The following is a 71,304-nucleotide window of genomic DNA, read 5'->3' as shown; positions in this document are numbered from 1 at the left end:
CCTAGGGTGCGCCACCACCTTGGACGGCCCTCTCCTCCCTCCTTTATATATGGAGGAGGGGGGGCACCCCATAGACACAACAATTGATCTCTTGATCTCTTAGCCGTGTGCGGTGCCCTCCTCCACCATAATCCACCTCGATCATATCGTAGCGGTGCTTAGGTGAAGCCATGCGTCGGTAGAACATCATCATCTTCACCACGCCGTCGTTCTGACGAAACTCTCGCTCAACACTCGGCTGGATCAGAGTTCGAGGGACGTCATCGAGTTGAACGTGTGCAGAACACGGAGGTGCCGTGCGTTCGGTACTTGATCGGTCGGATCGTGAAGACGTACGACTACATCAACCGCGTTGTACTAACGCTTCCCCTTTCGGTCTACGAGGGTACGTGGACACACTCTCCCCTCTCGTTGCTATGCATCACCATGATCTTGCGTGTGAGTAGGATTTTTTTTGAAATTACTACGTTCCCCAACTATGGTATCAGAGCCAGGTTTTATGCGTTGATGCTATATGCATGAGTAGAACATAAGTGAGTTGTGGGCGACATAAGTCATACTGCTTACCAGCATGTCATACTTTGGTTCGGCGGTATTGTTGGATGAAGCGGCCCGGACCGACATTACGCGTACGCTTACGCGAGACTGGTTCTACCGACGTGCTTTGCACACAGGTGGCTGGCGGGTGTCAGTTTCTCCAACTTTAGTTTAACCGAGTGTGGCTACGCCCGATCCTTGAGAAGGTTAAAACAACACTAACTTGACGAACTATCATTATGGTTTTGATGCCTAGGTAAGAACGATTCTTGCTCAGCCCGTAGCAGCCACGTAAAACTTGCAACAACAAAGTAGAGGACGTCTAACTTGTTTTTGCTGGGCATGATGTGATGTGATATGGTCAAGGCATGATGCTAAATTTTATTGTATGAGATGATCATGTTTTGTAACCGAGTTATCGGCAACTGGTAGGAGCCATATGGTTGTCGCTTTATTGTATGCAATGCAAACACCCTGTAATGCTTTACTTTATCACTAAGTGGTAGCGATAGTCGTAGAAGCATAAGTTGGCGAGACGGCAACGATGCTACGATGGAGATCAAGGTGTCGCGCCGGTGACGATGGTGATCATGACGGTGCTTTGGAGGTGGAGATCACAAGCACAAGAAAATGATGGCCATATCATATCACTTATATTGATTGCATGTGATGTTTATCTTTTATGCATCTTATCTTGCTTTGATTGATGGTAGCATTATAAGATGATCTCTCACTAAATTATCAAGATATAAATGTTCTCCCTGAGTATGCACCATTGCGAAAGTTCTTCGTGCTGAGACACCACGTGATGATCGGGTGTGATAGGATCTACATTCAAATACAACGGGTGCAAAACAGTTGCACACACGGAATACTCAGGTTAAACTTGACGAGCCTGGCATATAACAGATATGGCCTCGGAACACTGAGACCGAAAGGTCGAGCGTGAATCATATAGTATATATGATCAACATAGTGATGTTCACCATTGAAACTACTCCATCTCATGTGATGATCGGACATGGTTTAGTTGATTTGGATCACGTGATCACTTAGAGGATTAGAGGGATGTCTATCTAAGTGGGAGTTCTTAAGTAATATGATTAATTGAACTTAAATTTATCATGAACTTAGTACCTGATAGTTTCTTGCTTGTCTATGTTGATTGTAGATAGATGGCTCGTGCTGTTGTTCCGTTGAATTTTAATGCGCTCCTTGAGAAAGCAAAGTTGAAAGATGATGGTAGCAATTACACGGACTGGGTCCGTAACTTGAGGATTATCCTCATTGCTGCATAGAAGAATTACGTCCTGGAAGCACTGTTGGGTGCCAGGCCTGCTGCATATGCTGCTGACAACGTTAAGAATGTTTGGCAGAGTAAAGCTGATGACTACTCGATAGTTCAGTGTGCCATGCTTTACGACTTAGAACCGGGACTTCAACGACGTTTTGAACGTCATGGAGCATATGAAATGTTCCAGGAATTGAAGTTAATATTTCAAGCAAATGCCCGGATTGAGAGATATGAAGTCTCCAATAAGTTCTATAGCTGTAAGATGGAGGAGAATAGTTTTGTCAGTGAACATATACTCAAAATGTCTGGGTATCATAATCACTTGACTCAACTGGGAGTTAATCTTCCTGTTGATAGTGTCATTGACAGAGTTCTTCAATCACTGCCACCAAGCTACAAAAGCTTCATGATGAACTATAATATGCAAGGGATGAAAAGGTAATTCCCGACCTCTTCGCGATGCTAAAGGCTGTGGAGGTAGAAATCAAGAAGGAGCATCAAGTGTTGATGGTCAATAAGACCACCAGTTTCAATAAAAAGGGCAAAGTGAAGAAGAAGGGGAACTTCAAGAAGAACGACAAACAAGTTCATGCTCAAGAGAAGAAACCCAAGTCTGGACCTAAGCCTGAGACTGGGTGCTTCTACTGCAAACAGACTGATCACTGGAAGCGGAACTGCCCCAAGTATTTGGCGGATAAGAAGGATGGCAAGGTGAACAAAGGTATATGTGATATACATGTTATTGATGTGTACCTTACTAATGCTCGCAGTAGCACCTAGGCATTTGATACTGGTTCTGTTGCTAATATTTGCAACTCGAAACAGGGGCTACAGATTAAGCGAAGATTGGCTAACGACGAGGTGACGATGCGCGTGGGAAATGGTTCCAAAGTCGATGTGATCGCAGTCGGCACGCTACCTCTACATCTACCTTCGGGATTAGTTTTAGACCCGAATAATTGTTATTTGGTGCCAGCGTTGAGCATGAACATTATATCTGGATCTTGTTTGATGCGAGACAGTTATTCATTTAAATCAGAGAATAATGGTTGTTCTATTTATATGAGTAATATCTTTTATGGTCATGCACCCTTGAAGAGTGGTCTATTTTTATTGAATCTCGATAGTAGTGATACCCATATTCATAATATTGAAGCCAAAAGATGCAAAGTTGATAATGATAGTGCAAGTTATTTGTGGCACTGCCGTTTAGGTCATATCGGTATAAAGCGCATGAAGAAACTCCATACTGATGGACTTTTGGAACCACTTGATTATGAATCACTTGGTACTTGTGAACCGTGCCTCATGGGCAAGATGACTAAAACGCCGTTCTCCGGAACTATGGAGCGAGCAACAGATTTGTTGGAAATCATACATACAGATGTGTGTGGTCCGATGAATATTGAGGCTCGCGGCGGGTATCGTTATTTTCTCACCTTCACAGATGATTTAAGCTGATATGGGTATATCTACTTAATGAAACATAAGTCTGAAACATTTGAAAAGTTCAAAGAATTTCAGAGTGAAGTTGAAAATCATCATAACAAGAAAATAAAGTTTCTACGATCTGATCATGGAGGAGAATATTTGAGTTACGAGTTTGGTCTTCATTTGAAACAATGCGGAATAGTTTCGCAACTTACGCCACCCGGAACACCACAGCGTAATGGTGTGTCCGAACGTTGTAATCGTACTTTACTAGATATGGTGCGATCTATGATGTCTCTTACTGATTTATCGCTATCATTTTGGGGTTATGCTCTAGAGACAGCTGCATTCACGTTAAATAGGGCACCATTAAAATCCGTTGAGACGACGCCTTATGAACTATGGTTTGGAAAGAAACCGAAGTTATCATTTCTTAAAGTTTGGGGCTGCGATGCTTATGTGAAAAAGCTTCAACCTGATAAGCTCGAACCCAAATCGGAGAAATGTGTCTTCAGAGGATACCCAAAAGAGACTGTTGGGTACACCTTCTATCACAGATCCGACGGCAAGACTTTTGTTGCTAAATTTGGAATATTTCTAGAGAAGGAGTTTCTCTCGAGAGAAGTGAGTGGGAGGAAAGTAGAACTTGATGAGGTAACTGTACCTGCTCCCTTATTGGAAAGTAGTTCATCACAGAAACCGGTTCCTGTGACATCTACACCAATTAGTGAGGAAGTTAATGGTGATGATCATGAAACTTCAGATCAAGTTGTTACTGAACCTCGTAGGTAAACCAGAGTGAGATCCGCACCAGAGTGGTACGGTAATCCTGTTCTAGAGGTTATGTTGCTAGACCATGACAAACCTACGAACTATGAAGAAGCGATGGTGAGCCCAGATTTCGCAAAATGGCTTGAAGCCATGAAATCTGAGATGGGATCCATGTATGAGAACAAAGTATGGACTTTGGTTGACTTGCCCGTTGATCGGCAAGCCATCGAGAATAAATGGATCTTCAAGAAGAAGAATGACGCTGATGGTAATGTTACTGTCTATAAAGCTCGACTTGTTGCAAAAGGTTTTCGACAAGTTCAAGGGATTGACTACGATGAGACCTTCTCACCCGTAGCGATGCGAAAGTCTGTCCGAATCATGTTAGCAATTGCCGCATTTTATGATTGTGAAATTTGGCAAATGGATGTCAAAACTGCATTCCCTAATGGATTTCTGGAAGAAGAGTTGTATATGATGCAACCGGAAGGTTTTGTCGATCCAAAGGGAGCTAACAAAGTGTGCAAGCTCCAGCGATCCATTTATGGACTTGTGCAAGCCTCTCGGAGTTGGAATAAACGTTTTGATAGTTTGATCAAAGCATATGGTTTTATACAGACTTTTGGAGAAGCCTGTATTTACAAGAAAGTGAGTGGGAACTCTGTAGCATTTCTAATTTTATATGTGGATGACATATTGTTGATTGGAAATGGAGTGAAGTCTGATTTAAACCTTAAGATTGTAGAGCTCGTCGAAAATGAACCTTCACCTTTAAATCCCTGAAGTTTGTACCCTATCCTCTGCAATCCCGATCGTTTTCAACCCTAAACCAATCCTAGACCCGTTTGTAAGCATAATCCCGGCCGGGATCGCTGGTTTCTCTCGATGACAACCTGGGCCTGCATGTCATCTTCATCTATCTCTCCTCTTCTTTTTCTCTCTTGCCTGAGCCCATTCAATCCGAGCAGCAATGCAGCATACGTTGGTCCTTGCGCAAACTGGGCCAGTGCGTCGGCCACATGCAGGAGCGCACAGAAGGAGGTGCCGTTGATATGATCTGCACGTCCTGGATCTTGGATATTACATGGACAGTTTGCAATGCTACAGCTGAGTACGCATGTGTAAACACAAAAAAGTAGAATGCATGTGGAAACTGGACGAGTGTGTAGCACGCATGCAATGTCTAGCTAGAAATCAATGCACGCCTTCCTTCACATCATCGATTCCAACACAAAATACACAAACCACAAGCCAAAATGTGGCTGTCCATGCAAGCCAGTCCTCGTCTTTCTCCAGCTCGCCGTCTCCACGGCGATGACCTGAGGCAATGCTTTATACTTGTGCTTATCCTTTCTTGTAAGCTAGGATCATTAGCTGGTTAGCTAGCTAGCCTCTCGGAGTTTGTTAGCATGTCGTCATGCACGTCTGCATCTGCATGCCCCATGTACGATTGCCCTTTGGCTTGAGCAATACAATCACGTTGCCTCACTTCTCTCTCCGGTTCTACAGGCAAGCCTCTGCTCACGACGATCACCAAGGGTGGTGCGCGTGCGGCCACGGCGCTCTACACCGCGCCGCTGAGTACCGGCCACCTGATGGTGCTCGACCTATCTGCACCGACCACCACGTCGCCGTGCAGCGGGCAGACGACGACCGGGACGCTCTCCATCCACTCCATCGACGGCAGCAGCCTGCTGTCCCTGATCTCTGCCGCTGTCACAACCACCCGCAAGCACGCCCCCTCAGGCGCCGTTGGTATAGCCGGACTCGCATGCTGCAGCGCCTCGTTCCTGATCCAGCTGGCCAGCACGCCACTACTAGGAAAAGGGCTATAGATGGAAATGACACTAATGGCGCACCAGACATGTGGTGCGCCATTAGTATATACTAATGGCGCACCATGTGTTGGTGCGCCATTAGTGTCCAAATACTAATGGCGCACCACATCCACGGTGCGCCATTAGTAACAAATTTTTTTCATTTTTTTTCAAAACTAGTAATGGCGCACCATGGGAGTGGTGCGCCATTACTAGTTAAACTAGTAATGGCGCACCGTGGACTAGTAATGGCGCACCACATCCACGGTGTGCCATTAGTAAATTATTTTCAAATTTTTTTTCCAAAATTATTTTATTTATTTTTTTAAAACTAGTAATGGCGCACCAGTGGACAATGCGCCATTACTAGTTAAAACTAGTAATGGCGCACTATCAACTGGTGCGCCATTACTAAGTTTTTTTAAAAAAATGCAGAATTTGTTTTTCAAAACTAGTAATGGCGCACCGTGGGTGTGGTGCGCCATTACTAGTTTAACTAGTAATGGCGCACCACCCCCATGGTGCGCCATTACTAACTTGGCCCAAAACGTACCGAATGCACCCCCCCTGTGGACCGCCTTTTCAGTTTTAAAAAAATAAAAGAAAATAATGGAAATGTCCAAAAAATAAAAGAAAATAAGTTTCCTATGTGATATGTGGTCTAGTTGTTGGGAAAATTTACAAATATGAATTTCGACTTTATTTGCAAAATCTCTCTGAAATTTGTAAAATGGGCATAACTTTTGCATACGAACTCGGATTAAAAAGTTTTTTATATGAAGGAACCCCGTTAAACATTTTCAAAATCCCCAAAAACCTAACAGAAAAAAAGTTACGGGGCTTTTAAGATCCGGAGGGAAAAAAATTCAAAAAATTTCAAACTTACTAGTGGCGCACCGTATGCTAGGTGCGCCACTAGTAACAGAAAAAAAATTGGTTTCGAAAAAAAAATTGAATTATTTTTCAAAATATGATACGTAATATGACCGGGAAGTTTAAAATATTTTTTCAAAATTTCATCATACTCATGAACATGAACAAAGTCCTAGACATCAGCAAGGTTTAATAGGATTGATATGATAGATATATCAACAAGTGCCTGTGAGGTGAGGTGGTGCTGGGGTTGGATAGAACTATGAAGTTAAGTGTGCTTGGGCTGGAGTAGTGTGAGGATGGGTGACCTTCCAGGAAGTTTGACCACAGAGTGCGATTTGATCTAAGATTAAGCATATTGATTCGAGATTAAGCCATAGTGATCTGAGATTAATAAAAAATTGATTTTTTTTTAAAAAAAAATTTGAATTTTTTTTAAAAAAAATTATTACTAATGGCGCACTTCTATGTGGTGCGCCATTACTAAGTCAGATAGTAATGGCGCACCTCTAGGCATACTAATGGCGCACCACTGGTGCGCCATTAGTATATATACAAATACTAGTGACGTGATACTAATGGCGCACCAGTAGTGCGCCATTAGTACGCAAAACTGGTGCGCCATTAGTAGGCCTTTTCCTAGTAGTGCGCAGAAGGTCGCCAACTTTCATGCTCTGCTTCCGGAGCGACGGCAGGACCGGACCGGGGCAACAGCCATCACGATGTGGACCAGTGTAGTGAGTAGAAAAAAAATTGATTCTGGCTGGGATCATGTTTTTCCCTATGCACCAAACAGGTTAAGGGTTGGGAATGGCTGGGATTCATAAGTACAGGGTATAGACTTCAGGGATTTAGAGATTAGGGTTCATTTGCGACGAGCTCTACAATTTCAAGGTTTAAAATAGACTTCACTCTTGGAAATGATATAGAATTTCTGGATAGCATAAAAGGATATTTGAATAAAAAAATTTCAATGAAAGACCTCGGTGAAGCTGCTTATATATTGGGCATCAAGATCTATAGAGATAGATCGAGACGCTTAACTGGACTTTCACAAAGCACAAACCTTGACAAAGTTTTGAAGAAGTTCAAAATGGATCAAGCAAAGAAAGGGTTCTTGCCTGTGTTACAAGGTGTGAAGTTGAGTAATACTCAATGCCCGACCTCTGCAGAAGATAGAGAGAAAATGAAAGATGTTCCCTATGCTTCAGCCATAGGCTCTATCATGTATGCAATGCTGTGTACCAGACCTGATGTGTGCCTTGCTATTAGTTTAGCAGGGAGGTACCAAAGTAATCCAGGAGTGGATCACTGGACAACGGTCAAGAACATCCTGAAATACCTGAAAAGGACGAAGGATATGTTTCTTGTTTATGGATGTGACAAAGAGCTCGTCGTAAATGGTTACGTCGATGCAAGCTTTGACACTGATCCGGATGATTCTAAATCGCAAACCGGATACATGTTTTTATTAAACGGTGGAGCTGTCAGTTGGTGCAGTTCTAAACAAAGCGTCATAGCGGGATCTACATGTGAAGCGGAGTACATAGTTGCTTCAGAAGCAGCAAATGAAGGAGTCTGGATGAAGGAGTTCATATCCGATCTAGGTGCCATACCTAGTGCATCGGGTCCAATGAAAATCTTTTGTGATAATACTGGTGCAATTGCTTTGGCAAAGGAATCCAGATTTCACAAGAGAACCAAGCACATCAAGAGACGCTTCAACTCCATCCGGGACCAAGTCCAGGTGGGAGACATAGATATTTGCAAGATACATACGGATCTGAATGTTGCAGACCCGTTGACTAAGCCTCTTCCACGAGCAAAACATGATCAGCACTAAGGCTCCATGGGTGTTAGAATCATTACTGTGTAATCTAGATTATTGACTCTAGTGCAAGTGGGAGACTGAAGGAAATATGCCCTAGAGGCAATAATAAAGTTATTATTTATTTCCTTATATCATGATAAATGTTTATTATTCATGCTAGAATTGTATTAACCGGAAACATGATACATGTGTGAATACATAGACAAACAGAATGTCACTAGTATGCCTCTACTTGACTAGCTCGTTGATCAAAGATGGTTATGTTTCCTGACCATAGACAAAGAGTTGTCATTTGATTAACGCGGTCACATCATTAGGAGAATGATGTGATTGACTTGACCCATTCCGTTGGCTTAGCACTTGATCATTTAGTTTGTTGCTATTGCTTTCTTCATGACTTATACATGTTCCTATGACTATGAGATTATGCAACTCCCGTTTACCGGCGGAACACTTTGTGTGCTACCAAACGTCACAACGTAACTAGGTGATTATAAAGGTGCTCTACAGGTGTCTCCAAAGGTACTTGTTGGGTTGGCGTATTTCGAGATTAGGATTTGTCACTCCGATTGTCGGAAAGGTATCTCTGGGCCCACTCGGTAATGCACATTACTAATGAGTTAGTTATGGGATGATGTATTACAGTACGAGTAAAGAGACTTGCCGGTAACGAGATTGAACTAGGTATTGAGATACCGACGATCGAATCTCGGGAAAGTAACATACCGATGACAAAGGGAACAACGTATGTTGTTATGCGGTTTGACCGATAAAGATCTTCGTAGAACATGTAGGAGACAATATGAGCATCCAAGTTCTGCTATTGGTTATTGACCGGAGACGTGTCTCGGTCATGTCTACATAGTTCTCGAACTCGTATGGTCCGCACGCGTAAAGTTAGATGATGGTTATATTATGAGTTTATATGTTTTGATGTACCGAAGGTAGTTCGGAGTCCTGGATGTGATCACGGACATGATGAGGAGTCTCGAAATGTTCGAGACGTAAAGATCGATATATTGGATGACTATGTTTGGACACCGGAAAGGTTCCGAAAGGTTTCGACATTTATCGGAGTACCAGAGGTTACCGAAACCCCCCCGGGAACTAATGGGCCTTGTTGGGCCTTAGTGGAGAGAGAGAGGGGCCGGCTAGGGCAAGAGGCGCGCCCCCTCCCTTTGAGTCCTAATAGGACAAGGAAAGGGGGGGCGCCCTCCTTGCCTTTCCCCTCTCCCACTCCTTCCTTCCCCCTCCTTCTTGGATTAGGAAAGGGAGGGCCAAACCTACTTGGAGTAGGTTTCCCCCTCCTAGGGCGCGCCACCACCTTGGCCAGCCCTCTCCTCCTCCCCCCCTTTATATACGGAGGAGGGGGAACCCCATAGACACAACAATTGATCTCTTGATCTCTTAGCCATGTGCGGTGCCCCCCTCCACCATAATCCACCTCGATCATATTGTAGTGGTGTTTAGGCGAAGCCCTGCATCGATAGAACATCATCATCGTCACCACGCCATCATGCTGATGAAACTCTCCCTCAACACTCGGCTGGATCGGAGTTCGAGGGACGTCATCGAGTTGAACGTGTGCAGAACTCGGAGGTGCCGTGCGTTCGGTACTTGATCGGTCGGATCGTGAAGACGTACGACTACATCAACCGCGTTGTGCTAACGCTTCCGCTTTCGGTCTACAAGGGTACATGGACACACTCTCCCCTCTCGTTGCTATGCATCACCATGATCTTGCGTGTGCGTAGGATTTTTTTTTTGAAATTACTACGTTCCCAAACAGCTTATCCCTGGGGCGCTACTCAGAGCTGCTATTAATGTCCCACGCGGAGTTGTCCGCGGCGGAGGCCTTCCCCTTCTTGGACGCCCCTGCCTCCAGATGTGTGGAGGACGCCCTTTTCTTCCCTCCCCCCTCCGGGGGAGAATCGCTTTCCTCCTCCTCCTCATCGTCATCGGTGTGGGAGGAGTGGGTCTCGGCGTCTTCAGACGTCATGTCCGAAGTGCCCTTACGGCAGAGACCACTCATGGTCTCCTTGGCCTTCTTCTTGGCCTTCTTCTCCGGCGCTTGGTAGGGCGCCGAAACCAGCATCTTCGTCAGAAGAGAGATTGCTAGGTCTTCAGGCAGTGGAGCCGGACACTGGATCCGCTCCGCCTTCTTTGTCCAGCCCTGAAAAAATGAATGGGGAAGCTTAGACGTCTTCCTTGAATATGCAAGTAAAGGATACACCTTGAAATACGGAAAACCTACCGCACTAGCGGGATTTGCCAGGTCGTGCCCGTAGTGCTCAGTCGTCGCCGGCCACGTCTCGTTGGCCTTGAAGAGCACCTTCCAGATGTCTTCGTGCGTAGTGCCGAAGAACTGCTGCAAGGTCTGGTGCTTGGCCGGATCAAACTCCCATAGATGGCAAGTCCGGCTTTGGCACAGAAGGATTCGGCGAGCAAGCATCACCTGGATCATATTGACAAGCTTGATGTTCTTGTCCACCATACTCCTGATGCGCGTCTGAAACACTGTCAGCTCATCCGACGAAGACCAGTCCAGGCTCTTCTCTAGCCAGGAGGTTAGCCGCATCAGGGCGCCGGACTAGAATTCAGGAGCCGCGGCCCAGGTGGCTTCGTGAGGCTCTTTGACGTAGAATCACTGCTGTTGCCACCCTTTGACGGTCTCCATGAAGGTACCTTTGGGCCATGTGACATTGGGAAGCTTGCTCACCATGGCGCCTCCGCACTCTGCGTGTTGACCGCCCACCACCTTCGGCTTCACATTGAAGATCTTTAGCCACAATCCGAAGGGGGGTGGGATGCGGATGAAGGCCTCGCACACGACAATGAATGTCGAGATGTTGAGGAAGGAATTGGGGGGCAGATCATGGAAATCCAGCCCGTAGTAGAACATGAGTCCGCAGATGAATGGGTGGAGAGGGAATCCCAATCCGCGAACGAAGTGGGGATGAATACCACCCTCTCATGGGGCTCTGGGGTGGGGATGAGCTGCCCCGTTGCTGGAAGCCGGTGGGCGATTTCTTTGGCTAAGTACCCGGCCTCCCGGAGCTTGGTGATGTCCTTCTCCTTGACGGAGGAAACCATCCACTTGCCTTGCGCTCTAGATCTGGACATGGCTGGAGTGCTTTTTTGAGGTGTAAAGGATGGAAGCTTGGGCGCTAGAGCTCGAGAATGGATGGGCAGAGAGAAGGAAGGTGTGGGTAAAAGAGGTGAACTCTTATCCCTTTATAAAGGTAGTGAATATCAAGCGCCTCCCCACTCGCCTTAAAACTCGCCTATTCCCCAAGGGTCGTGCAGGCGGCGCGGTTGGATTACCCACGCCCGTGATGAGAATCCTGCAATAAGGGGACACGATCTCTGCTTCGACAAGACGTGCCAATAAAACCGCATCTTGAAACATGGAGCGGGAGACTAAAGAAAAAAATGGTTCGAAATAATGACCGGGCTATGGCGTGATGTCACGATACGAAAGTTGTCAATGGATTGGACTCGTAAAATATTATACTCTCTGCGTGCGTGTGCGGTACTCGTTTTGCAGAGCCGAACACATTTTCTGTATTCGAAGGCTGTTTTGGAGTATTCGGAGGAGGAACCCGCCTTGTAGTGCCGAAGACAATCTGCGCGCTGGACACATCATCATTGAAGCCTGGTTCAGGGGCTACTGCGGGAGTCCTGGATTAAGGGGTCCTCGAGCGTCCGGCCTGTGTGACATGGGTCGGACTAATGGGCTATGAAGATATAAGACAGAAGACTCTCTCCCGTGTCCGGATAGGACTCTCCTTGGCATGGATGGCAAGCCTGGCGTTCGGATATGAAGATTCCTTTCTCTGTAACTGACTTTGTACAATCCTAGTCCCCTCCGATGTTTATATAAACCGGAGGGTTTAGTTCGTAGAGGCAATCACAGTCATACAGGCTAGACTTCTAGGGTTTTAGCCATAACAATCACATGGTAGATCAACTCTTGTAATCCTCATACTCATCAATATCAATCAAGCAGGACGTAGGGTATTACCTCCATCAAGAGGGCCCAAACATGGGTAAAACATCGTGTCCCCTGCGTCCTGTTACCATCTACCTTAGATGCACAGTTCGGGACCCCCTACCCGAGATCCGCCGGTTTTGACACCGACATCTGGCGCAACAACAACAAAAGAACTTGCAGATGGGTTCTGACAACTCAAAGGGCCAACCCACCTACAACATGCAATGTGAAGGAAATATGCCCTAGAGGCAATAATAAAGTCATTATTTATATTTCCTTATATCATGATAAATGTTTATTATTCATGCTAGAATTGTATTAACCGGAAACTTAGTACATGTGTGAATACACAGACAAACAGACTGTCACTAGTATGCCTCTACTTGACTAGCTCGTTGATCAAAGATGGTTAAGTTTCCTAGCCATAGACATGAGTTGGCATTTGATAAACGGGATCACATCATTAGAGGGTGATGTGATTGACTTGACCCATCCGTTAGCTTAGCACTTTGATCGTTTAGTTTATTGCTATTGCTTTCTTCATAACTTATACATGTTCCTATGACTATGAGATTATGCAACTCCCGAATACCGGAGGAACACTTAGTGTGCTATCAAACATCACAACGTAACTTGTTGATTATAAAGATGCTGTACAAGTGTCTCCGATGGTGTTTGTTGAGTTGTCATAGATCGAGATTAGGATTTGTCACTCCAATTGTCGGAGAGGTATCTCTTGGACCTCTTGGTAATGCACATCACTATAAGCCTTGCAAGCAATGTGACTAATAAGTTAGTTGCGGGATGTTGCATGACGGAACGAGTAAAGAGACTTGGCGGTAACAAGATTGAACTAGGTATGATGATACCGGCGATCGAATCTCGGGCAAGTAACATACCGATGACAAAGGGAACAACGTATGTTGTTATGCGGTTCGACCGATAAAGATCTTCGTAGAATATGTAGGAGCCAATATGGGCATCCAGGTTCCGCTATTGGTTATTGACCAGAGAGATGTCTCGATCATGTCTACATAGTTCTCGAACCCGTAGGGTCCGCACGCTTAGCGTTCATTGATGATATAGTATTATATGAGTTATGTATGTTGGTGACCGAATGTTTTTCGGAGTCCCGGATGAGATCACGAACATGACGAGTAACGCCGGAATGGTCCGGATATAAAGATTGATATATGGGATAATAGTGTTTGGTCTCCGGAAGGGTTCCGGAATTCACTGGAAGGGGTTCCGGATGTTTCCCGAAATGTTTGGGTATGAGAACACTTTATTTGGGCCAAAGGGGAAAGCCCACAAGGTTTTTGGAAAGCGCAAAAGGAAGTTTTGTGGAGTCCAGGGGCCAGACGCCAGGGTCCGTAGTGTCTGGGGCCAGACACCGGGAACCTTGGCGTCTGGTCGTGGAGTCCGAGAAGGACTCTTGCCTTTCAGGTGAAACCGAATTTGTGTAGGCTTTTACTCCAAGTTTCGACCCTAAGGCTCAACATATAAATAGAGTGGTAGGGCTAGCACCCAAGACACATCAAGAAACACCAAGCCATGTGCCGGCAACCCCGTCCCCTCTAGTTTATCCTCCGTCATAATTTTTGTAGTGCTTAGGCGAAGCCCTGCGAAGATTGTTCTTCACCAACATGGTCACCACGCCCTCGTGCTGCCGGAACTCATCTACTAGTTCGCCCCTCTTTCTGGATCAAGAAGGTGAGGACGTCATCAAGCTGAACATGTGCTGAACGCGGAGGTGCCATATGTTCAGTACTTGATCGAGACGGATCGTGAAGGTGTACGACTACATCAAACGCATTGATAAATGCTTCCGCTTTCTCTCTAAGAGGGTACGTAGACACACTCTCCCCTCTCGTTGCTATGCATCTCCTAGATAGATCTTGCGTGATCGTAGGAATTTTTTTTGAAATACTGCGTTCCCCAATAGTGGCATCAGAGCCAGGTCTATGCGTAGATGTTATATGCATGAGTAGAACACAAAGGAGTTGTGGGCGTGGGTACATACATATTGCTTGCCGTCACTAGTTGTTTCTTGATTCGGCGGTATTGTTGGATGAAGCGGCCCGGACCGACATTACATGACCGCATTCATGAGATTGGTTCTACCGACGTGCTTTGCACATAGGTGGCTGGCGGGTGTTAGTCTCTCCAACTTTAGTTGAATCGGATTCAATGAACAAGGTTCTTTCTGAAGATCAAAAAGCAAACACTATACCGCATTGTGGTTTTTGATGCGTAGGTAAGAACGGTTCTTGCTAAACCCATAGCAGCCACGTAAAACTTGCAACAACATAGTAGAGGACCTCTAACTTGTTTTTGCAGGGCATGTTGTGATGTGATATGGTCAAGACGAGATTATATACATTGTTGGTGAGATGATCATGTTTTGTAACACGGTTATCAGCAACTGGTAGGAGCCATATGGTTGTCGCTTTATTGTATGAAATGCAATCACCATGTAATTGCTTTACTTTATCACTAAGCGGTACCGATAGTCGTGGAAGCAATAGTTGGCGAGACGACAACGATGCTACGATGGAGATCAAGGTGTCAAGCCGGTGACGATGGTGATCATGACGGTGCTTTGGAGATGGAGATCGAAGGCACAAGATGATGATGGCCATATCATATCACTTATATTGATTGCATGTGATGTTTATCCTTTATGCATCTTATTTTGCTTAGTACGGCGGTAGCATTATAAGATGATCTCTCACTAAATTTCAAGGTATAAGTGTTCTCCCTGAGTATGCACCATTGCTACAGTTCGCCGTGCGGAGACACCACGTGATGATCGGGTGTGATAAGCTCTACGTTCACATACAACGGGTGCAAGCCAGTTTCGCACAAGCAGAATACTCGGGTTAAACTTAACGAGCCTAGCATATGCAGATATGGCCTTGGAACACTGAGACCGAAAGGTCGAGCGTGAATCATATAGTATATATGATCAACATAGTGATGTTCACCATTGAAAACTACTCCATCTCACGTGATGATCGTACATGGTTTAGTTGATATGGATCACATGATCACTTAGATGATTAGAGGGATGTCTATTTAAGTGGGAGTTCTTAAGTAATATGATTAATTGAACTTTAATTTATCATGAACTTAGTACCTGATAGTATTTTGCATGTCTATGCTGTTGTAGATTAATGGCCCGTGCTGTTGTTTCGTTGAATTTTAATGCATTTCTAGAGAAAGCTAAGTTGAAAGATGATGGTAGGAACTACATGGACTGGGGTCCGTAACTTGAGGATTATCCTCATTGCTGCATAGAAGAGTTACGTCCTGGAAGCACCGCTAGGTGCCAAACCCGCTGCAGGAGCAACTCCAGATGTTATGAACACCTGGCAGAGCAAAGTTGATGACTACTCGATAGTCCAGTGTGCCATGCTTTACGACTTAGAACCGGTACTTCAATGATGTTTTGAACGCCATGGAGCATATGAGATGTTCCAGGAGTTGAAGTTAATATTTCAAGCAAATGCCCGGATTGAGAAATATGAAGTCTCCAATAAGTTCTACAGCTGCAAAGTGGAGGAGAATAGTTCTGTCAGTGAGCACATAGTAGGAATGTCTGGGTACCACAATCACTTGACTCAGCTGGGAGTTAATCTTCCAGTTGATAGTGTCATTGTCAGAGTTCTTCAATCACTGCCACCAAGCTACAAACGCTTCGTGATGAACTATAATATGCAAGGGATGGATAAGACAATTCCCGAGCTTTTCGCGATGCTAAAGGCTGTGGAGGTAGAGATCAAGAAGAAGCATCAAGTGTTGATGGTCAACAAGACCACCAGTTTCAAGAAGAAGGGCAAAGGGAAGAAGGGGAACTTCAAGAAGAACGGATAGCAAGTTGCTGCTCAAGTGAAGAAGCCGAAGTCTGGACCTAAGCCCGAGACTGAGTGCTTCTACTGCAAAGGGACTAGTCACTGGAAGCGGATATACATGTTATTGATGTGTACCTTACTAATGCTCGCAGTAGCACCTGGGTATTTGATACTAGTTCTGTCGCTAATATTTGCAACTCGAAACAAGGGCTACAGATTAAGCAGAAGAATAAATGGATCTTCAAGCAGAAGACTAACGCTGATGGTAAAGTTACTGTCTACAAAGCTCGACTTGTCGCGAAAGGTTTTCGACAAGTTCAAGGAGTTGACTACGATGAGACCTTAAGTTTGTTCGAATCATGTTAGCAACTGCCGCATTTTATGATTATGAAATCTGGCAAATGGACGTCAAAACTGCATTCCTTAATGGATTTCTTAAAGAAGAGTTGTATATGATGCAACCAGAAGGTTTTGTCGATCCTAAAGGTGCTAACAAAGTATGCAAGCTCCAGCGATCCATTTATGGACTGGTGCAAGCATCTCGGAGTTGGAATATATGCTTTGATAGTATGATCAAAGCAAATGGTTTTATACAGACTTTTCGAGAAGCCTGTATTTACAAGAAAGTGAGTGGGAGCTCTGTAGCATCTCTGATATTATATGTGGATGACATAATGTTGATCGGAAATGATACTGAATTTTCTGAATAGCATAAAAGGATACTTGAATAAGAATTTTTCAATGAACGACCTCGGTGAAGCTGCTTATATATTGGGCATCAAGATCTATAGAGATAGATCAAGACGCTTAATTGGACTTTCACAAAGCACATACCTTGATAAAGTTTTGAAGAAGTTCAAAATGGATCAAGCAAAGAAAGGGTTCTTGCCTGTGTTACAAGGTGTGAAGTTGAGTCAGACTCAATGCCCGACCACTGCAGAAGACAGAGAGAAAATGAAAGTCATTCCCTATGCTTCGGCCATAGGTTCTATCATGTATGCAATGTTATGTACCAGACCTGATGTGTGCCTTGCTATAAGTTTAACAGGGAGGTACCAAAGTAATCCAGGAGTGGATCACTGGACATCAGTCAAGAACATCCTGAAATACCTGAAAAGGACTAAGGATATGTTTCTCGTTTATGGAGGTGACAAAGAGCTCATCGTAAACGGTTATGTTGATGCAAGATTTGACACTGATCCGGATGACTCTAAGTCACAAATCGGATATGTATTTTATTGAATGGTGGAGCTTTCAGTTGGTGCAGTTCTAAGCAAAGCGTCGTGGCGGGATCTACGTGCGAAGCGGAATACATAGCTACTTCGGAAGCAGCAAATGAAGGAGTCTGGATGAAGGAGTTCATATCCGATCTAGGTGTCATACCTAGTGCATCAGGTCCAATGAAAATCTTTTGTGACAATATTGGTGCAATTGCCTTGGCAAAGGAATCCAGATTTCACAAAAGAACCAAGCACATCAAGAGACGCTTCAATTCCATCCGCGATCAAGTCAAGGAGGGAGACATAGAGATTTGCAAGATACATACGGATCTGAATGTTGCAAACCCGTTGAATAAACATGATCAGCACCAAGACTACATGGGTGTTAGAATCATTACAATGTAATCTAGATTATTGACTCTAGTGCAAGTGGGAGACTGAAGGAAATATGCCCTAGAGGAAATAATAAAGTTGTTATTTATATTTCCTTATATCATTATAAATGTTTATTATTCATGCTAGAATTGTATTAACTAGAAACTTAGTACATGTGTGAATACATAGACAAACAGAGTGTCACTAGTATGCCTCTACTTGACTAGCTTGTTGATAAAAGATGGTTAAGTTTCCTAGCCATAGACATGAGTTGTCATTTGATAAACGGGATCACATCATTAGAGAATGATGTGATTGACTCGACACATCCGTTAGCTTAGCACTTTGATCGATTAGTTGATTGCTATTGCTTTCTTCATAACTTATACATGTCCCTATGACTAAGAGATTATGCAACTCCCGAATACCGGAGGAACACTTAGTGTGCTATCAAACATCACAACGTAACTTGTTGATTATAAAGATACTCTAAAGGTGTCTCCGATGGTGTTTGTTGAGTTGGCATAGATCGAGATTAGGATTTGTCACTCCAATTGTCGGAGAGGTATCTCTGGGCCCTCTTGGTAATGCACATCACTATAAGCCTTGCAAGCAATGTGACTAATAAGTTAGTTGCGTGTTGCATGACGGAACGAGTAAAGAGACTTGGCGGTAACGAGATTGAACTAGGTATGATGATACCGACGATCGAATCTCGGGCAAGTAACATACCGATGACAAAGGGAACAACGTATGTTGTTATGCGGTTTGACCGATAAAGATCTTCGTAGAATATGTAGGAGCCAATATGGGCATCCAGGTTCCGCTATTGGTTATTGACCAGAGATATGTCTCGGTCATGTCTACATAGTTCTCGAACCCGTAGGGTCCGCATGCTTAGCGTTCATTGACGATATAGTATTATATGAGTTATGTATGTTGGTGACCGAATGTTGTTCGGAGTCCCGGATGAGATCACGAACATGACAAGTAATGCCGAAATGGTCTGGATATAAAGATTGATATATGGGATAATAGTGTTTGGTCTCCGGAAGGGTTCCGGAATTCACTGGAAGGGGTTTCGGATGTTTCCCGAAATGTTTGGGTATGAGAACACTTTATTTGGGCCAAAGGGGAAAGCCCACAAGGTTTTTGGAAAGCGCAAAAGGAAGTTTTGTGGAGTCCAGGGGCCAGACGCCAGGGTCCGTGGCGTCTGGGGCCAGACGCCGGGAACCCTGACGTCTGGTCATGGAGTCCGAGAAGGACTCTTGCCTTTCGGGTGAAACCGACTTTGTGTAGGCTTTTGCTCCAAGTTTCGACCCCAAGGATCAACATATAAATAGAGTGGTAGGGCTAGCACCCAAGACACATCAAGAAACACCAAGCCATGTGCCGGCAACCCCGTCCCCTCTAGTTTATCCTCCGTCATAGTTTTCGTAGTGCTTAGGCGAAGCCCTGCGAAGATTGTTCTTCACCAACACGGTCACCACGCCGTCGTGCTGCCAGAACTCATCTACTAGTTCGCCCCTCTTTCTGGATCAACAAGGCGAGGGCGTCATCAAGCTGAACATGTGCTGAATGCGGAGGTGTCGTATGTTCAGTACTTGATCGGGACGGATCGTGAAGGTGTACGACTACATCAAACGCGTTGATAAACGCTTCCGCTTTCGGTCTACGAGGGTACGTAGACACACTCTCCCCTCTCGTTGCTATGCATCTCCTAGATAGATCTTGCATGATCGTTGGAATTTTTTTTGAAATACTACGTTCCCCAACACAGTGCTAGCAGAAACCTAAGGCAGAAAACTAATGAGGAGAAGAGGAAGGCAAAACCATCCTAGCTAGGAGTCTTACATGGGGGGAAACCTGTGAATTTTCATACCATGGCACCATGAGAAGTTTCATGCTTTTCAGGTTTTTTTTTGCATTTTTTGAAATTAAAACACCAACAAACTGCTTGTTCGAGGTCATGTCTTGGTACCCTCATGTTTTAAATTCCTTTTCTTTCTTTGATAAGGCCGAAACATGGACTCAAAAACACAAATATGGTTTTTCAACACAAAATATGTGATGTCTAGTACACAATTGTTCTTGTAGGCGTGTCTTGGGCCTCCAAGCGCAGAGTTTTGTAGGACAGTAGCAAATTTCCCTCAGGTGGATGACCTAAGGTTTATCAATCCGTGGGAGGCGTAGGAGGAATATGCTCTCTCTCAAACAACCCTGCAACCAAATAGCAAAGAGTCTCTTGTGTCCCCAACACACCAAATACAATGGTAAATTGTATAGGCGCACTAGTTCAGCGAAGAGATGGTGATATGAATGTAGTAATGATAGTAGATATTGATTTTTGTAGTAGGAACAATAAAAAACAACAAGGTAGCAAGTAACAAAAGTGAGCACAAACAGTATTGCAATGCTTGAAAATGAGGCCTAGGGTCCGTACTTTCACTAGTGCAATCTCTCAACAATGCTAATATAATTGGATCATATAACCATCCCTCAACGTGTGATGAATAATCAGTCCAAAGTTCTTATCTAGCGGAGAACATAAGAAAAAATTGTTTGTAGCTAGGGTACGAAACCACCTTAAATTTATTCTTTCCATGCGATCTATTCAAGAGTTCGTACTAAAATAACGCAAAGTTATTCTTTTCGTTCAATCTATCCAAGAGCTCGTACTAAAATAACACCATATGATACACATCAACCAACTCTAATGTCACCTAGATACTCCAATGTCACCGCGAGTATCCGTGAGTTGATTATACGACATGCATCAAACAATTTCAAATTCATAATACTCAATCCAATGTAAAGAACCTCAAAGAGTGCCCCAAGATTTCTACCAGAGAAACAAAGACGAGAACATGCATCAATCCCTATGCATAGATTACCCCAATGTCACGTCGGGAATCCGCGAGTTGAGTGCCAAAACACATATCAAGTGAATCATTATGATACCCCATTGTCACCACGGGTATTCATAGAAAGACATACATCAAGTGCTCTCAAATCCATAAAAGTATTCAATCCGATAAAACAAAATCTCAAAGGGGAAACTTAATTCACAACTAGAGAGGAGAAAGCGCCATATGATCCAACTATATTAACAAAGCCCGCGATACATCAAGATCGTGACATCTCAAGAACATGAGAGAGAGAGAGAGATTAAGCACATATCTACTGGTACAAACCCTCAGCCCTGAGAGTAGACTACTCCCTCCTCATCATGGTGGCCATAGGGATGATGAAGATGGACTCCAGTGATGATTTCTCCCTCTGGCGGGGTGCCGGAATGGGGTCTTGATTGTTTTTTCGTGGCTACAGAGGCTTGCGGTGGCGAAACTTCTGATCTATCGACTCCCCTAGGGTTTATGGAATATTTGGGAATTTATAGGCTGAAGAGGCAGTGCGGGAGGCCACCGAGATGGGCACAGCCCGCCAGGGCGCGCCCAGGTGGGTTGTGCCCCCCTCGGGGCACCCCTCTGGTGCTTCTTTGGCCCAAGTTGTGTCTTCTGGTCCATAAAAATTCTTTGGACTCCATTTGGTATAGATTTTCTGGATGTAAAAACCAAGCACAAAAAGCAACTGGCATTGGGCATTGGGCACTATGTCAATAAGTTAGTCCCAAAAAATGATATAAAGTTTCTATAAAATGATTGTAAAACATTGAAGAATGAAAATATAACAGCATTAATACTTCATAAATTATTGATACGTTGGAGATATATGATTATGCCATGCACTTCTAGTTCAAAAATTTATTATATTCAGTAAATGCCTAGAAATGCCTCTAGTGACTTAAATATAGCAAACAAATCCCGAAAGATGCTAAATTTGGACATGGACCATGTAATGGTGTATATTGAGTGTAAAACCAATTTCGAGGCCAACAGATGAATCAGCTGTCGCATCGTCTTCAAACCTAATTCACTCCCTCTCGAAGATGGTCCGGTTTCTAAGCAGTGCACGTCAATTTTTGTTGTTAAAACTTCTCTATTTATTATCACAAACTCGAGGGATCATATAATGATAGCATGCCAGGTTTTATGTTTTCCAGACTTTCTTTGCATTTTCTAAATAAAAAACAATAAACTCCATGTTCGGTCAGAGTCCTAGCATTCTAAATTTTGGAACTCCTATTTTATTCTTTGATAAGGCCTAAACGTGGACTTAAGAACACAAATATGGTTTTTGAACACAATATTTTCAACTATTTTATGCACTTATTGTTCAATTTAATATTATATTCACTAAATGCCTAGAAAAACATTTAATGGATTAAATGTAGCAAACATACCCTGAAATATGCCAAAAATTTGACAACAAATACTATTGTATCTTGAGTGTATTAATATTTTCAAGGCCAACACATGAAGCAACAGTAGCATCGCTTTCAGACCTGACTCGCTCCCTCTCGAAACCCTTATTATTCCTAGGAGGTGGACTGGTTTTAAGTAGGTTATCATGAAAGTGCATGTGGCACTTAAGTATATTTTGGTGTGATGACAATATGATTAGAGGAACTAATATCGGTTGCTAAAGTCTATCTCAGGATATTGGTTGCATGAAGATTCCGTTGGATTTGTGTGACCCCCCCCCCCAATTCAAAAAGGTTAAGGCATGGTTTACCGACGACTTGAAGGTTTTCGTTTGGTTCGCTTTGAGTCGTAGGAAAAACCGCACTATTAAGAGGGGTCATTGTGGAATAAATGTCGTGTGGGAATGCCTCCTATTTTCATTCTCCAGCCCTCCTACACCTCCTTCTTTGTTCCTCTTTGAGTTGTGCTTTGTCGTGGTGTCCTGGTGGTTCTTCAATAAGTTTTTGGACACCCCGTTGATACGTCTCCATCGTATCTACTTTTCCAAACACTTTTGCCCTTGTTTTGGACTCTAACTTGCATGATTTGAATGGAACTAACCCGGACTCACGATGTTTTCAGCAGAATTACCATGGTGTTATTTATGTGCAGAAACAAACGTTCTCGGAATGACCTGAAACTTCACGGAGCAACTTTTCAGAAAATATGAAAAATACCTGCAAAAGATGAAGGCAGAGGGCCCACCACCTCTCCACGAGGGTGGGGGGCGCGCCCCCTACCTCGTGGGCCCCCTGTTGCCTCTCCGACTCCAACTCCAACTCTATATATTGTGTTTCGGGGAGAAAAAATCAGAGAGAAGAAATCATCGCGTTTTACGATACGGAGCCGCCGCCAAGCCCTAAAACCTCTCAGGAGGGCTGATCTGGAGTCCGTTCGGGGCTCCGGAGAGGGGAATCCGTCGCCATCGTCATCATCAACCATCCTCCATCACCAATTTCATGATGCTCACTGCCGTGCGTGAGTAATTCCATTGTAGGCTTGCTGGACGGTGATGGGTTGGATGGGATCTATCATGTAATCGAGTTAGTTCTGTTAGGGTTTGATCCCTAGTATCCACTATGTTCTGAGATTGATGTTGCTATGACTTTGCTATGCTTAATGCTTGTCACTAGGGCCCGAGTGCCATGATTTCAGATCTGAACCTATTATGTTTTCATCAATATATGAGTGTTCTTGATCCTATCTTGCAAGTCTATAGTCACCTATTATGTGTTATGATCCGTTAACCCCGAAGTGACAATAATCGGGATACTTACCGGTGATGACCGTAGTTTGAGGAGTTCATGTATTCACTATGTGTTAATGCTTTGTTCCGGTTCTCTATTAAAAGGAGGCCTTAATATCCCTTAGTTTCCGTAAGGACCCCGCTGCCACGGGAGGGTAGGACAAAATATGTCATGCAAGTTCTTTTCCATAAGGACGTATGACTATATTCGGAATACATGCCTACATTACATTAACGAACTGGAGCTAGTTCTGTGTCACCCTAGGTTATGACTGTTACATGATGAACCGCATCTGGCATAATTCTCTATCACTGATCCATTGCCTACGAGCTTTCCATATATTGTTCTTCGCTTATTTACTTTTCTGTTGCTATTGCTATCATCACTACAAAATACCAAAAACATTACTTTTACTCCTGTTACCTTTTGCTACCGTTACCACTACTATCATATTACTTTGCTATTAACACTTTGCTGCAGATATTAAGTTTCCGGGTGTGGTTGAATTGACAACTCAGCTGCTAATACTTGAGAATATTCTTTGGCTCCCCTTGTGCCGAATCAATAAATTTGGGTTGAATACTCTACCCTCGAAAACTGTTGCGATTATCAAGACTATTTTCTGGCGCCGTTGCCGAGGAGCATAGCTCTATTCTTTGAGTCACTTGGGATATATATCTGCTTATCATTATGAAGAACTTGAGAGATCCAAAAACCAAGATCTATCCCTCAACTATGAGGGGAGGTAAGGAACTGCCATCTAGCTCTGCACTTGATTCACCTCCTGTTTTGAGTAAGCTTGCGACACCTACACCTGCTTCTGCTATTCGTTCTGATATGTAGCATGTTATTGATGATGCCACTTCTGCTATGCATGATACTTATGATGAAACTACTTCTATGCCTGATACTACTGTGCCACTTGGTAAATTTCTTGATGAACAACTTGCTAGGGCTAGAGAGATTGAAAATATTGAATCTGATGATACTGATGAAAGTGATGACGAAGAATCACTTGTTATTCCTAAGGGTTATGTTTTTGATCAAGAAGCTTCTTTCGCTATTTTAGCTTGCAAAAATAGAAATGAACTCAAAAGGTTATTAGCTAAATGGAGTAAGCAATCTCTAAATGCTAGAATGAAACCTGACCCTGCTTTTGCTACTTCACCTATCTTTGTTACTGATAAGGATAATGAATTCTCTGTTGATCCTGATATAATTACTTTGGTTGAATCTGATCCTTTTCATGGTTATGGATCTGAAACTGTTGTGGCACATCTTACTAAATTGAATGATATAGCCACCCTGTTCACTAAAGATGAGAGAACTCGTTACTTTTACATCCTTTAAATATTTCCGTTCTCATTAAAGGGTTATGCTAAGATATGGTTTAATTCTCTTGATCCTGGTTGTGTGCGTAGTCCCCAGGATATGATTTATTACTTCTCTGCTAAATATTTCCCTGCTCATAAGAAACAAGCTGCTTTAAGGGATATATATAATTTTGTGCAAATTGAAGAAGAGAGTCTCCCACAAGCTTGGGGGATGCTTCTCCAATTACTTAATGCTTTGCCTGATCATCCTCTTAAGAAAAATGAAATACTTGATTTCTTTTATAATGGACTAACCGATACCTCCAGAGATTACCTGGATAGTTGTGCTGGTTCTGTTTTCAGGGAAAGAACACCGGATGAATCTGAAATTCTATTGAATAATATGTTGGCAAATGAAAATAATTGGACACCTCCAGAGCCAATTCCTGGGCCTATTCCTAAACCAACTCCGAAGAAGAGGGGTATTCTATTTCTCAGTCCTGAAGATATGCAAGAGGCAAAGAAATCTATGAAAGAAAAGGGTATTAAAGCTGAAGATGTTAAGAATTTACCTCCTGTTGAAGAAATACATGGTCTTAGTTTACCACCTATTGAAGAAACATATGATCTTAATCCTTTACCTATTGAAGAAACTCATGGTCTTGATAATCCGACACAGGTAGTAAAGGTAAATTCTCTCTATAGATATGATAAAGCTGAAATCCCATTTACTAAATTTGCTAGCCCATGCTTAGATGAGTTTGATAAATTTATGGCTAAGCAAGAAGACTTTAATGCTTATTTTGGTAGACAATTGAAATACAATTCAAATATGCTTGAATACTTGGGTGATTATATGGCTAATGTCAAAGGTGAACTTAAACTTATTAGTAAACATGCTTCTATGAACAAGTACTTAAAGCTCAAAATGATTTGCTCAATGAATTGAATAGTAAAGATAATGATAATGTTGTTAGAGTGGCTACTAGAACCGGTAGAATGACTCAGAAACCTTTGTATCATGAAGGCCACCCTAAGAGAATTGAGCAAGATTCTCAGAGAAATAATATAGATGCACCAAGTCCTTCTAAAAGGAAGAAAAAGAAAAATGATAGGACTTTGCATGCTTCTAGTGATCCTATTGTTGAAACACATGAGAATCCAAATGATATTTCTATTTCTGATGCTGAAACACAATCTGGTAATGAACCTGAAACTAGTAATGATGTTACTGATAATGTTCATGATGATGCTCAACCTAGTAATGATAATGATGTAGAAATTGAACCTGCTGTTGATCTTGATAACCCACAATCAAAGAATCAACGTTATGATAAGAAAGATTTTGTTGCTAGGAAACATGGTAAAGAAAGAGAGCCTTGGGTTCAGAAACCCATGCCTTTTCCCCCCAAACCATCCAAGAAAAAGGATGATGAGGATTTTGAGCGCTTTGCTGAAATGATTAGACCTATCTTTTTGCGTATGCGATTAACTGATATGCTCAAAATGAATCCTTATGCTAAGTATATGAAAGAAATTGTCACAAATAAAAGAAAGATACCGGAAGCTGAAATTTCCACCATGCTTGCTAATTATACTTTTAAGGGTGGAATACCAAAGAAACTTGGAGATCCAGGAGTACCCACTATACCATGCTCCATTAAAAGAAACTATGTTAAAAATGCTTTATGTGATCTTGGAGCCGGTGTTATTGTTATGCCTCTCTTTATATCGTAGACTTGATTTGAATACGTTGAAACCTACTGAAATATCTTTGCAAATGGCTGATAAATCAACTGCTATACCTGTCGGTATTTGTGAGGATGTGCCCGTTGTAGTTGCAAACGTTACTATTTTAACGGATTTTGTTATTCTTGATATTCCCGAGGACGATAGTATGTCTATTATTCTTGGAAGACCCTTTTTGAATACTGCAGGGGCTGTCATTGATTGCACTAAAGGCAATGTCACTTTTCATGTTAATGGTAATGAGCATACGATACACTTTCTGAGGAAACAACCTCAAGTTCGCAGTATCAACTCTATTGGAAAAATTCCATCGATTATATTTGGAGGTTTTGAATTTCCTCTTCCTACTGTCAAGAAGAAATATAATATTCTTATTATTGGGGATGTGCATATCCCCGTTGAGGTAACATAGTGTTATTCGAAATTTCTCCGGTTCCATGTTATTCGGAATGAGTTCGTTAACAAGACTTGATCAACCTTGTTAGTGGATTCCTTTTGATGATCATGAGATGGATGAAATAACCTTCTGTACCCCACTTTTACTTTTTGTTATTTATATTAAATAAATAAAATATTTTTCTGCCTATTATCTGATTATCCGTGCAATATAAAAATACCCCAAAAATAAAAGTTCTCCAAATGCCCTGAAATTTAAATATGATTTTTTCTAGAATATTTTAGAATATTTGGCACTGAGAACACAGTAGGGGGTCAACCACCTGCCCACGAGGGTGGAGGGCGCGCCCCCTGCCTCGTGGGCCCACGGTGGCCCTCCTCCACTTATCCTTTCACCCACACACTCCTTCTTCCTCCCCCAAACACGAATATTCAACTCAAACCCGAGTCCAAGCTCGTTTTGCTACCATTTTCGATCTCCTTGCTCAAAGCACCTCTCACAAAACTGCTTGGGAAGATTGTTCCTTGGTACGTGACTCCTCCATTAGTCCAATTAGTTTTTGTTCTAGTGCTTTATTCATTGCAAATTTTTGCTACTTAGGTGACCCTGTTCTTGAGCTTGCATGTCAAATTTATATGGTCAAAAGTAGTTTTGATGCATGATATAGGCCCTAGGCACTTGTAGGGATAGTTGCTATCAATATTATTGAGTTTGGTTTACTTTTATTTTGAAGTTACTAAAAAATTCAGAATTTTTCAGAGGAAGAAAATTGCTTAGGAAAATGTTCCAAGGTGGTTCCTCAAGGAAGCAAGGACCCAGGCTTGCAATGCGTGATGCTGATGAAGAGCCACCAAGAGACGCTCCAGTGCGTCCTTGTGAGTGGCCTTCTGAAAATTTTATGGATCGAGCAGGAATTAAAGAAGAATTTAACGCATATTTGCGTAACGCCGATCTTGTGAGCTTCGAGGAAGAGAAATGCAGTCAGTATCACAACCTCACCAGTACCTTTGTGAGGAGGTTTGAATTCTCAACTTCACGTAATTCTCCAACTGTCCTGTTTGATCTTTATGATAATTCCTATACTATGGACTTAGAGGATTTTACCACTGCATGCAAACTTCCACAATGGGGTAGTATAAGGGATCCTCGCAAATCTGAATTTAGAGATTTTCTTGCTAGCATAATTGTGGGAGAATCTAGAGATATTACACAAGCTACCATAGGGAGCATTCACTTTCCTGCTATACATTACTTTGCTCTCTTCATAGGTATATGGATTAATGGTAAAGATGAGGCATGTCACATGTGTGTCCCTGACCTCAGTATTCTTACGAGTGCTGTGTTAGCAGATAAATCTTATAATTTGGGAGCCATTGTTGCACGTAGGTTGCATCTTAATAGATTTAATGGTGATTTCTTTGGTGGAATTTATGCAACCCGCATAGCTAATTTTCTTGGTGTAGCCATATGCGAAGATGATATTGAATTACCTCCGGCTTATCTAGATTTTAATGCTATGGTTCACCACCAGTTTGTCGAGAGGAACGAATCACCTCTCCAGTATCGACTAATCTTTGATAGACGTCGTGCTGTCCGTATTACTCTCCCTGCTCCTGCCTTCTTTGATTATCAGGCAAGAGGAAGATATACTATCACCAGAGAGGAGGCAGATGAGTACGAGAGGAGAGCGGAGGCCGCTCGTCGCCACGCTGCAGCTCAGTAGGCGATAGCCGCTGCATCGCAGTACGACCCCAACTATTATTATGGATATCCGCCAGGCCAGCCGTGGCCATAGACCAACTTAGGCCAAAAGCCTAAGCTTGGGGGAGTATGTATTTCCCATCGACATTACATTTATGTTCACACACTCATTGCTAGATGTCGATGCTTATACTTTTTCATTGTATCATCCATGCTAGTTTATTTTCCTTTTTATGCTTTCTTCTTGTGTGTTTAATAAACCTTAAGAAAAACAAAAAAATTAGTTGTAGCTTTTAATCAGTTTAATTTCCATGCTTGTAGTAGTAATTAAAAAGAAAACCCAAAAAGATTTCTTGTTCTTCTTTTGCTTGTTGGGAGCTTTCCCGTGTAAATAGTTTTATTTCTTTTCTTTCCTTTGGGGGTCGATAGGAGAAGACCATAATTAAATTGTTGAAATGGCTCTTATATGCATTATTGTTTATCTGACCAAAGAGCCCATATTGCCTTGTCTTCTCCTATTTATTGAATGCCTGCAGATTCCAGCTTAGTCCAATGCACGAGCACTATTATTATTATTCACATCATTCGATCGTGCAAGTGAAAGGCAATTATGATGATATATGATGGACTGGCTGAGATGAGAAAAATTGGTATGAACTCGACCTCTTTTGTTTTTGTAAATATGATTAGTTCATCGTTCCTGATTCAGCCTATTATGAATAAACATGTTTGCAATGACAACTAGAGATCATAGTTTCTTGTGCCATGCTTGATTAGCTATGAGTTATAATCGTTTACCTTGCGTGCCAATATGCTATTGAAATAGTTGTAATGTGGTATGATAGGGTGGTATCCTCCTCTGAATGATTTAAGTGACTTGACTTGGCGCATGTTCATGCATGTAGTTGAAACAAAATCAACATAGCCTTCACGATATTTATGTTCATGGTGGATTATATCCTACTCATGCTTGCATTTGGTGTTGATTAATTTTAATGCATGTTCATGACTGTTGTCGCTCTCTAGCTGGTCGCTTCCCAGTCTTTTGCTAGCCTTCACCTGTACTAAGCAGGAATACTGCTTGTGCATCCAAACTCCTTAAACCCCAAAGTTATTCCACACGAGTCCACTATACCTACCTATATACGGTATCTACCTGCCGTTCCAAGTAAATTTGTATGTGCCAAACTCTAAACCTTCAAATAAATATCCTGTTTTGTATGCTCGAATAGCTCATGTATCAACTAGGGCTGTTTGTATCTTCCATGTTAGGCGGGTTATTCTCAAGAGGAGTGGACTCCGCTCCTCACTCACGAGATAAATGGCTGGTCACCGGGATGCCCAGTCCCATACTTTATGCAAACTAAATCAAAATAATTGCAAACAAAACTCCCCCTGGGACTCTTGTTAGTTGGAGGAACTCGTTGTTTCGAGCAAGCCATGGATTGATGCTTGTTGGTGGAAGGGGGAGTATAAACTTTACCATTCTGTTTGAGAACCGCCTATAATGTGTGTAGCATGGAAGATATCGCCATCTCTTGGTTTTTATGTTGACAATGAAATTATACCGCTCAAAATATTATTCACCTCTGTTTCAAAACCGAGCTCTGGCACCTCTACAAATCCCTGATTCCCTCTGCGAAGAGCCTATCTATTTACTTTTATGCCGAGTCATCATCCTCTTATTAAAAGACACCAGTTGGAGAGCACCGCTGTCATTTGCATTCATTATTGTTAGTTTACATTGAGTATGACTTGATTGGATCTATTTTACCATGAATTATAATGTCTAGTCAGTCCTTGGTCTTTAAAGGTGCTCTGCATTTATGTTTTGCGGTCTCAGAAAGGGCTAGCGAGATACCATCTTGTTATATCATATTATGATTGTTTTGAGAAAGTGTTGTCATCCGAGATTTATTATTATGGCTCGCTAGTTGACTATGCTATTGATATGAGTAAACTTGAGACCTATGCGTTATTGTGAATGTGGTATGACCTGAAACTTTACGGAGCAACTTTTCAGAAAATATGAAAAAATACCTGCAAAAGATGAAGGCCAGGGGGCCCACCACCTCTCCACGAGGGTGGGGGCGCGCCCCCTACCTCGTGGGCCCCCTGTTGCCTCTCCGACTCCAACTCCAACTCTATATATTGTGTTTCAGGGAGAAAAAAAATCAGAGAGAAGAAATCATTGCGTTTTACGATACGGAGCCGCCGCCAAGCCCTAAAACCTCTCGGGAGGGCTGATCTGGAGTCCATTTGGGGCTCCGGAGAGGGGAATCCGTCGCCATCATCATCATCAACCATCCTCCATCACCAATTTCATGATGCTCACCGCCGTGCGTGAGTAATTCCATCGTAGGCTTGCTGGACGGTGATGGGTTGGATGAGATCTATCATGTAATCGAGTTAGTTTTGTTAGGGTTTGATCCCTAGTATCCACTATGTTCTGAGATTGATGTTGCTATGACTTTGCTATGCTTAATGCTTATCACTAGGGCCCGAGTGCCATGATTTCAGATCTGAACCTATTATGTTTTCATCACTATATGAGTGTTCTTGATCCTATCTTGCAAGTCTATAGTCACCTATTATGTGTTATGATCCGTTAACCCCGAAGTGACAATAATCGGGATACTTACCGGTGATGACCGTAGTTTGAGGAGTTCATGTATTCACTATGTGTTAATGCTTTGTTCCGGTTCTCTATTAAAAGGAGGCCTTAATATCCCTTAGTTTCCGTAAGGACCCCGCTGCCACGGGAGGGTAGGACAAAATATGTCATGCAAGTTCTTTTCCATAAGCACGTATGACTATATTCGGAATACATGCCTACATTACATTGACGAACTGGAGCTAGTTCTGTGTCACCCTAGGTCATGTCTTGTTGAGCTCCACCATTGCTACACCTCCATTTTGCTCATTAATCTCAATTCCTCCACCCAAACTTGTTGAAACTTTGGGGATTGGGAGAGCAAGACCCGATCTACACTTTGACCAAACCAAATCGTGTTCCCCACAATATTTGTCCACCATTGACTTGTTACTCTTGGAGCTTGGGCTCCTAGGCGGTTAGAGGTTCCTCCGGAAACTTTCTTGCTTGTGGTGTGCTCCAGAGAAGTTTGTAAAGGTGTGGTGGTCGCCTTCAAGACCAACCCCGAGTGATCCGAGGCTCATCCGTTGGGGTGACTTGAAGAAGATTACCGTGAGCCTTCAGTGGCGTTCTGCAAGCTTTGGCTCCGGCACCGCTCCAAACGGAGAGTAGCTCTTCCCCAATGAAGAGTGAACTTCTGGATAAAATCCGCGTCCTCGTCTCACTTGTGGTTAATCCTTTCCCGCACCTTACTTTGCTTTGTATGCTTGTTGGCTTGCTACTTAGATTGTTGCCTAGCATTTTTAGCTTGGAGCTTACTTGTCATATAGGTTGCATTCACCTAGTTGCATATCTAGTGAACCCTATTTATCCACTAAGCCCTAAAATTATTAAGATTAAAATTTATAGTCTCCTATTCACCCCCCTCTAGTCGACCGTATCGATCCTTTCAATTGGTATCAGAGCATCGTGCTCTAATATAAGGTTTTACAACCTTTGACGATATGGTCGATCTAGGGAATGAGGGAGGTGGCGCACCCATTGCGGAGGATGGTCAAAACCTACCCCTCGCCACACCCGAGGCACTTGGTGCCCCGGTCGTTGCTCCCGCCGCTCCTATTAACCCGGGTGCCCCTTTGACCGCGGCCGATATTCTTTCAATGTTTGCAGACCGCAAAGCCTCTATATATGTTGTAATAAGTTTGGTCCTCGGTCAAGGAGGAAATTGATGCTTGCTTAAAGCCCTCGACATCCGCATCAAACTCATTTGATCCAAATGCCATTCATGATGCGGATGACTCGAGAGAACCTCTTGCATCTCCGGCTCATACTCAAGTTCCCACGTACAATGTCGTGGAATCTTTTTACTCACCTCAACCTTTGCAACACCCTCGCATTAATCTTGTTGGGCATCCGCCCCCTTTGAAAGCTAATGCGTTTGCTAAGTGAAAGATAGATATGGAGTCTTACATGCACAGTGCTTCAACCCAACTGTGGTGGATTGTGGTTAATGGATTCAACCCCAAGGATCCAATGAATCTCACTCCAAGAGAAGCGGTTGATGACCAACTCAATGCAACCGCACACAACATGTTGCTCATCGCTGTGACCGAAGACTATAGTGACTCCATTGCTCTCCTTAAAACCGCAAAGGAAATATGAGATTGCCTTGAGGAGGCTCTCGAAGGAGATGGCAAATTTATTGTGAAGAGGATGACAATTTTAATTTAAGTATGATGGCAAATTTACATCTCCGGAACATGATTTTTTTTACTATGTAGCATCTTAAATATACTTGCATAGCCATAGCATTTTTTAATTTATTTCCATGGCAAAAGGACTGCATTTTTGTCATGGCAAAAATACTTTTTATTCACATTGCAAATTTTAGTTTAAGTTGCCATGGCAAATTTCCTGGTTTTTAAAGACATGGCTTTTATTTGTCATAGCAAAGAAAAACAAAATTATGGCCTTTTTATTATGTTTCGCTACTGGCTTTTTTCTCCGTTTTTATATTTGCAGGAAAGGGCGCGAACCGAAATCGTTCCTATTTCGGTCTGGGAACGTTCAACCAATATCGACATCCTAAAAAAAAAAGGCTGCAGTGACCCCATCCTACGGTATACGATACTCCTGTACCGTACCGGAAGCGAGTCCTATACGGTCTGCTTCTACGCGCGTCAGCTCGAAGGCAAAGCAGAGCCAACAACTCCCGCCCCGCGAATTCGAATACGAAGAGGAGCCGCAAGCGCTGGCGCGCCGGCGAAGAAACGCGGGAGCTCGCGAAGCCAAGAACCCTAGCGCGATCGATCGCGAGCGAGTAGTATAATAAGCCAGGAGGACCAAGAACTCGATCGATCCATCGACCGCCCGAGAACCCCAAGCCAGAGGGAGCAAAGGACTCGCGCGCCCGATCCATCGAGAACTCCAGCGAGGCCAATGGAGGCGCCGCCGCAGATCCGCCAAACCCTAAGCGAGATCAGCAGCCGGACCCCCGCGGCCCTCCGGATCGCCGTGGGCATCCGCCTCGGGAGCCTGCCGCCCTCCGCCGCCGCCGGCCGCGAGGACGTCGCGAGTTACGCCGCCTCCCTGGCGCGGCAGCTGCAGCCTCGCGCGCGGCGGAGCAATCCCCCCACGGGCGCGGCCTTGAGGATGAGCGCCGCGTCGTGCTACTTGCCGGAGCACGACGAGGACGCGCACTTCTTCCACGCCGTGGCCGGCGTCATCGGCGTGGCGGACGGCGTCGGGGGATGCCGCCTGGAGGGCCTGGACGCCGCCGCGTTCTCGCGCGGGCTCATGGCGAGCGCCCTGTCGGAGGTCGTGGCGTCCTCCTCCGCCGCGCCGCCGCCCGGCGGCATCTGCCCCTACGCGCTGCTGGAGAAGGCGTACCAGCAGACGACCGCGTCCGGCACGCCGGCGGCGTCCACGGCCGTCATCGTGTCGCTCGCCGGGAGGGCCCTCAGGTGGGCGTACGTCGGCGACAGCGGCTTCGCCGTGTTCCGCGACGGCCGGATCCTGCACCGGTCGCAGCCGCAGCAGTGCTACTTCAACTGCCCGTTCCAGCTCAGCTCCGACTCCGACGACAGCAACAAGGTCAGCGACGCGGCAGTGGGCGAGATCGCCGTGGAGGAAGGCGACGTGGTGGTGGTCGCGTCCGACGGGCTCTTCGACAACGTGTTCGACGCGATGCTGGAGAAGATCGTGCAGTCGGGCCAGGCGCTCAGCTTCACGCCGAAAAACATGGCCGACATCATCGCCAGCCAGGCTTACGCCGCGGCGAGGCGTACCCAGGACACGCCCTTCAGCGTCGCCGCCCGGGAACACGGACGGAATAAAACCGGAGGGAAGAAGGACGACACCACCGTCGTCGTCGCCTTCATCGAGTCTCGGGACATGGCATGATCTTACCATAGCTACCTAGGGATGCAGTGATGAGCATCAGTATAGGAGTTAGCATGGTCGTATCATATGTAGTGGTGTCTGTTATTACATCAGGAGTTGGTAACTTCGTATGGTCTTGCTACCATGAGACTTAGCATGATCTTACCGAAGCTACAGTGTGTCATCACATTCCTTGGTTAAATCAATTATATTATTCTTTCTTAGTACAATGTATTACTGGCTTCCTTGGTTAAAGATTCTTTGGAAATGTATTACTGGCTTCGTTGGTTAAATATTCTTTGGAAATGTATTACTAGCTTCGTTGGGTAAAGATTCTTTGGAAATGTATTACTAGCTTCGTTGGGTAAAAGCCATCATAAAACTACAGGATAAGAGAATCGAGTACCGCCTGACGTTCCTCATTTAAAAAGGCACCATCATTTGTCAAAACAACCTGTACTGGAAGTGAAAATTTTCCAGTAGCCTCATCAGCCACAACCAAGAAACTGTTACAGCATGAATAGTGATGAAGGGTTAGGGTGACAAAGCTACTAAAAGCCATCACCAAAACAACTGGTGAGTTCCTACATGATCACCCTGCTACTCCTAACCAATATCGTGTATGAATGCTCCACCTTCCACGGGGAGCCTTGCCACCAATCTCTCGTACTGCCGAGCTACCCTCAACAGTCTGGATCACCCTGTTTTCCTTCTGCGCAACCTCAGTTCCTCATGACTCTATTTGCATTATGTGGCGCTTGAATTCTTGTAATCACTCAGAACTGCAGAGTTGGAGCCTGTGACAAATAGATACATATCTGGTGCTCAACAAGGATCAACTGTGAAAAGAAGACAAGGCTGTTTCAGAGCAAAGCACACTTTGTAGAAACCTGTAAACAAGTTATAAGCCGTACATAAAGCATTAGACAAACAAGGGGGCTGAGGAGCAAAAGGAGAAACCCGCCCCAAAAATCTAGGGCTTCGTGAATATGAACTAAATCCTTTTGTGTTTTCTTTCATATATAAAATAAAATGTAAACAAAGACTACTAAACCTTGTTCGGTTAAACCTCTCTCAAAGAGGATTGGAAAGGATTTGAGGAGGATTTTGACTTGTAGGGGATTTCATCCTCCTAAATCCCCTTCAAACCTCTTCCAACTGAACAAGTCCTAATTGTGTTGAATGAACTAAGATGAAGGAAAATAAAGCACAAAATGCTGAACCAGCTTGTGATGTCTATAAGGAGAGAAAAAGTACCAGAAGTAACTTCAGTGTGGAACAAAAGGTTCAGAAGTCATATTTTGTTCTGCCACTCTTCAAGATTAGGCACAACATATCAGATAATTGAGAGGTTGAATTGTAGAAATCCCATGCCTCGAGCATCAAACGCTTTCTTGAACCTTTGAAATGGACAACCTAAGAACATTATATCAGATTTGGCATGTTATCATATATTTAATGAAAAAAATGCTGGATATATTAACATGCCCCAAAATCAGCAAGCGGAACACTGGACAAGTGGCAACAATGAAAAGCAGTGTACTAGTAATATAACTGTGCAACTAGTGGTTAAACAAAGCTAAATTTTATCACGAGGAGAACATGGATAGAATAAGTTCTTAAGAGTAGGAAACATACTGTACCTTAACATCCAAGGGCATACCATGAAACTGTCCAGCACCCTCAGGTGGAGTCCAATTATAAACTTCACAAGGCAAAAACAGAACAGATGCTCCATTGACTTCACCAGTAAATGTTTCATGCCTAGAAAACTTCCCAAAGGCTGATGGTAGATAAGACTTCACAACCCATGCCAGTGCTAACTGATCACCAAGCATGCGGGACGCCTTCATATACTTTAGATTGTATGCTTTAAGAACCTCGTTGAAGAAGTCGATAGCCCTGAAAGCAAATGACGGAATTATTTAACTCAATGCCAAGTTTTCATACCAAGATCTGTTACATAGATGTTCACTTACTTAGAGATGCCATCTCTGGTCCCTCTCACCGCTACAAATCCAGAGTTCAAGGGTTGGCCTTTGTTATTACGAAAAGTAAGAGCAAGGTGCCAATGAGGATAGCTCGTGAAGATATGTCCAAGATCCTCAACCACTGCCATATCAGAGTCAGTGAAAACAAAATGACGAACACAGTTCACACGGTCAACCTCCTCAAGTTTTAGCTCTAGAAAGGCCTACATATGGACCAGACACACAAATATATCAGTCTTCTGAAAAAATTAACACATACAGATGGTTGCATGCAGTAATATTTCCAAATCATGCAACCAGTACTTCCGAAAAAAGCATATGCAGGAAGATGTTTGCATGAAGCATACAAACTTACAATGTAGGACTTGATCCTCTGAAGCATCAGGTTGCCCCGAGAATAATTTCCCTCGATAGGCAGTATTGAGGCCTTCCCTTGATTTATTGACAACTTGGATTTAGGATCAGTCAATATTATCACATTGCTTTTTGGCATTGACACCTACATAGTTCTATAAATAAGATCAGATGTTAAGCAAACATCCTTGCAATCGATAATGCAGGAAGATCATGTGTTCCTTCTACTTTTTGAGGATTCAATTTATATGCCAGAAGGCAATCAAACATACTACATAAAAGAAGAGGGGAGTCAGAGTGGTATCAATGTTCTATTTACAGTGTTCGCTGTAATTTCTTCTCTTTCTCTACTACCATTGAACTACTCTCAGTATTCTCTTAGCTGACAGTGATTATGAATCATTCCCAACATGATAAGAAATTCAATTATCTTCATAGTTAGTGGACAGCACAAACAAGAGGAAAAGGAAGATCCACCTGTATGAAGCTGATGAAAGTGTTAAGAATGGCCATGGACCTTTCCTCCTTGCTATAAAAATGCTTTCCAACAGTTACAACATCCGATGACCGTTTGCCAGCCCCAGCTGGGTCAGAACTATAGGTTGTGAATACTGTAACAAAAGAAACATGCTCTCCCGGTTCACTTGACAAGCTTATCTTATTCACAGCTTTAAGTCCTGGAGAAAATGGTAAAATGCAGTCAGTGGATACACAATAGATGCTGATTCCGTTCACGCTACAGAAGTATGAATAATCTTATGTGGTATCCTGCAGCATTAACTGGCACTATTAAGCATACACAGGACATTCTAGACCGTGATCAATTTTACATTCAGAACAGCATGTTACAATCTTTAAGCACTGATAACGGGATTCTCGTTTCCTAATCTCCTTGGAGTTGTTTCAAACTGGTACAATGCAGTTAGAGCTTACAGTGCAAATGAGAATCACAAGTCACAATGCGAGCAACCGAAACTAAGAGGAGAAACCTTGGCACTGGAGGCGATCGGGGCGGCCCTGGCCGGCGGCAGGGCCGAGCACGAGGCGGTCGGGACGCTTCGGCAGAGCGGGAGGCGGCATGCCCAGCTCCCTCTCCGGCGCCCAGCTCAAGCGCAGCCTGGAAACTGCAAGAAGCGACACCAGATTGGATCGTCAGCAGGGCGAACCGCGCAGTGTGTGTGCTGGAATCGAGGGGTGGAAGGCGTCGCGGGGCCGTACCGGAGTAGATTAACGGCGCGAGGAGGATGAGGAGCAGCAGCGGGATGAGGGGGACGCCGCGGCTTCGGGGCCTCGAGATCGCCATGGAAGCGGCGGCAGCGGAGCGAGAGCGAGTTTCCCCTCGGCGGCGGCGGTGGATATTTTACATTCAGCCACCGTTCTTCCGCGTAAATTGCATTCGTGCGCTCCAAACTCCAGAGATTCCGTGAAGCAAGGGAAGGAGGGCTATCAATGCAAATATCCAACTTCACAAGAACTTTCTCAGAAAAAGTAGAGCACCGCCACGCCACCGAGTGATTCTGATTCTCCCGAGCCCCATCGCCATGGCGCCTCTGCCCCGCGGGAGGTAAGCGGCAACACAACGCAACTCCCAGCCCAGAGCCCGCGAGACCATTCGCCCCCTCTCCATCCCCGCCCGAGCCCTCTCGTCCAGGCCGGCGGCCGGGATGTCCTCGTCGTCCGCCGCCGCCGGCGCCTCCGTGCCGGGGGCCACGCCGGCGGACGCCCTCCGCCGCAACCGTATCATCTCCAGCAAGCTCTACTTCGACGTGCCGGGCTCCAAGGTCAGTCGTCCGTCCGGGAGACGCTCCTCCGTTCACCCCCGATCACCCGTTAATCCGTGGCTGCGGTTGCCTGGCAGGCTCCGGTGGTCTACTCCACGGCGTACGACATCGCCTTCCTCGGCATCGAGAAGATGTGAGCTGCTCTGCTTCCCGCCTCTCCTCCACCGTCTGCCTAGCTGCGTAGACGTGCATCGGACCATGGCTTACGCGCGTCCTGTGATGTGCAGGCACCCGTTCGATTCCTCCAAATGGGGCCGCATATGCAGGTTCCTCACCAAAGAAGGCCACCTGGAGAAGAACCGAGTGGTGGAGCCATTGGAGGCTTCCAGGGAAGACCTGCTGGTGGTAGGAAACAATCTGTTTTCACTTGGTTCATACTGTCTGATACCCTTTAAGTTTGTTCCATGGCTCTGCTTGGCCAGGTTCACACGGAGGCATACTTGAACAGCCTCAAGAGCAGCTTCAGGGTTGCAGCCATTGTAGAGGTACTAGTTTCTCAGGGGAAGTTGAATTGGTGGCCTGATTGATAGTTTGATACTCCCTCCGTTCACAAGACTACATACGTACTGAAATGAGTGAACAAACACACTAAAGCGTGTCTATATACGTTCGATTCAGAAAAAAAAAGTTAGAACGTCTTATATTTATGAACGGAGGGAGTAGCAAATTACGATGGCACGGTTTGCTAAACGAGATGTTTTATCTCAGGTTCCTCCATTAACGCTCATTCCTAATTGGCTCGTACAGCAAAGGCTACTGTACCCCTTCCGGAAACAGGTGATCTCTCGTGATTCGGTGCTCCCGTCTGTACTGAGAAGTACCAGGTGCATAATTTGGGTGCCACTGCCAGGGAAACTCTGTAAGCTAGTTCTTTCTTCCATAGGTGGGTGGGTCCATTTTATCAGCTAAACTTGCGCTTGAGAGAGGATGGGCGATTAATGTCGGTGGAGGGTTTCACCATTGTTCGGCGGAGGAAGGGGGTGGATTTTGTGCATACGCTGATATTACGCTCTGCATTCAGTTTGCGTTTGTCCGTCTGGATATTTCAAGGTGAGAAGCCTATACTGGCTGAACTGTAGCTGTAGAAACTATGTTCCTTTAATCTCTGCAAACTATTTGTTTGGCTTATATAACATATGTGCTTGCCTGACAGCTGTAAATATATTCTGTCAAATATCTGTGTTGGTAAGCATCCTCTGTCATGCCAATCTTGCTTTATTCCCTAGGGATTTTGCTATGCTTGTTCGCATCTTCGCAAGCACCTTATGCTGCTTGGCTAGTTACCTAGTACATGTGTGGGCAGTGAATGCAAGGATGCAAACCAATATGTACATTGCTTACTAACTATTTTAGCTTCATAAGCACCTATTCCCATTTAAATACTTGCAGAGTAATGATCATAGATCTGGATGCTCACCAAGGAAATGGTCATGAGAAGGATTTTGCTCATGATGGTATGTCATATATTTTGTTCTCGTATGCATTTTGTTTTCACTACGATGACACAGTGATGCCGATTTTCACTTGCAGGAAGGGTTTACATTTTGGACATGTACAATGCTGGAATTTATCCGTTTGTAAGAACCACAATCTAGAATTCTTGTCACACCTGTGGAACGTCAATTTTTTGCTGCTGGTGGTTATGCTCTGACTACCCTTATGCAATATGTGGTTAAGGATTGCTTATGGTGTAGAGGTTATTTATCAAGAATTTTTGTCCGTGTCCTGGTGTTGAGCATAAGTTTTCTTCCCTATCCCATAAATGCATATTCTACATCATGTTTTGGAAGATACCATCCAGTTCTTTTTTCGAGAAAACGCAAAAAGATTTTGCGTTTCATTTCATTGAAAAGGAGAAGAGTTCGGTACAAATAGGCATTTACCAGAACTAAAAGAACAGCAGTCAGCTGTGTACATAAATCAATTTTTAGTGTTGCTATGATATCTATGACACCCACTCTTCGAAGATTAGTCTGTTGTTATTGTCACCAGCCTTAACTTCAGTCATTGTGTATTATCATTCCGTTTTACTTAGTACTAGTAATATTTCTTATGTTCTATGTGAACTGATGTGACTTTATTTTAGGATCATGCTGCTAAGCGATATATTGATCAGAAAGTTGAGTTAGTTGTAAGTTGGACTTTGCAAGCTGTTGATCATATTTTTCTTCATTTAATTCAAATATGAGTTGAGTGCACCATTGTGCATTTTCAGAGTGGGACAGAAACAGATGATTACTTGGATCAGCTTGACAAGGCTTTGAAGGTACCTTCACACTATTATAGATGGGGTGCTCGCTAATATTTGCATTTATAAATGGAGTTGTCCTATGCACTGCAATTCTTAGGGACAAATAGGTGAAAGATGTTATGTTAGGTGCCATATATTATACTACCTCTGTACCAAGATGTAGACGTTTTTTGGTTTTGCATAGGACATAGAAAACGTCTTACAGTTTGTTATGGATTGAGGGAGTATATGACATGATTTATGTTCTGAAGCTTATACTAAACTGGATGTAGAGGTGACTTTTAATATACTATTTTAGAATGTGATATAAAAGCATCGATGGTATTGAATGAAGTTATTTGCATCTATCTTCAACTGAAAAGGGGGTTTGAAATGGGAAAATAATATATGATGAGTTCAAAGCAGTTGGCACTTTCCCTTTAACTATTAATTCTTGTTGTCCGCGATTTAAATATAATTATTTTTACCAAACGCTATTTAGAATTCCTTTTGGAGCATGTTGTTTGCAGGTCGCCCAAACTAGATTCCAGCCCCAGCTTATTATTTATAATGCTGGGACAGACATCCTGGATGGTGATCCATTGGGCAACTTGAAGGTACTTCTCTGATCAACTCAATATTTTGACAAAGATCAGGCCCATAAGTAACTCCCTGTGCAGAATGTAGGTGCAACCTGCATAATTTTTCTAATGTTATTATCCTAAAGATTACAGAACTTAACCATGAACGCATAATTGCAACATGACTTGGTATGTTTCAATAATTCTCTCCCTAAGCTAGAATTTTCTGCCTACAACAGTAAACTGGAAAATAAATCATTGGGCGCAGAAGTATAATAAACAATAAATACTTATAAACAACATATTATTGCCTTTGTTTTGCTTGTGTTCCCTGCACTAATTAGTGTTATACTGTTATACTGCTGCTGCATGCTTTCTCCCCAAATTCTAGATAAGCCCTGAAGGTGTGGTGATCAGAGATGAGAAGGTGTTCAGATTTGCAAAAGATCAGAACATTCCACTTGTCATGATGACATCAGGTGAGCGGCTTCTCCTGCACTCTGTGTTTCTTGTTCCTTTCTGCGAATGACATACCGATTTGCTCATGCCCCACCCACCCCTTCTCAGGAGGCTACATGAAGTCGAGCGCACGTGTAATCGCAGATTCGATTACCAATCTCTCACAGAAGGACTTGATACAGCTAGGTAGCCAGCCAGACTAAAAGAGGAGCCTCTGCCACCCACAAGCGTTCAAACTGAAGGGCACATCCACATCCACTGGATGTATAGTGTGTAAGAAGAGGTTTACAGTTCTGTCATATTAGCATGTACTATAAATCACAAAAAGTCTTGTCACCTTGTACATACTGTCATAAGGCCTTTGTTTCCAAGAAGATTACGCAATAGGGAAGCTGAGAGCGCCATGATGACAAGAGAGATAACACCCGGAGATCGCCGTTGATCCCCATCGTCAAACTATACTATATACTATACGGGTTTCAGTTACTATTTTCTTGTGGGAAGCTAATAAATACTGCTTGAAGAATCTGCACTGTATAGATCTTGAAGGTTATCAAGAAGAGATATAGTATGATGTTTTTTTGTCATGCCGGCTTTCCTGACAAGACCATTTTTTGGGGCTTTCATCATCGGTTTGTTGGATGGTATCTGTTTTGTAATTCCTGCTACTTGGAACTCTGGTTCCTTCCCTTTTAGAATCATGACAGCTCTCGGCGGAAAGAAACAGATAGTTGAAGCTGCCAGGAAACCATCTTGGTAGTTTTTTTAGGGGTGACCATCTTGGTAGTTGGCACTGAACCACCGAGCTTCATCATCCAGTGCTCGAATTTGATGCCAGGCTACTCCTTTCAAACAAAATTCGTCAGTGCCTAGAGCCGACTCATATACTGTGCAGGAAGTTGACCAACTCTGGTGCCAGCAAAAAGGAAAATTCGGAAAACCGATTCATCTCATGTCAAAACTGCAACATCAGGCCTTGCATAGACGACAAGTAACTACTGTACTAACTATCAGCAAGCCGAGGACTACGTTACACTAAAATAGGAGGCCTTCAATCTTGACCCGACACTACCAAAACTCAACAACAATGCTACATGGGTAAAATACGAGAGAAAGAAAAAAAAAAGAGAGGCCGCCATTGCGACCAAACACAGTCATTTTCCTGCCTCCTTCTCGGGCTCCCTGACACGGTCAATACTCAATACCAACATCCTGCCTACGGCGACCTTGGGGGTGGCACCGGCGGCGGCGTCTTCGTCACCGCGTCCTCGACGACCTTCGCCAGAGCTTCCTCGAGCCGTGTCGCGTCGACGGCGTCGTCGCCAGCCTCCTGCAGCAACATTTGAAAGGTTCGTCAGCCTCCGGTTAATAAGCTTCATCGGTAAGTACCCTGACCGCGTCTATGTCCAGTTTAAATTAACCCAGTCATGCCAGGTCGCTGGAACTCCTTGATTACTATCGTACGTATCTACTCCCTCCGTCTTATATTATGAGACGGAGGAAATAATACTCTGTCATTGTCAGTGTCGGAAAGACACATCAATTAAGAAACTAACTACGGCAGATGTTTCCTTGATGATGATATTGCATCAAGTCTGCATTTTTCTTAAACAGGATCAAGAAGGCATGGCAGCTGGCTAAAACAAGACCATGGCTAATTCGCAGCGCGGTTTGAAGAAAGTATTTTACTTGTGGCAGTGAAAAGTGAGACCTGGTTGAAGAGAATGCCTGAAGGAAGAGCGATGGCTCTGCTGCTTTGCTTGGTTTTACTTGGTCACATATCCAGTTTCTTGGTCATAATTCGTGGCCACATGGCAATGGAGCCTTGAAGGCTTGGAAACGTGTGTAATTCAGGCAGGAGTATATTCAGCTATATATGATTGTTTAACTGGTCAAAAGCGAGTCATGTCTACTAAAACGTAAAACCAATTCAAACAGCCGGATTAACTTAATGCTGGTTTGACGCGTGTCCGGTTCTCAGGAAAACTAACTTTGACCTAGCACAGCTTTCATCAGCGTAGTCGCTGGCTAGTCTAGATTCTTCGAATCTTCCGTAAAAATGGTCTAGCTGAGGTCAATCACGCTAATTTTCCCTTCCTGTCGAGCATGAAAGCTAGTCAACCCCACACCAAATTAAATATTAGTACTATCTCCTTTTCGGTTTGTAAGGCCCACAAAATTTCCTAGATTGATAATTTCACCAACAAAATATGAGTTACGTATCACAAAAATATAACATTATAAATATTCAAATGTTACGTTTTCTAACGAAGTAACTTTCGCAATATACAATTCGTATTACATACTAGGTTGAATTGTTGATCTAGAAATATGCGCGGGCCTTATAAACCGGAAAATATGGGAGTAATACTTCTCCGTGTGTGTTCTGAAATTTATCTTTGACTAAGGATTTTGAGTAATAAAATGTGGTGTACTCCTTCCTTTCCGTTTGAAAGATTATATCTCTTTTGTTTCTTTTTTGCTTTTCTAATTTGTTAGTCCTATTTTTATTGCTCTATATCACATGTTTGGATTTTGATGCACATTAAATTGCTACATGCAAGGATTAAGGCTAGTCATAGTGAGAAGTATCATATACTAGTATCATGCATATGATACTAGTGTATAATACTACTTTCATAATGCATAATATCATAAAGTAGTATCATAGATGATCATATTTATTGTCATGCATGACACAAAGTAGCATAACATTTAACATGACACGGTATCAACATATGTTACTCTAACCCTCTCTTTCTTCTTTAATTGTGTGTCACATAAGCATGTTTGCTAGTCCCAAGTGCATGTTATCGGTTATGTTACTCCCACTATGGCCAGCCTAAGGTGGTGTTTGGTTCTCTAGTCCTAGGACTTTTTCTAGTCCCGACTAAAAAGTCCATAGTCCCTAAAAAGTCCCTCCCTATTTGTTTCCAGAGACTAAAAAGTCCCTAGTCCCTTCTTAGAGGTTATTAAATGACCATGTTGCCCCTAGTATATAAAAAAATAACAATTAAATAACACCATGGGGTGGCGGGCCAATGGGTGCATGGAGGGGCATTGTTGGAAAAGTCCCAAAAAGACTCTCCTTGAGAGTCTTCTTCATTTAGTCCCAAATGCCTAGTTTAGTCCCTAAAAAGTCCCTCCCGTTTAGTAAAAAAGTCTCTAAGAGGGACTTTTTCTAGTCCCTACACAAAAAAGTCCCTGGAAACAAACACCCCCTAAATGAAAACTCACAAATGCATGTAAATTCCTGCTCTGCCACTCATGCATGTGTTGTAGTTAATATAAATTAATACGTTAGTAAAGAAAAATGAGTGCGCTAATTGAGTACTTTTGCAAACTACGAAATACATTTGATCACCCTCCATCTGTCTTAGTTGAGGAGATTTTTTAATTGATCCTGAAGGAAGGGAGCATGTGTCAAATAATTATACCATCCAAGACTTATTTCCAGTAGGAATCTAACAATATAATTTTTTTTAACGTTGGATTAAATTTGGTGGATTATAACATAAACCACCCATCCAAGAAGCGTGTCATTCACATGGTATACCCCAAAAACTGTATAGCGCTATATTTGTCTTGAAAAATAATTTTAAAATATTAAAAAAACAATATTCCATGTACATAGTTAAAAGAGAGGAGGTCAAAGTTGCTCACGAGAGGCTATGCAAAATCCAAAACGTTCTACTAAATCAATGATGATTAATATGGATCGGAGGGAGTATTTGGGAACGAAATGTTAGTTGAACTCTACTCACTAGTGCAACACATGCGAACCTGTGGTTGGATGGTTAGAGGGACTGTGGTATCCTCAGTCCACCAGGGTTCAAATCTTGGTGTGCGCATTTATTCCTGGATTTGTTTCAGGATTTTCGGCGATGCGCATTCAGTGGAAGGAGACGTTTCCGTCGACGACGAGGTGCCTACGATGACTTCGTAAATCTCAAGATAATATGTCGGCTCAGTTTTTCGAAGGTGCTCATAAGGATAAGATGCACGTGTATGCCTTTACAAGGGTGAGTGTATGCGCGTGTATACGAGCGCTTATGTGTTAAAAAAAAGTGCAACACATGCGGCCATACGGAGGAAACGAAGCGGTACGACCGTACGAGCTCTTACCGCGATCCGCAATGTGAGGCTGGCCCGTGCAAGCGCGCTGCTCTGTTGTCTCGCCTCCACGGACAGCACGGCGAAACACCCGGCGTCCTTGAGCCGCGCGAGCAGCGGGGTCAGCAAGTCCGACATGTCGCACTCCGCCCGCACCGTCACCCGCACGCTCACCTCCCGCGACTGCTGACCTGGCGTCGCCGACGTCGACGTCGACGCCCCGGTGGTCACCTCCACCTCCACCGTTTTCCCCGAGGGGTCAAAGCCTGGGCTCTGGTTCAGGCCGAGCCGCGCTTCGAGCTGCAGGTTCTTCTCTCTGAGCTGGGACACCTGGGATACCAGCCTCGCCATGTACTCCGTCGTGCTCGCGAGGACGTTGGCCTTGTCTTTCTGCAGAACGAATGGAGTGAACGATCGCGATGAGATGCTGCTGTGAATCGTGCATCCATGGCGAGATGATCTTGGGTTTGGACTTTGGAGTCGTACCTTGGAACCGGGAGGGAGCAGAGCTCTGAGTGTCTGGAAGCTGTCGTTGAGCCGCTCGCGCCGGCGCCGCTCCGAGATCACGTGGTGCAGCTGGCTGGTGGTGGACGGCGCGCTGCTGCCCTCGTGGCGCGCCGTGGCGAGCTCCGTCCGGTTGCGCGTTGCCGTGTGCACGCTCGCCAGGAGGGAGATGCACGCCTTCATCATCCTCTGCCCCGGCGCGCCTGGCCGCGGCCGCGCCCTTGGCGAGAGCGCCGCGCGATACGGCTTGAACGCCGTCGTCCGCCGCGGCGACGAGCGGTGGCTGGCCAGCCAGGGCGGACACGGCGGAGGCGGCAGCGTGGAGGTGCTCGACGGACCGGAGGAGGGGGTGACCGCGAGCATTGCCTGCGCCATTAAGGCATAATCGTCGGCTTCGGCCATCGGCGCGAGCAAGCCGGCCAGCGGCGACGCCTGCATCATCGGTGGCCGCGTGGATGGCTCGCCCGCCGCTGCTACCGGCGTCGCCATTGCGCGAATGAGAGAGGAGTACTCCGGGCTCCCGATGGAGAGTGACGGCACGGGGGAGGACGAGGACGACAGCCCTGTCGGCGGCAGCTGGAGGAGGTCCTCCAGGAAGGACTGGTGCACGTGGTCCGCCACCGCCGCCGCTGCCACCGATGTAGTCGACAGCCCGATCTCGATCTCGCCGCTCTCGCAGCCCATGAACACCGCCATCTGCCGTGATCACCAGATCAACCCATGTACAAATGAATATATGCGCCATTGACGCAATGCGTAAAAACAATGAGGCGTCGCCGTTGATGTACGTACCTTCGTGCCGGCTTCCTGCAGGGACAAACAGAGAGAAACGAGCAAAAGGTCAGCCATCAGCTTCAAAGTTCAAACGCAGGCCGAACTATCGCAATCGATGGTCTGCAACTGCAAGATGGAAGAGAAGTTTTCGTAGACGCTGACTGACATGGTAGAACTGCTGCTGCACCTGCAGCGACGCCGACGCCGTCAGGTCCGGCTCCGGCAGCTCCACGTACGCGCGGCCCACCCTGTACGCCCACCCCGGCACGCACCTGCATGCTCGACCAGCCATCGTCAGAGAGAATGGGTCTCGAAGAAGCTGAGGACCGAGCTGTGCATTGCAATGCGTACCCGCTTACGACGGCGCAGAGCGCTCCCCGGTACGCCTCGAAGCTCGCCCGTGCGCGAGCGCCGCCGCCGCCGATCCACGCGTCCAAGCAGAACAAATGGCTGGCGAGCACCGCAGCAAAATACGCCGTAAAGAGCAAAGGACAGAAAGACTCGAGAAGACCAACGGCGCCGCAGCGCGGCGTACGAACCTGGACGGGAGCTGGGCGGTCACCGGCGCCCAGAGGCAGAGGTAGAGGCAGCCGGGGACGCGCGCCGCCGCGCGCTCCAGGACGAGCGCCCGGGGCACGGCCGCGAGCGCGAAGACGGAGTCCATAGGCACCGAAACCACCGTGCGGGGGCCGTCCCTCTCATCTTAGGAGGCCGCCGGCTCCAAGGTCCATGGCCGTTGCGCTCTGTCTCTGACCGGCGCGTACTACCGCCGCCATGAGGGCGGGCGCGCGCGCGTATGTATGTGGAGGCTGGAGAGAATCGAGTCGATGTGGCAGGCTGGCAGCCGGGAGTTGGTGAGAGGGTCGGGTCGTTTGAAAAGTACAAAATGCACGTGGACTCGTTCAAACTTTCAAAGGCATGTGGGATGGGAGGATTTATCCTACGGTTGTAAGCACGGCTTGCCTAATTTGGAAACATTTACCTTTCTTTATCGGGGTATAATAATACTAGGAGAACTTAATCGCATTCACGTCAAAGTACTCCCCCTTTCTCTGAGTTGGGTCCAAATATGAAAACAGAGTAAAAACATTCCGCATTTTCGGAGGGAAAACGAAAATGGAGCCGAAATGTGAAAGCAGAAATGAAACTTTCCAAAACAAAAATGCAAACGATTTTTTTACACGGAACGGAAAAAACATAATAGTGTCTTTTGATGAAACATACCTGAAAATAATTTTTTTCATTTCCGTGGATGTTTAATGTGGACCTATGACCGCTTTATGGCCCAACTATCAAACAACACACAATGGCTCAGTGAGCAGAATGACCCATGTGAGGCCCATTTTGTAATATCACGCACGTACTCAACTAGACTCCAGGAGCAATTGTCCTGTACTACTATAATACTATGCCAAGTCATTGACTTAATCATATTATTTTCTTACCATGCTAAAATTGATTAAGTTTGTTGGTTTGATTGTGTTTTCCTCTATGGTTCAAAGGATTTTCAAGTTCCAATCAATACCCACTCCCATTGTTGTGTCCGCTTCGTATTCACTATCCGCTTGTTTCTAGTAGTGTTTGTTTTCATATTCATTTTTGAGTTTCTCTATTCGTTTCTGCTTCCATAAAAATATGAAAACACATGTGATAGCACCCAGTTTCGTCTTTTTCCACTCCGTTTTCATCCTCGTCCCTATTTGCATATCATCATCATTTTTTCACAGTTTAACTTTGACTATCAATAAAACAAATAAGACAAAGTAATCTGCCATACGACTGAAAAATGGCAATCTGCCATAAAGATATACCCCCAGAAACTTTCTTCAAAATGATTTCAAGGGTATAATTTTTGTTGCATATAATAAATTTTATTGGATAATTCATGATCTAAGTTGTGCAGTAGATGTGTGTGCGCCATGTAACTATGTACAAAGAAGGTAAAAATTACGTAGAAGAATAACACACAAATCTTAAGGGCCTTCCAAAAAAGTGGAGAAAAATATTTGTATGGTCCAAAGAATTGGAGGGAAAAAAGAGGAGAAAAATATTTGTATGGTCCAAAGTACTTTCCCTTTTGTGACATTATTCATTCGTATGGTCCAAAGAATTGGAGGGAAAAAAGTATTTGATCTTAATTTCAAAGGAAACCCCGAAAATTACAATCTTCATATACCTCTTTTCAGAATTCCTATATATGAAGTACATGTCTAATGTTCTTAGAGACATAATACCATTTTAGCTATACCTTTTCATGTTGTTTAACTTTGGTTTGACGATGTTTATTAGGATTCATGTATTTTTCCATCTATTGTGGGGACTTAGTTGCAAAATTATAGTTTATTAGGATTGATGTGTTTCTCTATCCCCATGAACCAAAACTAAACTTCACAAAAATTATGTGTCTTTCAACCATCTACCTTGCACATGCACTCATATCATATTTGTGTGTTTCTTTCTACTCCTATTAGAATCCTGTGAACCAAAGAGACCCTTATTGTATTCTATTGGAATGTATTTGCCTATAATAGCCCATAAGAGGATGCTATAGCAAGGCCATTCTCACTATGTTTGAGGATCTTTCAACCATCACTCTATTTTAAGTGAAATGTTTGTTTACAAAAAAGAGGTTGAGGCCGCCAACCTCTGCATCAATGTGATTAACAAAGTCATTTTTACAAAAAGTAGAACTAGAGAGTTGAATTGTGGCAAGTGCCAAAAAACATGGATGGCAAAGCCCATGTGCACTCTATAGTTTGTAAGAGAGACTATCACTATTCTCAAGCAGCCCAAGACCTAAGTATGTAGGATATGGGGCTAAGGAACTAGGATGTATGCTGGTTCAGAACACCAAAGAAGTTTCTTTCTTCAAAACATGCCAACCCAATGGCCATTATTAGTGTGAGCTCTGGACAGTTGAATGAGACCACATTATCCTACGGGTTCCATGCAATGCTTTATTGGAACTGAGCATGGAGAGCCAACTTTCATGGGAATAATACTTTTCTTGTGAGATTTCCCAACAAAACAAAATTGGTGGAGCTGAATAGTTTCAAGCTTTTTTATTTGATGAGCACTGGTGTTGTGATTGAAGTGGATTTTTGGAATCCTAGCAATAAGGCTAAGGGCAACCTTCTTACAATCTGGCTTTGTAATGACATGGGTAACTGACTCCTTTAGACACTGTCTTGGAGCCTGTGAGATAGGGTCTGCTATTGGCCCAATGGTTGAAATTGATGTGGAAAACCTTAACTCCAAGAGGAAATTAGATTTAAAGTGGGAGTGAAGGATTTTTATACAATTCCTATAGGCACATAAATAACCACTAAAGAGTTGATGTTGTATGCTATCGCGTTTTAACAAGCACGGAAGGATCAGAAAACTTGTTGTTATAAAAATATATTGTTGATCAATTTCTAGACAGTCCAGAAGACGCAGACACCCCAACCACCATAAGATGTTTCTCATGTTTATTAAATTTAGTAATCCAAACATCAAACAAAGCATGTATAGTATGAGGCAAATCCAACAAATTAAAGCAGATTTCGAAGTGTTCCAAAGCATTCTAGAGGTAGAGCATTGCATGAAAAGAGGATCAACATATTCGTCCTTGCTTCAAAAAGGACGATGTTTACTACTAGTCGAGCCTCTCCTGGTTAGGTTCTCTTTAATTAAGACACCTTTTCTAAGCACCAACCACATAAAGACTTTAATCCGAGGAGGTATTTTGACTTTCCAAAGAAAATTGTGAGGAAATTTAGTCCCATCCTCAATTAGGTGTCTATAATATGATTTAACAGAGTAAATTTCACATTTGGTTAAGGTCCATCTAACAATATCCTTTTGATTAGTGAGCTCAAGATTCTCACAATCCTCATTAGTATGATCTCGTAATTCTAAAGAATCCCCCATGTCGGTCCTAAGACCGCCACCAACAGCCATGGGGGAGCGGGGCGACCAAGTCATGGCACAGATCTAACTGCAATCACTCCACACTGATGTGCCCGACCTAGAGTATCCACCACGTTCTCGAGGTCGTTGACCCAACAACCAATGTGTGAATAGAAGTAGATGCCACCCTGCCTGATACTGACAAGGAACCACTCACAACATGGATGCTTGCGTCGGGAGTTGCATGCTCGCAGACATCCTTCAGTGAAATATATGAACACCTAGTTACAAATTCAATGCAACTTCTCTTTCAATAGTTGTGAAAGGTAACTCTTTTTATTCTAGGTGGGAGTTCACGTCATAGTCCACTCACACTGGAACAGTACTTCATCATAATACGCTTGGCACTATTTTCGCTACTTGAATTGGAATGGGTGGAAACCAAATCTACATTTTTTTTGTGTTTTAAGGCTCATTTTTGAAACTTCAAAGCAAGATATGTTTAGACTCATTGCCCACGCGAAAATTTTGAGGCGAGATAAATAACATGAGATCCATGCCTAAAAAATGATTGGTTCTTTTTTTACATGGTAATACATGTCTCATTCATATAATAAAGATCAAGTTACAAGCCACATAAACGTTGATATGACAAAACTATAAAGACAACAAAACTCTAGTCTTTGCACAAAGGACCATCAACCAATAAGAAAAATTACAATCAAGACTGAAGAATCCTCATCCAGCAACGAGCAAACACCATGTCAAGGAAGGGTAGAAAGCTTTATTATTCAGCGATGTCATCGCCATTCCCCAAGCTAGCCATGACATCGAACGGCTAAAACCTAAGCCACCAGGGCCCTAAACCATAAACCTACACAAATCGTACCCGCGGGGTCCGGGGGAACCGCGTGAAAGACGGCACGAGAAGGCGGGTCTCCTCAAAGCCCTAGTCGCCCTAGTTGCAGCCAGAGGTTTATGTTTTCGGGAAAACGATGTCAAATAAATGGTTGGTTCTTCATTTATCTATATACCGCTTAAAAAGAACCTAAGATTACTTCACTCAATTTTCTCCCACCACCCCTTCGTCCAACCTCCCACCTATGCCCCATCATTCCACCATTTTTTTCATATTTCGATACCCTACCAATCTACTATCTAAACCGGTTTATAAAAATAAATCATGACCAATCTTTAATTAGTATTAACAAATATTTGGTAACACCACATATTACGGAAAAGAATATCAGGCACAAATATTACCATCCATCAAATATTACTGAATTTGGCAACACCAGTACACCACATATCAGGCATACATATCCTTTATAACTAAGAAGTTCATCCCACCCTAAAAAAAAGAAGTTCATCCCACTATATTATTTATCTTAACATGCAACATATCCACCTCATCACATATGTCCCACACATGCCACCTCCCATTTTAAATGCACATGCAAGCCATCCACATCATCAATCACATGTTATCAATCAACTTTCCACCACATGCACGAGTGTGGACGATCTGCACACAGGGGCATCTGCACCTGCTTTTCAAAAATGTACTTTTTACGCGTTTTGTAATCTTCAAAAATTGTAAAAAGAATTATGCATACATGTTGGCAAAGGTATGTCCAAGGCACAAAGTTTTGTGTGAAAAAGTATTTTTGTTTTGTCTCAGTAAAAAAGACAAATTTTACTGCTTCTAAATAGCGTTTCACGGTAGAAAAAATTGTCTTTTTTGCACAGGCTATAAAAAAAGTTATTTTTCTGTGAAACTTTCTGCACACACATAGAATATGAAAATGTTCGCGCGCACCTTTTTCAAAAAAATTTGACATTGCAAAATGTGTTTTCCAAAGTGGGTTCATATATACCCGGGTTCATCCATGCACTTCTCCCACATGCACACCCTTCAATCATCAAGCGTCCATGCAACCATTCAACTTTCCACTTTCTACCACACACAAACAATCCACATCAATTTTGTTTATTTTTCAACAATAAATAACTGAACTTGAATGTGGTGCCATACTATTATCATCTATTCTAATTTTATTTTTGTAAAATATTCCGCAGCAAAACGCTGGGGCGGGCATTGATCTTGCATGGTAACTTGGGCTTAGTCATTTTTGCGTCATGCCAATTACTGTTTTTCTGCAACAATACTCTTGAAGCGGAAATTCAAGCTATTAGGATCGGAAATGTCTCTGGCTACCGAATGGACTAACTTTTCAGTCCTAGTGCAATCGGACTCGGTGGTGGCCCTCTCTACTATGATGGATGCCTCACTCGACAAATCGTCTTTTGGTCAATTGGTTAAGGAAGTCAGAACTACATGCTTTAAAGTTATGAAAATTCTAAGATCACATAATACGGTTTCACATTCTCTCGCTAATTATACTTGCACGTCACGTTAGCACCGCTTGTTGGTTGCGACAATCTGCCCCCTTCGTTGATAATATTGTATGAGCAGATTGTAACCTGTTACTATGGAATAGAACTCCTTTTTACCCCAAAAAGTATATATACAAATATGACCTGGAGACATCCGTATCACCGGACGGCCCAAATTTTCCAACATATTTCTCTCTTCCTTTGTGAAAAACTTTGGAAATCAAATCAACATCACGGAAAACTCCAAAGAAATCATAATATAGTCCTTTTTACACAGTCTATTTTCTCCCAACGATAATATGTCTACCCTATGAACCACGTAGGAATGTTCCATGCTGTAAAAAGAAGTAGAATGTTCCACGCTGTAAAAAAGAAGGGAGGAACGTTCCATGTCTGATTAACCACGTCTGACTTTCCCACTTCAGCTATTTGATTGGACCAGCAAGGCATACATTGTTCAAACGAGTTGACGAAAAACATCTATATATATACAAAATAATTAAGATATGAACCTGCGCGTGTACGTTTTCGTCCTTCTACACTAGTCTACCCTGAAACAATTAGCACCGGTCGATCGTCTGAAGTCTGAACGTGGATTATTCGCGAGATCTTCAGAAGAATTTAGCAGGAAAACTTTTACTTTTTCGCTAGCGACACAGATCAAGCGGGTTGAACCATGATGACCAGGAGAAGACGTGGTGTGCCATTCTGGGAAAGTGTAGCTTCCAGGAAACAAAGAAGCAGTGAACAGTACTCGTACTGTTATTATGGCATGCGTTCAGACTGATTTGGCAATTTCTTGCCGGTATTTTTTCTGAATGATCAAGACTTGCTAGTTGCTACGGAAGCATATGAAAACCCAAATGATAGGTTTCACACATGTGACACAAAGCACTCCAGCCATGACGTTTTTTACAACGAAAGTTGTCATCTAAAAAAAATAAACCCTCAAAAAAGACCGAAACTTGCCATTTGAAAAGAAAATTGTCATGCTTGACAACTAAAGTTTGCATCCTCGCGTCATGAAATTTGTCATAAAAATGTTCAGAATTGTCATGTGTTCATGTCACACGTATGGCACTTATCAGAGTTCCTAAAAATTGTGTGTGTGGAGAAGGGGGGCATGTATGATATTGTCTTCTTCTGCCATCAACAAGAGTGTTGGGTTTTATTTTATTTTCAGAAAGAGTGTCGGATTATTTTGAGACGATCTAGATTTGCTGTTTCTTGAAAAGAAAGGTAAAGAAGGATGAAAGCATACAGTAGGTCCATATGTTGTGATCATCCGCCTTCTCCCAAAAAGGTTAGTGTTCCTCTGCCTCCCGCTGGCGCCGCCTCCGGTACGCCTCGTCTCTGGTGGCCTTTCGATCATGGGGCCGCCGTGGATCCTGACCCTTGCTAGCAAGAGGGCGTCATTTTTAGATGTTTGCTTGAGTTTTGTTAGGGTTTGTGCCTTACTCAGGAAGGCGAGACGACGGCGGCTCCCTAGAGATGGAATAAGATTCTTCCCGCCTAGCCCCCATCCTAATGATGCGTCTACTATTGTTGGTGGGCGAGTGGTGTGTCTCCGGCGGATCGTTCTTTGGTGGATTTACTCAGTTCTGGTCGTCGTTCGTCTACGTTCGCGTGTCTTCAGCTTTGATCCTTCCGATCCACTCTACTCTTCAACCGGCAACGGTTGCAGTTCTAGTGCGTTGGTCCTATGGGTCCTTAGCACGACGATTTCCTGACTATCTACTAAAACAAATTTTGCCGGCTCCGATGAGGGAGGGACGATGACGGCGACGCACCTTCGGCTCGCTTCAGTGCGTGTAGTCATCACTACGTGGTCTACCGATCTGGATATAATTTTTATTATTTCCAGTGTTCATTATACTGGCATGATTAATACTTTTTTAGGAAATACATGATCAATAAATTGAAAGGTTTTTCGGAAAAGTGGCATACTGCAGCGAGAGGATGTTAAAGTTGGGCCTTAGAACTTGTAGGCCAATTATTGTCATGGACGAACCAAGATGAGAAAGGACCCTTCTGAGACAAAGCCCAGGTCTGACATCAACAGGCTTGCCAGAAACTTCCATAAGAAAAATCCTATGTGACGCATTCTGCGTCAAATTGTCCGGGTGTCGCACACGCGGCGGAAGCGATCGACCGAGACAGGCAGGCCCATTAGAAGCCACCAATCTCGGTTTTGGGAACCTGTAGGAAGGTTCCAGCCGGTTTTCCCCAGTTTTGGAACCTTCTAGAACGTTCCTGAACTGTTTTTTCTTCTGTTTTTCTGTTTTTTTGTTTTTGTTTTTTCCTTTTCCTGTCTCTTTTTTCTTTTCTCTCCTTTTCGTGTTATTTTTTCCTTTTTCTTTTTCTTTCTTTTATTTTCTCAAGTTTACTTTTTCAAAGAAATGTTCAAAAATTAAAAATTTCAAAAAATGGATTTTGTTCTTCTTTTCATATAATGTTCCAGTTTTGGAATTTTGTTTGGAAATTCCCAAATAGTTTAGAATTTCAAATGTTTGTTTGTTTGATTCTTAAAAAAAGAAGTTCGAAATTCTTAAAAAAATAGAATTTATAACTCTAAAAATATTCGCATTTTTTATTTTCTGTTCACAAACTTAGCAAATGTTCCGGAAATTCAGAAAATGTTCCCACTTTCAAAATTTTGTTCAGAAATTAAAAAAATATTCATGTTTTTAAAATTTGTTTGCAAACTCATAAAAACCCGGATTTTCATCAAATGTTGCCGGATACAAATTCTTTTCCCAAATTTAGAAAAATGTTAATGTTTGTAAATTTGTTCTAAAATTCAGCAAGTGTTTGGGTAAGTTAAAAAATGTTCGCATTTTTCTTTTTTGTACAGAAATTCAAAAAAAACATCTGGAATTTCGAATAGTGTTTCAGCTTTCCAAATTTATTTGCAAATTCAAGAAATGTTCACGATTTCAAATTTTGATCGAAAATAAAAAAAATCGGGAATTTCAAAAAATGCTCTTATTTTGACAAAAAAAATCATAACTTCCAAAATTTCCGCATTTTTCAAATTTTGTCGCAGTTTTTCAGAAAATGTTTGCATTTTTAAAAACGTTGTTCGTAATTTTCAGAAAATATTCTTCTTTTCAGTTTTGTTCCCTTTTTCAAAAAATGTTCGTGTTTTCACATAATTTTCATGGTTTCAATAATTTTTCCACAATTTTTAAAAGGCTCGCGTTTGAAAATATATTTACTTTTTTCAAAAATAAAGTTACATATGAAATTTAAAAAAAGTTTAAATCTGTTGTGGCATATATACACCGGGCTTCTGTTTTAGACACAAATCCCGAGGAATTACAGTGGCGAGCGTTCGAGTTCACTAGCATGAGCTCCGTGGTTCGATCACTCACTAGGGTTTGTATTTGACAATTTTCTCCTATGTTTTGCCGCTGTTGTTTGTTTCTTAAAGTGTTGCGCTTCAATTCTAGCACAACAGTTGTTTCATCGCAGCGGCTAGCGCAGTGGGCGCACTAGTTCAAAGTCACGGATTCTAAACCCAGCGCGACGGCTTGTCTCGTCTTTTTCACGTTTTTTCACCTGGCAAATGCTAAATGGGCCGGTCCAGGTCAGCCGCCCCCTGTGCGAAACTTCAGCTGTTTGACGCAAGCAGCCTCACATAGGAGCTCCCCTTCCGTAAAGACTATTTCTAGTCTATGAGGTCGGAGAGCTACTATAGAACGCTCGCTGCAGCAAACAGCAGAACTAGTAATTAAGTAGTACCCCATACAAAGATCACTTAAACCTTTTCTGGTGATGAAAAATGGCACATTGCATGCGCGTCATTTTTCGCATTTTGAGAGTTTTTTTATTCTAGATTTGTTTTTCTTAAACATTTTATCCCTTAAACCGTGCATCCAAATCACGAACTATTTTTAACGTTGGATTTCTCACGTCGAGACCTTCAAAATTAGATCTCATGTTAATAGGTTCGAAGAAAAAATTTCTAAAAAATAATTTAAAAAACCATGAAAAACCAAAAAAGAAGAAAACGTAAACCAAGGGAAAAAAATCTAGAAGCACAGTTGTGCTTTTTCACCTTTATTTTGGGAAACACAACTGTGCTTTTTCCTTTTTCGAAAAGCACAATTGTGCTTGCCGTGGAAGCATATGTTATGCTTTTCCATTTACGGGTTCTCATCTCGGGCTGTGCTTTTCCCCTTTTCGGAAACAACATGTTTTGCTTTCCTCTTTTCGGGAAGCAAATGTAGTGTTTTTTTCATTTCTAAATCATAATGAAAAACATTACTTAAAAAACAATTATATTCCATCAAAACCTAGGGAAATAAGTAAAAGCCAAACCAAACCTAAAAACAAATAAAAACCTGAAAATTCGTGTAGAAAAAACCACAAAATCTCGAGGATGCGCCAATGCGTGACACATGGTGACGGCTGGCTAGACCACTTGGCGTTTTCCCTGGCCCAAGAAAGTACTCCGCAGGAGCCCTCTAGGCTAGGGGGTGCCCCTTGATTAGTCAGCAGATAGTCACCGTTCGCCAGTGCTCGTTGCTTGTAGCAAGCTGTACCGTAGTGAACCGTGTCGTACGGACAGGCGATGTAGCAACCATGTACTGTAGCAAAACGGCATTGTTGCGAGATGAGATTGTACCGAATACTTTTATTAAAGAACTAGGGAACAATTTTGGAAACTACGAATATTTCTTGCATTCTGAGTATATTTTGGAAACACGAACAGGTTTTGAAATTCTGAACATTTTTTGAAAAACGAAAACATTTTAATTTTTGGAACATATTTGAAAAATATGAATAATTTTTCATTTTTATTTATTTAAAAAACTGAACACAATGTGAAATTCCAAACATAGTTTTTTTTAAACACGAACATTTTTGAAAATGTGATTGTTTTTAAAATTCCTAGTATCATTAGTAAAACACAAACAAAAGTTGAAATTCAATACATTTTTTGTAAACGCAAACAAAATTTGAACTTCTGAACATTTTCATTAAAACAGCTTTGCTTTCATTTCTTTATGCATGCGCTCGCTCAACCTGGATTCGGGAGAACTCTCCTAGTTGGTGCCGGGAATGAGGATGTCGCCCACGTGTTGGTCCATAGCTCGTTGGACTGCTGTTGTTTCAATCGCTCTCACGACGTTGAGCAACGACCCATTTTTTTTTTTTGCGAATGATAAAAGTTTTCAAATTTGAGAAAGTTGGTAAATTCAGAAAATGTCCACCAATTTGAAGAATGTTACTGATGTTGAAAAAGTTCGCTAATTTGGCAAATGTTCCCGGATTTAAAAAGTTCATTAATTACCAAAAATCCACGAGTTTGATAAAAGTTCATGAATTTAAAAGGTGTTCATGAATTCTATTTTTTTCACGAATTTGAATAATTGTTCATGAATCGAAAAAAGTTCATGAATTACAAAAATGTTTGGAAATTTCCAAAAAAATGACGAATGTGAAAATTGTTCATAAATTATAAAGAATCATTTGTAAATTTGCAAAATGTTTCAAATTTTTAAAAAATTCACGACTTTGAAAGTTATTCATGCATTTGAAAAGGTTCATAAATTTTAAAAAAATCATTTGTGATTTTTAAAAAGTTCACAAATTAGAATTTTTTTAATAATTTATAACATGGATATGAATGAAAGATAAAAAACATATAGGAAGAAAAAAGAGAAACAAAAAGCTGACAAAAAATCGAACAAAACTAAAACCCAAAGATAACCCGTCCCAGAAAACCGGAGGAGTGAATGGGGCGGCAGCCCACTTAGGGCGTGTTCTGAAGTCCTCCACGCTCCACACTCGGCAAACTTCTCGCGAGAAGTTAGGCCGAACGCTCTTAGCTTCGTGGAGCCAGTTTCTGGAAGCTGTACCGAGCCGTAGTGCGATTTGGTGGAGTAAAAGAAGCTGGGATTTCGCAGCTTCGCAGAATCCTCAGAAACGCGGAGTTCGTCAAATTACGCGTGATGCCACCGCCAAGTGAGTTCTGGTAACGGTTCGTGCGATCTCGATTCTTATGTCGCCCGCCGTCCTCTCGATCATTGGATCAGGCAGCGTGAACGCATCCTGACGCTCACCTCCAAACTGGGCCAAGTCCAGTCTCTCTCCTCCTCTCCCGAGTAGGCCTAAGGCCTCTTTTCCTCTTGAATTAGATGGGCTTTTGACCGTCCAAGCAGGCTGCCAGCCCGCCTAGCGTGGAGAGGAGCTGGAAGCACATACAGAACGGTGCTAGCTTCTCGCTACAGGTGGAGTTTGGAGCGCGGCTGAGAAGCTGTGGAGTTGAGTGACGCGGAGGACTTCCGAACACGCTCTTAGTATCTATTTTGATGAGGTATGTGTTCGTCCCGTACCGATTTGCCTGTATTTGGTGCTATAAGCGCCAAATAAGATTTCTTTTTCTAAACACAGTACAGACGCAAGCGCTCATATACACGCACATACACTCATCCCTATGAACTCACACATGCGCACCCTATCCTAATGAGCATCTTCGAAAAACTGAGTCAGGATATCATCTTGAAATTTACGAAGTCACCATAGGCACCTTGTCGTCAACGGAAACACCTCCTCCCACTGACTGCGCATTGTTGAAAATCCTAAACTAAATTCAGGAATAAATGCGAGCACCTGAATTTAAACTCTGGTGGGCTGAGAATACCATAGTCCCTTTAACCATTTAACCATAAGTTGGTTCGCGCCAAATAGGATTTGGTTGGATTTGGTCCTGCAATTTTCGTGTCAGACTTGTTCTTGCTGGACAAGTCTAGTAGGTTGGTTCCGCCTCTCCCCCTGTTTGTGTTTTTAGTTTCTTTTTTCCTTGTTTCTTTTCCCCCTTGTTTCTTTTTCCATTTCCTTTCCATTTCCTTTCCTTATCTCATTTCCTTTCCTTATTCTTCCCCTTACATTTTATTTGTTACTAGATAATTGTTTGTGTGGTCCAGCGGTATCATAAATATTCTAATTGATTAGTCCATGACTAGACTGCTAACAATTATAAATGATGTGTGAAAAATTAATTTGTTTTCTCAAGCTATCATCGTATATAGCTACTATTTGATTATTAATGTGATCGCGTACCCAAAATTAGATTTGGGTTATTGGTAATCACTTTTTTCTAGGGAAAGCCTTACGTTGGTCGTAATGGGAGTATCATAAGCGGTATTCTTATGAGGGTGCTTGGATACGTTTTAGTTCCATGACTAAAAGTAGTGGGACTAAAACTTGCTAGTCTCACCCATGCTTGGATCCAAATACTAAAGAGACTAAAATCAAGTTATTGAGCATTTATTATCCTCCAAACCCTCCATTCCAGAACTCGCATGTGTTAAAGGAGAGACATTAAATGATGAGAGAGAGGGCTAATACATATTTTAGTAGATTTCCTATGACTAAAATTTTTTAGCCTCAAGACTAGTCATAGCCTCTCTTTAGTCAGGGGTGCTTGGAACTTTAGCCTCTAAAAAAGACTATTTTTAGTCAGACTAAAAATAGTCCCTTGAATTCAAGCACCCTCTATGCATACCAACTAGACTTTTTGAATGATGTGGCACACAATTAAATAAGTAAAGAGAGAATGTGGTATCATATCATGATACCGTATCGTATTAAATGTTGTACTACTTTATGTCATGCATGACAATTAATAAGGCAACCTACTAACTTATGATACTATGCATGATGAAAATAATATCATATACTAGTATTATACGCATGATTCTAGTAATATATAATACTCCTCATTACAACTAGCCTTAGTTTATATTAAACTGGGCATAATGGTACATCATATGCTAATACTTTAGCCAGAAAAGGAGGCTCCGCGTTCCAAATAGTAGTTTCCACGACAAAACTAGCGAGAGTATTAGCTTCTCTAGGACAATGATTAAAAGAGACAAAATTGAAATCGTGAGACAAAAACGAACACTTTTCGAAAATGGCTGCAGCCAGGCATATGGAATTATCCCCTTACTTCATCACTTCCGACAACTCGAGACAATCAGATTCAACCTCAATGGAACTACAGCCGACCTGACCTGCCAAGATTAGACCATGTAGGAGTGCCCTTGCCTCTGTTGTTACCAGATCATCAACACAAGGTAAAGCGCAACTAGCAGACACAAAATATCCATGGTTATCCTGTGTAATTGTGCCCTGTACCTCCAGCATAGAGATCTTCATTAAATGTTGCGTCCACATTTAATCGATAACGCATGCATCATCAACAAACCTATATAATCCGAGGCGCTTCCAAATCTCCATCATGTGAGAGCATTGAAACAAGGCATGGCGAATACTCAATGAACATTGGGAGCTTAGTTGCATGAGCCTATTTGTGTGTACACCGAAGCATGAAACAACTCCAAACAATACAGGTCAACAATGAAGTTTGATTTTTGCTAGTACATGCAACGCCCAAATTTTGCTCCAGATGGGACTGCATACAGAGCTACCTAAGGGTTGAGTCAGTCTCAACTTCCTCCCGCGTTGATGATCCCATCTTCTATATCTAAATAGCTAGCCTTCACTAACATATTTCTCTTAACATGCAAGCATGCCACCTCATCATTTAACATGCATAAGAAAAGACCCACCTCAACAAGCATATGACCGGGTCGATTGGGACTTCCTAGAGAAGGCATTGTACAGATAGGGTTTTTCTGCAACATGGATCGATTGGATGATGGCTTGCGTTAAATCGGTCACATATTCTGTGAAGTTCAATGGGAAGTTGCTTGAGGTTTTCTCCCCATCTAGGGGGCTGCGACAAGATGATCCGTTGTCTCCATTTCTTTTTCTTTTTGTTGCTGACGCCTTGTCCGCTCTGATTACCAGCTCTTTTGAGAGTGGTGAATTAAGGGGAGTAACCATATGTCGAGGGGCTCCGGAGATATCTCACTTGCTTTTTGCGGATGATACAATATTGTTCTTTGAGGCGTCAAGCCAGCAGGCTAACATTGTCAACGGTTTGTTGAACACTTACACTTCAGCGACGGGTCAACTTATAAACCCCGAAAAGTGTTCCATCCTCTTCTCTGACAATTGTATGGCGGTGGTGGCAGATGAGGTAAAAGGCATATTGGAAGTATCCCAACAAGTCTTTGAGCCCAAATACTTGAGCTTACCGGTGCCCAAGGTTGGAAAAAGCGGTAGGCGTAAGCGAAGCGGTTGGCCTTCGCCTAGTGCCTAGGCGGTGCCTAAGCACCCTAGGCGTGGCCTAGGCGGTAATATTGGTTTTACTTGTAGTGTATTTGTGATTATTATATGAGTGTTGATATTATTTTAGGGCATATAAATAAGTTAATTATCGTCTACTGCATTGGAATATAACACGTTTGACATATCAGTGCAATATGATGCATGATTTCTTGCTTGGGTAGGCAATTCCTTGCTTGCCCTGCCTAGACCTCCATTTATGCCCTAGGCGAGGCGTTTGGCCATTGCCTAGCGCCTAAGCGTGCCTAAGCGCCTCCTAGGCACTGCCTTTTCCAACAGAGCCGGTGCCAGAAGGAAGAGTTCACAAAGGACAATTTGAAACACTTCAGGAAAGATTGAGAGCAAGGTTGATAGATTGGAGTGAACAGTTTGTTTCGGTGGGTAACAAGGAAATTTTGATTAAGGCTGTTGCTCAGGCCATCCCTACATATGTTATGAGTGTCTTCAGGCTGCTTGCATCTGTTTGTGATGACTTGACAAGAATGATGAGGTAGTACTGGTGGGGTGTGGAGAATGGTAAGGGAAAGATGGCATGGCTAAGTTGGAAGAAGATGGTGGTTCCCAAATCTATGGGGGGCATGGGCTTCTGGGACATGAGAGCTTTCAATCAGGCCCTGCTTGCTAAGCAGGCGTGGCGTTTGTTGGACTGCCCAGATAGCCTATGTGCGAGACTTCTTAGGGCCAAATATTACCCTCATGGCAATATTTTGGACACAGTGTTCCCTACTAGCTCGTCCGCAGTTTGGAAGGGGATTGTTCATGGCCTCGAGTTGGTGAAGAAAGGCATCATTTGGCGTGTGGGAGACGGGACACTGATTAGAACTTGGAGAGATGCGTGGATTCTAAGAGGCCATAATTTCCGGCCAATCACACCGAAGCGCAATTGCAGACTAAATTGGGTGGCGGATTTCTTAACTGAGCATGGTGCTTGGAATGAACAAAGGTTGCGTGAACATTTTTGGGACATGGACGTACAGGAAATTCTTAAAATCCGTACCTCACCAAGAAATGGCCAAGATTTCATTGCGTGGTTCCCGGAGAAGAGCGGGCAATTCTCTGTGAGGAGTGCCTACAGACTCGCAACGCTGAGTGTGGATCCGGGTGGTACACCCGCGACGAGCAGCAGTTCAACTGGGGAGAGACCGATCTGGCAGTGTATATGGGCAGCCAAGGTACCCCTCAAGATGAGGATTTCGGCGTGGAAGGTAGTTTCGGGGGCGTTGGCAACGAACGCCTGCAAAAATATCGGCATATCTCTACACGAGATACCCGCCCTCTGTGCGCAAAGGAGAAGGAGTCCTCGTACCATGCCCTAGTCACATGTGATCATGCGCAGCAGCTATGGAAACAGATGCGGATGTTCTGGAACTTGCCGAGCCGCGATCTGCTGCAGGATACAGGGCAAGACTGTCTTCTTAACGTGCTTGCAAATTGTGATGAATATATGAGGGCGTGTGTGATTATGCTAATCTGGCGTATATGGTCTCTCCAGTCAGATCTTGTACATGGCAAGGAAGTGCTGTCGGTGGCTACATCAGCTTCATATCTGCAGAGCTATATGCATTCACTAGATCTCTGCACCAAATATTCCACCGATGAAATTATCAAAGGGAAGATGTCTATGCGGAATGAGGCGCCGACAGCTGTACAAAAGGAGATCTTAGTCCACCCCTGGCCGAAGCCACCTCCAGGTAAGGTGGCCTTATCTGTTGATGGAGCCTTTCGTCAATCTGATGGGTCAACAGCGGCAGGGATGGTACTACGGAGACATGATGGGAGTGTGATATTCTCGGCGTACCGATGCATCTTTAACTGTAATGAAGCGTTGGAAGCGGAGTTGCATGCGATAATGCAAGGGATGGCTCTGGCCATCCAACACTGTGATCTCCCTGTCATTGTTCAGTCGGATTCTTCGGTCGCCCTCCCGGCCTTGTCTGGCGACAGTTTATCTAGATCAGCCTATGGACATTTAGTAGCTGAGATTCGTTTTCTTATGGTAGATAGAGAGTTTATTCCCTTGAAAATTAGTCGTTTGCATAATAGGGTAGCAGATCGTTTGGCACTGTATAGCCATACAGAGAGTACTACTGCTGTATGGATGGGTCGAGGTCCACCATGTGTTGAGGACCTCTCGCCTCTTGATTGTAACCCTGCACCTTTGGAATAAAATTCTTCTACCAGCGCAAAAAAAAACATGCAACTATGCATATTAAAAATCCACTTCAAAATACATGCATGTAAGATTCCATTCTATCTCATTGCCTCTGAGTCCTCTCCGCTCCTCTGAGCTCGCGCCGGCGGCCACCCCGGCCCCGGCGGCCACCGCAAGCCCGCACCGGACACCACTCCAGTGCCAGCGCCCACCCCACCCCTCCCTCCCTCTCCTCTCCCCCTTCGAGGCGATGGCCTCCCGCGTCTCCCTCTCGGCGTCTTCCTCCTCGAGGGACTCCGCGCCGGCGCCCCCCGTCCCCAGCTGCGCTCCGCCGTCGTCGTGCCGGACATCCTCGGCACCGCCTTCGGGCCAATCGTGCATGGCGGGTCGTCCGGATCTGGTGGCCCGCTGGTTCGTGGGGATGCGTTGTGGCAGGTCCAGCGCGGCCGCCAGGATCGGAGCCCTGGCCGCCGTCCCCCCTGCTTCGCCCCGGCTGGCGCTCTTCGTCGTCTGATCGCCACCTTCTCCCTGCCAGCCGCCCCCTGCCGGGCTCTCGGATCCCGGCCGCCCTGTTTGGATGCTGCTATAACTATGGTGACCCCGGCCACATCTTGGCGAGATGCATGAACGCCACCAGGTGCCTCAGATATGGGAGTGATGGCCACGTCGCCCGTGGATGCACGCGGCCCCGAAGCCCGTCTCCCCTGAATCAGCCGCGCCGGCCGGCACCGGTGTTGCGGCTGTGGCCGGCGGCTCCTTCCTCACCCCCGCCTACCTTGGTGCTTCCCCCGCCGCCCCCGGGGCCTTCTCCGGCCGGCGCCCAGCGGCTGGGCCGGTCTTGGTGCCAGGTCATGCGCGAGGAGTCAGTGGACAGTGTTGTCGGTCCGGGGTTCTCCATCCCTTTCGCCGCCGCGCTGGCGGGTGTTGCGCGCATTCCTTCTGTGGATTCGGTGGATGATGATGAGGTGGAGTGCTGCTTCTTGGAGGAAGGCGAGGACTTGTGGCAGATGGAGGCCGAGCTGTCGCGGGCAGTGCTCGTCACCGTCACTGGCAACAGACCCGCCATGGATTTGGCCTCCGTTGCGGCGGCGCTACATGTCGAGTTCGGCATCGGGCCTGAGGACATGTCCGTCCAGCCCTTCCAGCCGGAGGATTTCCTGGTCCTGTGCCAGCGTCAGTCTACGCGTGACAGGATGGTTCGGCAGGGTGGGCTTTCTCCCTCGTCGCTGGCCGGTTTCTCGCTGTCCTTACGGCCGTGGATCCGGCAGGCACAGGCCACGACTCCCTCCCTGTCCTACCTGGTGCCCCTCAAGCTCGTTGGCGTGCCGGCGCACGCGTGGACTAGGAGAACTGCGGATTCGGTGCTGCGTGGTCTGGGTCTGGTCGTTGGCATTGCGAAGAGCACAGCGAGACGGCACGACATGTCCGGGTTCAAGGTCTGGCTACGTACTCACGCGCCGGGCCGTGTCCTTGAGCGCCGACGGCTGTTCATCGAGGAGCCCCACAGGAGGCGGGGCGGTGGATTTTTGAGGCCCGCCCGTACTTCGGCTCTGTGGTACACCGTGCGTATCGTCAAGCTTGCTCCGGCCGTGGTGGATGAAGATGATGACCCGGAGTTGACATCCACGCGGCAGTCGCCCCCGCCGCCCTCCGGCGATGATGGCGTGCCTGAGGCGGACGCTGGTGTGATGCGTCATCATGGGGGCCATGTGTCGGGAGCTGGGTTGCCACCCTCGACGGGTGCGGCTTCTTCCTCGGCGTCGGCGCCGCCGGCGCGGCATAGAGGCGTTCAAAATAAAGTGGACGCTATGACGACAGCAGTCAGGATCAGACTGGCAACTGCCAAAGTGCCATGGCTGTAGCTTTGACCGTGGATGGGGAGGGAAGACATGTGGACCCGGATCTCCAGCTGGGAGAGGTGGATGCCATGGAGAGCGTGCCGGATTCTTCCAGACCGGGCCAGCCCGCGTCGTCCTGCACGTCAGGACAGGGTAGCGACCATGCTGTACGTTTGGTGGGGTCGCCTGATTCTGTGACTCTGCCATGGTGGAGGCCACGCGTTGTGGGCTTGGCCGCTGCCTTGGGCCCACCAGCACAACAACTTTTGCAGGCGGACAGTTGCGTGCGTGTCAGCTCGGTGGAGCTTCGTGTCTGGGATGGGGCGCCCCACACTACAACGCCCGTGGATCCCCATGAGGATTTGATATCGCTGGCAGCAGATCAGGGATGCAATCGGGCGGTGGACCCTACCATCTCCCTGCCTGGGGATGGGACAGTACCCATGCATTCATTCCAGGAGGTGAACGTGGCGAGCAAGGATTGGAAATTTACGGAGGCCATGCAAAGTAGCAGCGATCGACGTACACAAGTTGGAGGGCCGGGCTGGAACACTTTTTTGGTAAGCCTCTCAGAGGGGCTGTCGGCGGCCCTATCCGCCCAGCGTGGTGGGGATTGCTCGGTGCCAAGGGGCGGTTCTCTTACACTGCATGCCCGGTCGGTTGATCGGCTGGCCTCTTTCTGCGCGGAGGTGCAACGCACGTTCAACCCCATCTTGGCTAGGCCGGAGATCAGAGAGGTGTCGACCAGGGCTAGGAGGCCGCGCACGAAGCGGAACCTGGATGTCTGATACGTCTCCAACGTATCTATAATTTTTGATTGCTCCATGCTACTTTATCTTCTGTTTTGGACTATATTGGGCTTTATTTTCCACTTTTATATTATTTTTGGGACTAACCTATTAACCGGAGGCCCAGCCCAGAATTGCTGTTTTTTTGCCTATTTCAGTATTTCGAGGAAACAAAATATCAAACGGAGTCCAAACGGAATGAAACCTTCGGGAACGTGATCTTCTCACCGAACGTGATCCAGGAGACTTGGACCCTACTCCAAGAAGTTTCCGGGGAGGTCACGAGGGTGGAGGGCGCCCCCCCCTGGGCACGCCCCCTGCTTCGTGGGGCCCCCGTGGCTCCCCTGACGTACTTCTTCCGCCTATATATCTCCATACACCCTAAAAACATCCGGGAGCAACATAGATCGGGAGTTCCGCCGCCAGAAGCCTCCGTGGCCACCGAGACTCAATCTAGACCCGTTCTGGCACCCTGCCGGAGGGGGCAATCCTTCTCCGGTGGCCATCTTCATCATCCCGGTGCTCTCCATGACGAGGAGGGAGTAGTTCTCCCTCGGGGCTGAGGGTATGTACCAGTAGCTATGTGTTTGATCTCTCTCTCTCTCTCTCTCTCTCGTGTTCTTGAGATGATACGATCTTGATGTATCGCGAGCTTTGCTATTATATTTGGATCCTATGATGTTTCTCCCCCTCTTCTTGTTGGAAATATGCCCTAGAGGCAATAATAAATTAGTTATTATTATATTTCCTTGTTAATGATAATCGTTTATTATCCATGCTAGAATTGTATTGATAGGAAACTCAGATACATGTGTGGATACATAGACAACACCATGTCCCTAGTAAGCCTCTAGTTGACTAGCTCGTTGATCAATAGATGGTTACGGTTTCCTGACCATGGACATTGGATGTCATTGATAACGGGATCACATCATTAGGAGAATGATGTGATGGACAAAGACCCAATCCTAAGCCTAGCACAAGATCATGTAGTTCGTATGCTAAAGCTTTTCTAATGTCAAGTATCATTTCCTTAGACCATGAGATTGTGCAACTCCCGGATACCGTAGGAGTGCTTTGGGTGTGCCAAACGTCACAACGTAACTGGGTGGCTATAAAGGTACACTACAGGTATCTCCGAAAGTGTCTGTTGGGTTGGCACGAATCGAGACTGGGATTTGTCACTCCGTGTAAACGGAGAGGTATCTCTGGGCCCACTCGGTAGGACATCATCATAATGTGCACAATGTGATCAAGGAGTTTATCACGGGATGATGTGTTACGAAACGAGTAAAGAGACTTGCCGGTAACGAGATTGAACAAGGTATCGGGATACCGACGATCGAATCTCGGGCAAGTATCGTACCGCTAGACAAAGGGAATTGTATACAGGATTGATTAAGTCCTTGACATCGTGGTTCATCCGATGAGATCATCGTGGAACATGTGGGAGCCAACATGGGTATCCAGATCCCGTTGTTGGTTATTGACCGGAGAGTCATCTCGGTCATGTCTGCATGTCTCCCGAACCCGTAGGGTCTACACACTTAAGGTTCGGTGACGCTAGGGTTATAGAGATATTAGTATGCGGTAACCCGAAAGTTGTTCGGAGTCCCGGATGAGACCTCGGACGTCACGAGGAGTTCTGGAATGGTCCGGAGGTAAAGAATTATATATAGGAAGTGCTATTTCGGCCATCAGGACAAGTTTCGGGGTCACCGGTATTGTACCGGGACCACCGGAAGGGTCCCGGGGGTCCACCGGGTGGGGCCACCTGCCCCGGGGGCCACATGGGCTGTAGGGGGTGCGCCTTGGCCTATATGGGCCAAGGGCACCAGCCCCAAGAGGCCCATGCGCCAAGAGAAGAGGAAAAGGAAGAGTCCTAAAGGGGGAAGGCACCTCCTAGGTGCCTTGGGGAGGAGGGACTCCTCCCTGGCCGCACCCTTCCTTGGAGGAAGGGCCAAAGGCTGCGCCCCCTCTCCCTTGGCCCTATATATAGTGGGGGAAAGGGAGGGCAGCAACACCTAAGCCCTGGCGCCTCCCTCTCCCTCCCATGACACATCTCCCTCCTCCCGCAGCGCTTGGCGAAGCCCTGTTGGAATCCCGCTACTTCCACCACCACGCCGTCGTGCTGCTGGATCTCCATCAACCTCTCCTCCCCCCTTGCTGGATCAAGAAGGAGGAGACGTCGCTGCTCCGTACGTGTGTTGAACGCGGAGGTGCCGTCCGTTCGGCGCTAGGATCATCGGTGATTTGGATCACGACGAGTACGACTCCATCAACCCCGTTCTCTTGAACGCTTCCGCGCGCGATCTACAAGGGTATGTAGATGCACTCTCCTTCCCCTCGTTGCTGGTTTCTCCATAGATAGATCTTGGTGACACGTAGGAAAATTTTGAATTTCTGCTACGTTCCCCAACAGTGGCATCATGAGCTAGGTCTATGCGTAGTTTCTATGCACGAGTAGAACACAAAGTAGTTGTGGGCGTTGATTTTGTTCAATATGCTTACCGTTACTAGTCCAATCTTGATTCGGTGGCATTGTGGGATGAAGCGGCCCGGACCGGCCTTACACGTACTCTTACGTGAGACTGGTTCCACCGACTGACATGCACTAGTTGCATAAGGTGGCTAGCAGGTGTCTGTCTCTCCCACTTTAGTCGGATCGAATTCGATGAAAAGGGTCCTTATGAAGGGTAAATAACAATTGGCATATCACGTTGTGGTTTTTGCGTAGGTAAGAAACGTTCTTGCTAGAAACCCATAGCAGCCACGTAAAACATGCAAACAACAATTAGAGGACGTCTAACTTGTTTTTGCAGGGTATGCTATGTGATGTGATATGGCCAAAAGGATGTGATGAATGATATATGTGATGTATGAGATTGATCATGTTCTTGTAATAGGAATCACGGCTTGCATGTCGATGAGTATGACAACCGGCAGGAGCCATAGGAATTGTCTTAATTTATTTATGACCTGCGTGTCAACATAAACGTCATGTAATTACTTTACTTTATTGCTAACCGTTAGCTGTAGTAGTAGAAGTAATAGTTGACGAGACAACTTCATGAAGACACGATGATAGAGATCATGATGATGGAGATCATGGTGTCATGCCGGTGACGATGATGATCATGGAGCCCCGAAGATGGAGATCAAGAGGAGCAAAGTGATGATGGCCATATCATGTCACTATTTGATTGCATGTGATGTTTATCATGTTTATGCATCTTGTTTACTTAGAACGACGGTAGTAAATAAGATGATCCATCATAATAATTTCAAGAAAGTGTTCCCCCTAACTGTGCACCGTTGCGACAGTTCATTGTTTCGAAGCACCACGTGATGATCGGGTGTTAGATTCTAACGTTCACATACAACGGGTGTAAGAAAGATTTACACACGCGAAACACTTAGGTTGACTTGACGAGCCTAGCATGTACGGACATGGCCTCGGAACACAAGAGACCGAAAGGTCGAGCATGAGTCGTATGGTAGATAC

The 71,304-nt window shown here is 44.3% G+C and overlaps 4 protein-coding genes across 6 annotated transcripts; 2 read left to right on the top strand and 2 right to left on the bottom strand.

The window, feature by feature from the left end:
- Positions 1 to 33,612: 33,612 nt before the first annotated feature.
- Positions 33,613 to 34,987, top strand: LOC125524249 (putative protein phosphatase 2C 24). Its single transcript, XM_048689328.2, has one exon. The coding sequence runs from the start codon at positions 33,798 to 33,800 to the stop codon at positions 34,758 to 34,760; it is 963 nt and encodes a 320-aa protein (XP_048545285.2). The 5' UTR covers positions 33,613 to 33,797; the 3' UTR covers positions 34,761 to 34,987.
- A 142-nt stretch (positions 34,988 to 35,129) lies between these two features.
- LOC125524247 (polyphosphatidylinositol phosphatase) lies at positions 35,130 to 38,506 on the bottom strand. 3 transcript variants are annotated; one of them, XM_048689324.2, is made up of 8 exons: positions 38,303 to 38,506; positions 38,074 to 38,208; positions 37,562 to 37,761; positions 37,086 to 37,229; positions 36,719 to 36,933; positions 36,383 to 36,641; positions 35,997 to 36,155; positions 35,130 to 35,629 (listed from the first exon to the last, which is right to left on the bottom strand). In XM_048689324.2, exons 1-7 carry the CDS (start codon positions 38,385 to 38,387, stop codon positions 36,027 to 36,029), a joined length of 1,167 nt encoding a protein of 388 aa, XP_048545281.1. In that variant the 5' UTR covers positions 38,388 to 38,506; the 3' UTR covers positions 35,130 to 35,629; positions 35,997 to 36,026. The 3 variants fall into 3 exon arrangements, with proteins under 3 accessions (XP_048545281.1, XP_048545280.1, XP_048545282.1); XM_048689323.2 differs by having other exon boundaries at positions 35,130 to 35,578; XM_048689325.2 differs by having other exon boundaries at positions 35,130 to 35,536.
- Positions 38,507 to 38,569: 63 nt separating this feature from the next.
- On the top strand, positions 38,570 to 42,722 carry HDA2 (histone deacetylase 2). The gene is made up of 13 exons (XM_048689327.2): positions 38,570 to 38,865; positions 38,943 to 38,998; positions 39,093 to 39,210; positions 39,288 to 39,350; positions 39,574 to 39,642; positions 39,749 to 39,915; positions 40,255 to 40,319; positions 40,396 to 40,442; positions 40,952 to 40,996; positions 41,081 to 41,131; positions 41,626 to 41,712; positions 42,068 to 42,155; positions 42,244 to 42,722. Exons 1-13 carry the CDS (start codon positions 38,749 to 38,751, stop codon positions 42,336 to 42,338), a joined length of 1,068 nt encoding a protein of 355 aa, XP_048545284.1. The 5' UTR covers positions 38,570 to 38,748; the 3' UTR covers positions 42,339 to 42,722.
- Positions 42,723 to 43,055: 333 nt separating this feature from the next.
- On the bottom strand, positions 43,056 to 48,342 carry LOC125524246 (putative transcription factor bHLH041). The gene is made up of 7 exons (XM_048689322.2): positions 48,066 to 48,342; positions 47,878 to 47,976; positions 47,693 to 47,798; positions 47,545 to 47,559; positions 46,735 to 47,448; positions 46,261 to 46,638; positions 43,056 to 43,465 (listed from the first exon to the last, which is right to left on the bottom strand). The coding sequence occupies exons 1-7, from the start codon at positions 48,188 to 48,190 to the stop codon at positions 43,352 to 43,354; spliced, it is 1,551 nt and encodes a 516-aa protein (XP_048545279.2). The 5' UTR covers positions 48,191 to 48,342; the 3' UTR covers positions 43,056 to 43,351.
- Positions 48,343 to 71,304: the final 22,962 nt, after the last annotated feature.

This window comes from Triticum urartu, chromosome 7A, assembly GCF_056163025.1.
Source record: "Triticum urartu cultivar PI428250 chromosome 7A, HENAU_Tu73, whole genome shotgun sequence".
NCBI classification, from domain to species: domain Eukaryota; kingdom Viridiplantae; phylum Streptophyta; class Magnoliopsida; order Poales; family Poaceae; genus Triticum; species Triticum urartu.
The sequence above is the reverse complement of the archived record's forward strand: the minus strand, read 5'-3'. Positions and strand labels throughout refer to the sequence as shown.

Bases quoted from the DNA above. Each gene is read 5' to 3' on its own strand.
- LOC125524249 (XM_048689328.2), top strand. From the start codon at position 33,798: ATGGAGGCGCCGCCGCAGATCCGCCAAACCCTAAGCGAGATCAGCAGC.
- LOC125524247 (XM_048689324.2), bottom strand. From the start codon at position 38,387: ATGGCGATCTCGAGGCCCCGAAGCCGCGGCGTCCCCCTCATCCCGCTG. The intron at 36,934-37,085 runs GTAAGTTTGTAT...GTCCATATGTAG, and splicing joins AGAGGATCAAGTCCTACATT to GCCTTTCTAGAGCTAAAACT. The intron at 36,642-36,718 runs GTAAGTGAACAT...ATTTGCTTTCAG, and splicing joins ACCAGAGATGGCATCTCTAA to GGCTATCGACTTCTTCAACG.
- HDA2 (XM_048689327.2), top strand. From the start codon at position 38,749: ATGTCCTCGTCGTCCGCCGCCGCCGGCGCCTCCGTGCCGGGGGCCACG. The intron at 40,320-40,395 runs GTATGTCATATA...TTTCACTTGCAG, and splicing joins GAAGGATTTTGCTCATGATG to GAAGGGTTTACATTTTGGAC. The intron at 40,997-41,080 runs GTAAGTTGGACT...GTGCATTTTCAG, and splicing joins ATCAGAAAGTTGAGTTAGTT to AGTGGGACAGAAACAGATGA.
- LOC125524246 (XM_048689322.2), bottom strand. From the start codon at position 48,190: ATGGACTCCGTCTTCGCGCTCGCGGCCGTGCCCCGGGCGCTCGTCCTG. The intron at 47,799-47,877 runs GTACGCATTGCA...TCGAGCATGCAG, and splicing joins CTCTGCGCCGTCGTAAGCGG to GTGCGTGCCGGGGTGGGCGT. The intron at 46,639-46,734 runs GTACGACTCCAA...TTCGTTCTGCAG, and splicing joins TGCTCCCTCCCGGTTCCAAG to AAAGACAAGGCCAACGTCCT.